The 72,089-nt window shown below is 30.5% G+C and overlaps 3 protein-coding genes and 3 pseudogenes across 3 annotated transcripts; 3 read left to right on the forward strand and 3 right to left on the reverse strand.

Moving 5' to 3' along the window:
- The first annotated feature begins 5,149 nt into the window (after positions 1–5,149).
- On the forward strand, positions 5,150–9,286 carry LOC111302440 (GTPase LSG1-2-like; annotated as a pseudogene).
- A 6,148-nt stretch (positions 9,287–15,434) lies between these two features.
- LOC111301240 (serine/threonine-protein phosphatase BSL3) lies at positions 15,435–28,333 on the forward strand. The gene is made up of 21 exons (XM_022896775.2): positions 15,435–16,584; positions 19,503–19,563; positions 19,647–19,725; positions 19,846–19,925; positions 20,009–20,103; positions 20,231–20,330; positions 20,739–20,808; positions 21,212–21,313; positions 21,416–21,497; positions 22,161–22,340; positions 23,588–23,861; positions 23,959–24,199; positions 24,303–24,473; positions 25,498–25,736; positions 25,936–26,020; positions 26,127–26,225; positions 26,308–26,507; positions 26,601–26,676; positions 27,155–27,290; positions 27,387–27,526; positions 27,647–28,333. The coding sequence occupies exons 1-21, from the start codon at positions 16,131–16,133 to the stop codon at positions 27,728–27,730; spliced, it is 3,048 nt and encodes a 1,015-aa protein (XP_022752510.2). The 5' UTR covers positions 15,435–16,130; the 3' UTR covers positions 27,731–28,333.
- A 138-nt stretch (positions 28,334–28,471) lies between these two features.
- Positions 28,472–33,648, reverse strand: LOC111301241 (uncharacterized). Its single transcript, XM_022896776.2, has 9 exons — positions 33,399–33,648; positions 31,954–32,044; positions 31,802–31,862; positions 30,696–30,773; positions 30,218–30,291; positions 29,787–29,900; positions 29,552–29,659; positions 28,879–28,917; positions 28,472–28,750 (listed from the first exon to the last, which is right to left on the reverse strand). The coding sequence occupies exons 1-9, from the start codon at positions 33,491–33,493 to the stop codon at positions 28,664–28,666; spliced, it is 747 nt and encodes a 248-aa protein (XP_022752511.2). The 5' UTR covers positions 33,494–33,648; the 3' UTR covers positions 28,472–28,663.
- A 2,234-nt stretch (positions 33,649–35,882) lies between these two features.
- On the reverse strand, positions 35,883–38,275 carry LOC111302061 (protein FAF-like, chloroplastic). Its single transcript, XM_022897997.2, has 2 exons — positions 37,967–38,275; positions 35,883–37,860 (listed from the first exon to the last, which is right to left on the reverse strand). Exons 1-2 carry the CDS (start codon positions 38,216–38,218, stop codon positions 36,199–36,201), a joined length of 1,914 nt encoding a protein of 637 aa, XP_022753732.2. The 5' UTR covers positions 38,219–38,275; the 3' UTR covers positions 35,883–36,198.
- A 21,835-nt stretch (positions 38,276–60,110) lies between these two features.
- On the forward strand, positions 60,111–61,865 carry LOC111302062 (E3 ubiquitin-protein ligase PUB23 pseudogene; annotated as a pseudogene).
- Positions 61,866–66,750: 4,885 nt separating this feature from the next.
- Positions 66,751–68,227, reverse strand: LOC111302063 (E3 ubiquitin-protein ligase PUB23 pseudogene; annotated as a pseudogene).
- Between the last annotated feature and the right edge of the window lie 3,862 nt (positions 68,228–72,089).

Below are 72,089 nucleotides of genomic sequence, written 5' to 3' on the forward strand. Positions count from 1 at the left end.
TTGAATGCACGTGAAAGTTTGTCACTTCAATTAAAAGCTTTCGTCGTGTATTACCCGATGATAAGCAAAAAAAGAAAGAAATTTGTTACGGCACAAATTATATAATTTAATGAATTAATTGATTAAAGTGTATTTTTTCGACGAAAAAATTTTATATTTAAATTTTATCAGTGATCATTTATTGAAATCATATCAAATATATAATTTATAATTATTTATATATCGAATGCACGATTTATAATCATTTGTATATCGAATATATGATTTATAATCATATGTTTTAAATTGATAGATATAACATATATTATTCTAATTTAAAGGATTGAACAATCTATTTGCTTTTGAATTTTTTTTTAAAAAGAAATGAATCGACTTATTATTTGTACAGAGAGGGAGAGTGAGGATTTATTTTTGTTAGTATTTATAAACTCATTTCATAATTAATATTGAAATCGTATTTAATTAAAATCATATGATTTGATTAGATTATTATTAAAATCAATAACGATATAATTACTCACTAACTAGTTTTTGACCAGTGGGAAGCACGGAATTTTTATTTTTTTATAAAATTGTTTTAATTAATTAAATTTAATATGATATTATTATGTTTCTTTTAATTAAATTTATATCAATTAACCATTAAATAATAAAATTAAAATATTTTATTACCAAGCATATTAATTTTTTAAATTAAAAATGCATCAAATCAAATAAAAAAATATATTTATTAGATAACACATGATATTTATTTATAATTGTACACATTAAAAAAAAAAAAAAACTTTCACATTGAATATTTTCTTTTTGTCAAAAGTTTTGATTTTTATATATTTATATAAGATAAAGATTAGTAAGGTATTCAAGATATTTAATATTTATTAAAATAAGTTGGCTAAAAACTAAAAACGGAAGTAATGAGAGTAATTTATGAAATGTATAAAAATTATCATTTAATAAAAATTTAATTTTTTTATCATTATTACATTAATTTTAAAATCTCTTTTTTCATTTATTCTGAGTGTATTGTATGCACATTATACTTAGATTATTTTAATTATCAAGCATAAATTACTCTCAATTTAAGATATTATTATTCTTTATTTGATTTTTAATTTATTTTATTTAATTAAATATTTAAAAATAAATGTTAATAAAAATCATTAAATTTGTTTTATAATAATGAAAATAAGATATTTTAAATTAAATTTATTTTATCATTAAATTTTAAATTTGAAATGTACAATTAATTTTAAATATATGTCAATTTTTTAGATTCTTCATATGTCGAAAATGTAAATTATTCACATCAAATTATTTTCTTTTTTGTTACAGACTTTGATTTTTATATATTTATATATAAGCTTTAGTGTTAATCAAATTTAATTCAAATTAAAATAATTTTATTAATCTATCAACATGAAATAAATACAATAATCTCCATTTAGACAACCCAAATCATTTCTGAACGTTTTTAAATAAATATATATATATATATACTTTTGCATTTAAAACAAAATCGGGATTAACAAAATGACAATAACTAGAAAACAATAATAAAAGCTTATTAAATCTTTTAAAAATATTATTTTCTTATTCGAAATTGAGCACTGTATTTTTGTTCTTGATAGGATAAATTAATCAGTTTCTCGAAAATATTTAAGCAATAAAGGCAATTTCTTTTTTAAAAATCAATCACTAGTTAAGTTCATCTTGTGCTAAAAAAATCATTTTATAAATATATATATATATATATATAATTTTAGACTATTTTATAAATTATATTTTATTTATAATATATGTAATTAAATATATTTAAAAATAAATTCAGTCTTGATGGAAATGATCAGTTTCTCATCAACTGAACACCTTTATTTCCTTCATTTACGATGGAAATTCTCTATAATACAATCAAATTAGCAATCTCCATTACAGGAACAAGTACTTTGCACAATACCAATCTCTATCTGTCATGTTGGGCTAAAAACTTTCAATTCAATCACATTAGTGGAAGCGAAATCAAACAATAAATTAAATACATAAGAGATAATAATTTAACGTGGTTCGATCCAACTAATCTACGTCTACAGATGAAAAACAAGATCCACTAGTTGTAGAGAATTACAAATATACATCAAATCATCAACCTCATTCAACAATCAATACACATAAGACACTCTCAATCTCCTCTAATCTTATGGAGTATTTTCAATCCAAACAAACACAAACCCAAACCCTTATGCACCCTTTCAACATAACTAAATATATACCCATATGCTCTCATACATCATATTTATATAGACCCTCTCAGTCTCCTCTAGTCCACTCACAAACAAACATGCACATCCATAAGACGTAAAGTCTCAATACTCCTAATAGGTGTCTATCTCACAAAATCTTATAACTCTCTTACATCTTTTTCTCATATATAACCCTGTAGAGATTTCACATATTTATAGCCATACAAACTTGTCCATTAAAAATCTTTTTTCTCCTAAAATTTTTTTCTTGTAAGTCAAACTTGCCTATTAAAAATCTCTTTCCTTTTAAAATTCTTTTCTTACAAGTCAAACTTACCTATTAAAAATCTTCTTTCTCTTAGAATTCTTCTTTTATAAGTCTTTTTATCCATCAAATAATAATTGATAAATCTCAAATAAATTTCAAACAAATCTTAAATAAATCTTTTATGAGATTTGAGTCAATATTTTCAACAATCCATGATCTGATAAGCTTACTTTAATCAACTGACCACCTTTATTTTTTCAGATTCTTCAATTACGCTGTATATTCTCTTTAATTTTTAAGAAATCAGTCAAACAAAACAACGATAACTTTTCAACTTAATTCTGTGGCAATATATCTAGATTCTAGACAAGTGTAGCAAATTCATACATAAGAGTTATTAATTTGCTTTTAGTTGAAGTGATAAAAAGATATTGGTTTTCTTCTTAAGGTACAGTTATAAATTGTAAATCGCATTATAGATATGATAATTTAAAATATGATAAAGTAATATTAATATAAATATAATACAAAAATAAAATACGAGAATGATACAATTTAAAATTTTAATAATAATTATATATACGTTTAATAAAATTTAAAAAATGTATTTCATATTTTCATGTCGATATAAATTATAATATTATAATTTTTATGTAAATTATGATATAAATATATAAATTTTAATATTTTATATAATATGAATATACGAATCGTAAAGTCTATAAAAACTCTCATCATTCATCTAAATTGTCCGTTAGTTTTAATAAGAATAATGAAAAATAGTGAATATTAAAAATTTATTAATCCAATAATTAAAATCGATGATAATTTCCCTCATTTATAGTTTAACTATTATATTAATAAAATTTTCCATGTCCTATCAGTGCAGCTAGACAGATCTAATTTCTGAACTGAACGTCAAAAAAATAGAAACAAATCAACCATAATGTTGATATGAAGTTTCCCCACTCAAAATTTAGTAGGGAGGTATATGTTCAAATCCAGACAGAGAAAAACGAGGAAGTAAATGGAGAAATGAAATCTCAACAAATCAACCACTAAGCTATAAGCAAGAAAACTCTAATTTGTATCAACTAAAGCTACCTCTCTGACATTTTCAACTTCATTTGACTCCCTTCTTATGATATCTAATTTCCTTACAAAGTATCACTCTTTCTGTTCCTTATTTCCTTGTATGTTTCATTCAGCTATATATGCAATTTATTAAATTGAAATTCCAAGTTTCCCCAATAGATCTTCCGTTCGATCTCTCTCACTTCCTCTTCAGATTGTTTAAGCACATCTTCATATGAAGCTAATTCATCCTCCCTTATCATATGCGTGTAGGAAAGACCAAAAGAAGCCAGCACTGAACCAAAACGCAAGATTATCTCATGAACTTGGTCCATCACTTCATTCAATATGATCCCTTCATGTAACCCTTTCCTGCCAATTTCAGACACCGTTGATGTCCTTATCTCCACTCCATGTTGCTTCAATTCTGTTGGATTTTCCATCATGTAAATGATCTTATGGACTGTAATGGGTACCATCCCACGATTGATTTCCATCATATTTTTCAGCTTAGACTTGAAGTCTTCGAAAATGGTCTCTGCTTTTTCATTGCCAGGCAACATTTGATAAAGCTCAGACATGATGAACTTAAACAAGACAGATTCAATGTGGAAAATCCAATTCCTCATCACTCTCTGAAATTGTACTGTCAGACTCTTTGGATCTTCATCACCATCACCTGAGTCTTTTGGTTCAACATTAAGATCAATTTCTTGCTTTTTGTATATTTTCTTCTTCAACTCCTCAAATTTCTTCTTCAGTTTTTTTACTTCAACCCAGTTCAGTTCCATTGAATCTTTTTCCTTCCATTCATCATCGTCTTCCGAATCTTCAATATCAAACGTTATTGCAGCCTCATCCAGATTAAATAGCATCTCATTCTGGATCAGCTTTCTTTGCCCTAAAGATTCTTCTATGTCCAATGCGATGTCATCTTCAAATCCATACATGTGAATAGCAACATCTCTCACTCTCCAAAGCCCTCTTTCTTTTCTCTTGACTCCTAATTCACTCTTCTCTTCTCCAACTTCTTGAGAAAAATTAGCAGGACTTGAAAGACGGAGAGGTGTTTTCCTTTTATGACTCTCTTTAATCCCACTGCAAGTTGGCACTATGTTCAAAACCCTCATCAACTGAATGACCCTTTCATTGGTTCCATCTACCCTTTTCTTGAACCCTTCAAGACCTTCAACTAAGCCCACCAATTCATCATTTTCTTTGGTTCCAATCGCTCTAAGAACCTCATCTTTTAACTGAGAAAGATCAGGGTTGTGAATATTACCGTCGTTCCATTGACAGAATGGTGTCAGCAACTCATAAAACTCCCTCTTCAAAACTTCTTGACTTGCATTCATTAGTTCCACTGACTCCTTCAAGTTTTGGAGCACTTTGGCACGTTTGGCAATGTGTTGTTGAACGAGTTGGTCAAGGTATTGCTCAGTCTGTGAGAGCTTCTCAATGATTTGGCTCAGTGTTTTATCAATTTCTTGGTCCACCGCAGCCATTGATGATCAAAGTAAAAAGAAACGAGATTAACAAGAATGCAATCTTAGTAGATGGTGAGGAGATGAGAAGAGAGATCAGTTTTGGGATTGCGGTTAGGTAATTCAGTTAGATATAGGGAAGTTATTTGATTGTAGCACTTGAAGGTGATGTTTAATTGGATGAAAGTCAAGATGGAATTTCTTGCATAAAAGATTCTTGCAGTTGTATGCGAAATAGACACACTAAAATATATACTATTACCAAACATAAATAAAAGAAAATAAACCCATATGTGGGATATGTAAAATGGATATATGCCGTCTTTTGAATAATTGGTTGGTTGTCTTTTTGGGTTTTATTCTTTTTTTTTTCTTGTGAATTCTAAAAAAACTACCCTGCTGTTTGTGATTAGGGACAGGAGCTCAAGCACCAGTGATATGACACCTGAAGACAGTTGAGAGCAACAGAAGAAAGAGGAGGAACTGCATGCTAGTAGTCTCCGAGTTCCACGCAGGCATGTCTTATTGTTTTCCCCAAACTTAAAGCAAGTTTTGTATATACGATTTGAATATGAAGTGTTTTAATTATAGGCCACGGAATACGGGAATGTCTGTTGAAGAGCTAGATGCCAATGAGAAACAATCTTTCTTAGTTTGGCGCAGGAGTTTGGCAAGGTTAGGCTATGAATGATATGAACATTATCCTCTTTTGAATCAGTTAAAAGAGGTCAATGACAAATTATGAGATCAAGACTGTAATAATAAATATGCAACTGCACAAGACATCTAGATCAACATCGTCAAGGATATATTCTGTGATACGTCCAAATTCTGCCTCCAACGAGGTCAGACAAAGTAAATATTTACTCTGCCAGCTATACCAAACTCAGAAACAACTTGACACGAATTTGTCGTCATCTCTAAATGATTTGATGTTTTATATGGAAAGTTAGTAGTTCAATTACAGTTATTGTTCAACATTGGCTTAAAGGTCCTTGCCCCTTTACCTTTTCTGTTGATGATAGCGCGTGAGCCATGTCTGAATAGAAGCATACTTAATGAGCCTGTTCACATGGAGAACATTTTTTTATAGGAATGACTCATCATGCGTTATACTTTGATATTTGCACTTATTGGCATCTAGAGACTTGGCTTAATTGTGTTCTCATTCCCTTTTATTTATTTCAGACTTAAGGAGAATGAGAAGCTTGGTCTTACTCCATTTGAGAAGAACTTGGATCCGGAGGCAGCTTTGGCGAGTTCTTGAATGCAGTGATTTCGTAAGATCTTTGTCTCTTGTAATGTAGAAATTTCTTATTTTTGAAGATGAAACGTAAATAACTTTCTACACTATACTTGTTGGTACATTTATGATGGACCCAAAGAAGTTGTATTAGATTGATTTTCTTAAAGCAGTGTTGTCTTGGAATGAGGCAGAATCAACACTCCAACCAGAGATGCCACATGCAAAAGAAAAAAAAGAAAAAGAAAAAGAAAAAGAAGCTTACTTAAGTGAAGCAAGCCTCTAATTTCTAAACATTGTTATAAATTCACATTAATGTTTGTTAACATAAAGGTCAAGCATTATCAATTATCATATATTCTCCCCCTATTTCTTATCTCCAACAAGAAGTCACACTTGGACAATATTACTCTTGTTTAATTATTCTAAATGACAACAAGGCACTTAAGTAAGCCAAGAGGGACCCTTTTAACGATGTGCGCATTAGCACAAGATATATGGGCAAGGAAGAAAGAAGAAGAGGGTGGGCAAGCATGAAGGGAAGGAAGGAGGGGGTTGGGATGCCTGTCTTTACTTACAACATTATTTTAGATTTCTTATTGAATAAGAAAAGATTTACGCTTGTTTGAAGCAAAAATATGAACTAAAAGCATGTGATTTTGAGGGTTTTTTCTCTCTTCATTTTTGTAATTCAGTCATGCCTTTTCTTTCTTTATTTTCCTTGTGCCTTTTACAAGCTATGATAACCGCCTTACTGATATTCTGATAACATTGTATTCTTTCAGCTTGTTATGGTTGTTGATGCAAGTGTCCCTCTGTTTTGCAACTGTCTTGATCTTGAGGTAATAACATTATATAATATTTCTCTTGTCCGGAATATGTTGCTCTTTAAATAGTGCTAAAGTAGCTGGAGATAGATGGAGCTTCTGCAAATTTGATTTAATGAATATCCTGAGACAAATGTAATTATTTGTTAAAAAGAGGAGGTGTGAGGCAATTTATTGATGGTGCATTAGCTGCTTCTTGATGCTAGAATGATAACTCTCTTCAAATTTGAAGATCTGGTTAATGCCAAGAATCTATTGTTTATCTTCATGTGCAAAATTAGGTCCAATATTGGAGAGCATCATGCATTATTTCCACTGTATATCATGATGATGATGATAGTTTATTTGTGTATTTTTGTACTATTTAATGGGATGGTTAGTACCTGCGTTGCTGACAAATTCGTTTCAAACCATTCTTTTTTTACATCTAGGCATATGCAAGAGAGATTGATGAGCATAAGAGAACATTGCTTATTGTAAACAAGGCAGTTCTTCTGCCAGTTTCTATCAGGTTAGTGTCAATTCTAAATGTTTGCTCTGCCGTGGATTGATTTCCAGTTTTCAACCTCTTACAATTTTTATTGCCTCTATTCAATTAGGGGAAAATGGGCAAAATTTTTTTGTTTTCATAAGATTCCCTTTGTGTTCTGGTCTGCTAAAGCTGCTTCTGCTGCATTAGAAGGAAAATTGCTCACTGACCCTTGGAAGACAAAAAATAGCATGCAAAAGAGTGATGATCCTGACACAAAAGTCTATGCGAGGGAGAAGCTCTTGGCCCGTTTACAGTCTAAAGCAGAAGAAATAGTCAAAATGAGAAAATCAGGCTGCAGTACCTCCAGGTCATCCAATATTCAATCTCCTAGTGGCAATGCTGAAGGAACTTCATAATGTAGTGGAGGGCTTTGTGGGGTATCCTAATGTTGGTAAAAGCTCAACTATAAATGCTTTGTTAGGCCAGAAACGTGCCTGTGTTACCTCCACTCCAGGGAAGACAAAGCATTTCCAGACATTAATAATTTCTGATGAGCTGACTCTATGTGATTGTCCTGGATTGGCGTTTCCATCTTTCTCAAGCTCAAGATATGAGATGATTGCGTCAGGGGTGTTGCCAATTGAAAAGATGACAGAGCAGAGGGAGGCTGTGCAAGTTGTTGCTAACAGAATCCAAAGGCACATTATTGATCGAGGATGTATGCAAAATTAACTTACCAAAACCCAAGCCATATGAAATACAGTCTCGGCCTCCTCAGGCCTCAGAATTTTTGAGAGCTTATTGTGCTTCACGTGGGTATGTTGCCTCTAGTGGAATACCAGTCGAAACTAGAGCAGCCCGCCAAATTTTGAAGGATTACATTGGTGGAAAGCTGGCCACTATGAAATACCACCTGGGATACCTGATGAAGGTAGCGTGGAATACTATGGGAAACGAAGCGTGTCTGAACTTCCCAATTCAGATGCATCTGATGTTGAAGATTCTTTGGAAAATGAACGTGAAACTACACCTGTGCCAGAGCATGTACTGGATGATCTTAGCTCCTTTGATCTGGCCAATGGACTTGCTTCCCAGAGGGCAACAGTTAAGAAGTCAAACGCATCCCATAAACACCACAAAAAGCCCCCAAGGAAGAAGGATCGGTCATGGAGAGTTAGTAATGATGATGATGATGATGGAATGCCAGTAATCCGAGTCTTCCAGAAGCCATTGAGTTCGGGTCCTCTTAAGTGTTTATGAAGAACCAACTGAAGAAGTACTAGGATAAACTGGTGCCTTCTCTTGCTTCATTGTATGCTTCTCCATGGAAGGAAATTTATCAGTTGGCTGCTGGTTTACATGCCACCTCATCTCTTCGAACATGACAAAAGGGAAGACAGATTAATATATACATATGGATTCGGTACATGTCACGTGGCACAAAATCAGCTTATTGGATTTGCAGCACTAATATTTATTGGCCTGGCATACGTGTATGGTTGAGATGCCGTTTTGTTGTTTTACAAAATACATCCCCTTTGAGGCCAAAGAGGAAGTTGATCCCTTGGTTGGTGTACCTCTGATTGTTGCTTTCTCTCTTTTGTTTTTTTCTTATTTATGTTGAATATGAGAATATGTTGATGGAGAACCACCTTTTGTCCTGTGTTTCGCTGCTGCTTCTCAAATCTCAAGTTGAATATTTGAACATTTTATTTTTTAAAAAGTCAACCAAAAAAATGGAGATGGTTTGTCGTTAGCCCTGTTTAAGGTAAAAACTATTTAGTTTAAATTTAAAATTTTGTTTGAAATGATTTAAATAAAAAAGAACTCATTAAATATATTGGAATATAAATTTTAGATCAAATTTTGAATAAAAAATTTAAAACTAAAACTATGTCTGGTCTAATCTAAATTTATATATATATATAAATTTATATATATATATATGAATTATATATAAATTAATTCACATATATAAATTAAAAAAATATATTTTTATTAAACTTTTATTTTTATTTTTATATAATTTTTATTTTAATTTTTTACATATATAATTTTTATTTTTAATTTATATATACGTGAATTAAATATAATCTCATTAAATTTAATTTAATCATTTTTTTTAATTTTTATTATATAAATTAAGTTTAATAGTGGGCTTAAATTTTATTTTTTTAATTTGGGTTAGACTTTAAAAAATTTTGAGACCCGAAATTTTAAGTTAAATCGAACTCAAAAAAAGAATATAAACTATTAATATCAAGTATAAGCTCAACTCAAACCTGACTCTACTTGATCCATTCACATCTCTATTTGTTGTATATCTAGGTTAAATATGTAAAAGAAATTTGTAAATTAAATGTAAAAAAAAATGGGAGTGTTAAATACACTCTACATTTTTTTAAAATACACCTTATTTTTTTTAAAAAAATTTATAAGTAAAATTACTTAAATACTTTTTTTTTATAAAATTTTGAATATCCTTCATTCATAATATTTTTTATGGCTTCTCAAAAACGCATTTTCGTAAAATTTTATGAAAATTTACAAAAATAAGAATTTTGTTAAAATTATTTATAAATGAGTGTAACAAAAACATATAAGCTATTAATATAAGTATGAGCCCGGCTCGAACCCAATCCAATTCGATCCATAAGCACATCTATTTATCGTATATCTATATTAAAAATGTAAAAGAAATTTGTAAATTAAATGTAAAAAATTAAGAGTTATAAAAACATTATACTTTTTTTTTTAAAATATATCTCATTTTTTAAAAAAGTTTTACAAGTGAAATTACCAAAATAGCTAGCTTTCTTACAAGTTTTTTAATATCCATCGTTCATAACACTTCTTATGATTTTTCGAAAGTATATTTTCGTGAAAATTGATGAAAAATTAAAGAAAAAATTTTTGTTAAAATTATTTATAAACTAGTATAATAAAAAGTAATTATAAAAAAATCATAAATTTTAAAATTAATAAAAAATTTATTTTTATTGTTTTAATTTTTAAAAATTTTTTTATGATATTCTAATTAAATATTTTATCTCTAAATGTTATGAAAGATGATGAAAGAATTATTAGGTCTAATTAATGTATAAAAAATATAATTATTTAGAATTATATAAATAATAATACTGAATACCACATAATTTTGTAAAAATGCTAACAAATCACCATTGTCATGTCCTCGATCTTACATGAACTTGATAATCAGTAAAAAAGGGGTTGGAAGAATTAAAACTAACTCAAAATTAAAATTTTTCTTAATCAACATTGCAAGCTTATGAATAAAGAAGTAACATAAGTAATACTATTAAATATTATATAATTTTGTCAAAATTTAATATGTTAATCGAAGAAAAATATTATCATAAGTAGATAGAAAGATTTCTCTAAAAAGTTCAGTTTAATTAAAATTATTATAAAATTTTAATAATCACTAAAAAAAGTAAAAAGTATGATATTATTCTTTTTATAAGATGAAAATAATAAAAGTAATTTTTTATTAATTCAAATTTATAATTTTTTAATAATAAATTTTTTCATTACATTTATTTACAAATAATTTAAACCAAATTTCTCCATTATAAATTTTCATAAAATTTTAATTCCAACATTTTTGAAAATATATTTTTGAGAAATGTTATTAAACTTCTCATAAATGCATTTTTGAGATACATTATGACTTTTCATAAATAAATTTTTAAAAGTTATAAAATTTGTGAAATAAGTATTTTAATAATTTTACTTATAAAAAATAAAAAAAAAAGTGTGATTAAATAGAAAAAAAATGAGTGCATTTAGAAATTCTTTTTTGTAAAAAACTAGCATAAAAAAATTGACAAATCCTAAAAGGCTTGAGAAATTTTGGTCCCAATCTCTTGAGTGACAAAGTACATTTAAGTTTGCACAACAGCAGGGTATGGAGTATGGACCATTAAATGCTGTCGACGTCTTAAGAAAGCATTAATTCCCAAGTACATAAATTTTTGAACTTGTGCATATTTATCCATAGGAAAATGACAATGTGGATAAACATTTGAATAAACATAATTTCTCATTTTTTTTAATTTACGCCTCATTTAAATGTGCAATGAAAAAGTTTAATCATAAAATGATAAAATGATATTTATGAGGGGTTGAGAGACCTATCCAAAAAGTCCTTGTTGTATTAAATTTTGTATTGCAAATTGAGAGAATAATTTATTCAATTTTCTTGAATTATATTTGTATATTTTTTGATAAAAAATAAATATTCTATTCCTCTTAAAATTAAATTTTTTATTAAATTTTATCTAATTAATTAAAATTTTTATAATTATTTTAGTAAAATTATAAATTTTAAAAATTTAAAATAAAATTTATAAATTTTGAGTTTTAGAATTTTTGAATATATATTTTAAAAATTTTAATTCAACATAATATTTAAAAAAATAAAATAAAATTTGAATTATTTTGATAAAAAAATGACAAGAAATTATTATTATTTTTTAATCGTGCTTATCAATTTTTATAAAAAATTGATTTTATCTTAATTTATTACTTTAACATAAAAAAACATCTCATCTATAATTTTTATATTATAATAAAATAATTATAATTTTTATATTATAATACAATAATTAATCAATTATAATAAAAAATTATGTAAAAATCTACTACTTAAATATATAAAATCTATATAATTTTGGTATAGATTCTAAATAATATTAAATTATTATTAATTACAATAACTATAATAAATTAAATTTTATATCCCATAATTCTATATAAGTTATATAAAAAATTAATTATTATTGATTAATTATAATACAATAATTACATTTATTTAAAAAACACATAAAATAAAATAATTGCTATTAAAGAATTAAAAGATAACTGTAAGACACAAATGTAGTCATAACTGTAATGCTTAGTATTTTATTCAGATTAGTAGTTGTAAAAGAACATAATAAAAGTAAGAATAATATAATACAATATCTGGCCAAAGCCAGCTCTCACCTCATATGTAGTTGTCAGGTCGAACGGATGCTTTCCCACGCGCTTTTTCTTAGAAATTGCTTTTACGAGCCATTAGACAACACTTGGATGGGCGTGCGCGGGGCTGCTTTCTTCGAAACAAACAAAAAGAAGAATTTCTAAATACAATATTTTTTTATTTTATATTTATTTATTACAACAAAGTCAAAATAAAATTCGTTAAGTAATTTTTATAAGAGTGTTTTTTTTTTTAATAAAAATGTGATTGCATTAAAATTTTTTTGATTGCATTTAAAATTTCTCAGTAAGCAATAATGTCATGAAGAAAATTTTATTATTATATTTTTGGAATTAAAGTTAAATTTAACATTATATTATAATTTAATATTAAATTATATTTTTGACAAAAAAATTGTTAATATGAGTAGTAAATTTATGTTAGTTTTGTTAATTTTTATGCAAAAATCAACAAAATTAAAAATAAAATGAAAAATTTAATGAACTTGAAGCCTGTTAAAAAAATTCAACATCTATCTATAATATAATGATAGATTTAATCTTACTCCATTTTTTTATTTTAATTTGTAAGCTTATATAATCAAAGTTGACAGTAATTTTTTTCATGAATTAACAATATCCAAATGATTAACAAAGAAATTTTTTTAAACATTGAATGGTAAAACCTTGGCATTATATTTAAGTTGAAATGCATGTTTAAATTACTATTAATATTTTTACTTTTTTATTTACAAATGTTACACGGTAAGTAGAAATACAAAGTTCAAGTATTTTTTAATTTTAGGTAATTTACATTTAGGAAAAAACATTTATTGCCAAAATTTTAATGCTTTTCTCTCGTAATCTCTATTTCAACGTTAGGATATGCATATTAAAGGGCAAATGCTGGAAATATTTGAACAAATACAAATTCTTAATTACACTAAAAGATAAATGGGGTTTGAATTATTTTTTTACGTTCTTGATTTACCTTTAAATCCCTTTTATCCAATTATATATTTAATTGAATAAGACATTACACTTTTAAGTTCTCTTGAACTAACTCAACTACATACTTGATTGAAAAAAATATTATACGACTAAATTCTCTTGAAGCATTAACCTTTAAATGTTAGTTTCAATAATATGTCAATTAATTTAAACTTTAATTTTGTTATTATTAAAATTAATTAAAGGCCATTATCATTTATTGCTTATAATAAATAAAACTTTGTTTTTAAAAAGTTATAGCCTTTGAGAATTTAATAGGATCCAACAAGTGAAGGTTTATAAACACTTTATAAAGATAGTTAAAATATTAGTTAAAAAATTTTTGTATTTAATGTATGAATTATTATTTTATACACTATAAGTGAAGTCTAAAACTTATCTACGTGGATCTCTTTATGCATTACATGCCTTTCTAAAGAAATAAGCTTTTTTTTTTTTTTTATCTCTCTCTTACTTTTATCTCGTTGGGTGCTTTAATGGAATTTTTCTTTTCACTAACAATAGATAGAATAATAACTCTTAAGTTATATTTGATGCATAAAATAATAGATAAAATATAATAATATGATGATAATTACATATTATGTTTAATTTGTATCTTAAAAAGATAAGATTATAAAAAAAATTAATTATTCTTTTAATATAAGATAATTCAATTTTTTCAAAATAAAAAAATATTTTTAATATATTTGATTAAACTTACATACCCTATTTACTTTTAAAAATTATATTAATAATTTAACTTATATAAATTTTTTAAAAAAATAATTTTAATTAATAAATAAATTATTTTATCATAATCTTTACACATACTAAATAAAAAATAAAATAATATTATTTAATTTAATCTTATTCATAATATCAGTTTATCTTATTCTATTATAATTTAATACATCAAACACACATATAATATATTATTTTATTAATAATGATATAAAATATCATATTAATCAATGTCATTAAATAGCAATTAGTGTTCTCCTTTATTTCCAAAATCTCACTTTCATGTGTTGCTCTTTTACCCTTCCGGGTGACAAATAAAAATCATTAATTACTTTTTTTAAACATCATTTTAATAAATATTATTATACACCTATTAATAAATTTCAATCTATTAAAACTAAAACATATTAAAATAATAGTTTTACTCAATTAATATTCAATTATAAATAAGATTTATTGAGATCTCCACTTTCATCTCTAATATAATTTATTGTATGCTGTCGTTCTTGCACAAGTTTCAGCCAAAATAATGTTAATCTTATCCACCTTCAAGCCTAAAGTAAACTTTTTATAACAAATTGCACAAAACTCTTAATTCTTATTTTTTTAGTATTTTTTTTTTCACATTTAATTTTATTTCATAGATTTTTTGTTTGATTTATATATAGAATCGCATTGGCTTAAAATTATTTATAATAATAAAAACTCCTAATTCTTTTATTTTCTAAGTGGAAATCGCACTTACACGTGGTGCTTTTTTACCCCTACGCGCGACAAATCGAAAGTGATATTGCGCGTGAAAGTTTGAATTCCTCATTATTAGGTGACTAGAGCGCAAAACGCAACAGGTAACCACCGTTAAATATTTTAACCCCATTCCGCTCACGCTTCCCCGTTCTCCGCCGTATTTCCTCTCTAAGACGGCGAACGCCACACTTCCGTACATCTTTTTACCGGCTGCTCCAGTCAAAAATAAAAAGCAATTAAATAAAAATCAATTTTACATTTTTACTAAAATATAGAAAGAGAAAGGATCACGTAACATAACAAACTTCTAGAAAGAGAAAGTGAGAGATAATCTTTCTTTTTTTCGTTTTTTTTTTTTTTCTGTTGTTTTTGTTTAAAGGCTTTGAGATTTTTTTTTTCTCTCAAATTCCTCGACGGCTTCGAATATAGAGAGGGATAAAGGGAAAAAAGTTCTTTGAAACGAAAAAAAAGAAAAACCGAAAAAGGATTTTTCTACAAATTTTCTCTCTCTTTCCTGGAAAAATAAATAAATTCCTAAAAAGCGTTGTCGAATTTTCTTAGGAGGTGGTTAATTCACGATCTGAGCTAGGGTTTCGAAAATGTTGATCGGAGATGCGAATTTGCTTTGATTTTGGCTGGCCGATCTTGATTTGCCCCAATTAAGGGTTTTATTTTATTTTATTTTGTTTTTGTGTCAGTTCTTCCTTGGCCTTCACCTTCCAAGACTAATCAATCCTTCCGGGGAAAACCCTTCAATCCTTCATCTTACCATGGAGCCGGCTGTGGTCCTGGCCGCGTGGTGACTTTTTTCGCGAGGGAAAGCCATTGGCGAAGAAGTGTGGCTTGTTTTTTCTTTGGCTTTCAGTTTCATGTCTTTTGCGTCCTACTTCATTGGCATTCTATTAAGGCGCAGTAAATAAGTAAGAAAGTCAAGCTGTAAAAGTCAGAGCTCAAGTTTGCACAGAAAATGAAGGAGCACTAGCGTTAAAGGAAAGGCAGGCTGCCTACTTTATTTACGATTTCTTGAACCTAGGGCTTAATTTGGGATAGTTAAAGAAATGGATGTTGATTCGTCGATGGTGCCAGAGAGCGATCACGATCAGAATCACAACGGAGCTTCGCTATCTCCGGCGCCGATGGAGAGGGAGCAACAGCAACAAAATCAGCAACTAGAGAACCAGGCTTCGCCACCGGGACCTGTTGGATCTCTTTCTCCTCCGGCGCAACAACAGGCTGCAGCAGCTGCACCTGCTGCTCAAGGACAGCCCCAAACGCAGATGGTGGGGCCGAGGTGGGCGCCCACTTATTCGGTGGTGAATGCGATAATAGAGAAGAAAGAAGACGGGCCTGGCCCTAGGTGTGGGCATACCCTAACGGCTGTGGCAGCTGTTGGGGAAGAAGGGACGCCCGGGTTTATTGGGCCTAGGTTGATTCTGTTTGGTGGTGCCACGGCACTGGAAGGGAATTCTGCTGCTTCTGGGACTCCATCATCGGCCGGAAGCGCTGGCATCAGTAAGTTCTTTCTATTTTCTTTCATTTTGATTTGATGTTTGTGTAAGAAAGCCTTAAAATTTATTGCGGTTTAAGTGATTTAAGATGAAAAGAAATTTGGTTATAGATGTTGATTTATGTGTGACAGTGTGGGAACATTAGGGGATTTAGGATGTGCATATTCTTTAAACCATCAATTGTAGCTTCGCAGGAGAAACCATAGCTTAATGCAAGGCCCAGGGTTTTAAATAGCAGTGGTGTAGTGGTATAGCGGCAGGCTATTTTGTGGCAACACCACCAACTGCCACCTTTATTGAGGAAAAATCGGGGGAGAATCTCAACCCCAACTGTAGCAGCATGTCATCGTTGCAAAATAGCTTAACGGAGAATAGCGGAAATAGCAGTCTACTCCGTTTTTTATCCAAAAAAGAAAAAAAATTGATTTCAAAATTAAGGCGAGAGAAGCCAAAAAAAACCCTAACTCAATTCACAAACTTAAATTCAAAATTTCAACCTCAATCATAATATTAAACAGCACAACACAAGTAATTGATTTGAATTTTGAAGGTAAGCAACTATGTAAAACTTAAAATTACCATTTTTGTTAATTCTGTTTCTCTTGAAAATACCTGGTCTTGAGTTGACTGTCTGGCGGTCATCCATTTTTTCTTGATTCTGCTGCTAGGGGGCAGGGCCTGGCGGGCTGCTTGGCTTGTTGGCTGCTGGGTGCCAAGGCCTGGGGGTAGAACTGTGGATCAACTGAAGGAGGCAGGGGAGGCTGCTTTTGCTTCCTGTTTGGTGTTGATATACTCGAATTTGACGGGGATTTATGGGTTTGGTTCTGAGGCAAGATCAGAGAGATGACCATGCATAGAAGAGAGGAGAATTAGATAAGTGAGAAGAGAGGAAGAGGAAGAGTGAAATACAGTGATGCTGTGGCTGAGGGGCTGAGAGCCAAAGGGATGAGGTAGAAAAAGGAAGAGTGAAAAGCGTGTGGACTGTTGAAGTGTCAGTGGGTGACTTTGTGGGGATTGGGGTGAGTGTCTGGTGGGGGGAATGGAATGGGCTTTTGGTGTTTTAGTCAGAATTTTGATTTAGGGGGAAGGGATTGGGAAATTTAATTGTTTGGGGGGAATTTTTCTTAATTTAGGTGGAATTTTTTTTAATTTAGGGGAAAACTTTTAGGAGGGGATTTTATAAATTTTAAGAGGATGGGAATTTTAGTAGGGAAAATCTAATTAGATGGAAGTATAAAATTTAAAAAATTTAGAAATTAATATGATTTAAATAGAGAGATTTATGAGTAGAAGTATAGTCCATGCATAAAAAATGTATATGGATGCTTGACATTTAACATGTTTCTTCTTTGTTAATATTAAATATCAAACTTGTCTTGTTGTTAAACCTAATATGAATACTTTATTATAATATGAAAATAATAGTGCAATTTTTTTCACAAGTAAATTAAAGACATGAGGTGTCATAAATGACTATAAAAATAATAAAATAAAAGTTTTTATGATTATAATTATAATTATAATTATTACATTTTATAGCAAGTTGTGCAAAATAAAAAAAAATTCACGATTGCGATTACCGCAATGATTGTGATGGTCTCTGTTATGTCTCCAATCGCAATAAAAGTGACGTGACTGAAAAGGCTACCGCAATTGCAATTTAAATCCCTAGCAAGGCCAAACTAATTTCATCATTGCTGTAAGTATATAACTGTCTTTTTTTTAATTGGATTGGTAAAGAAACAATTACTCTAAAGAGTATGGGAGTTGTTTCTGGAAAAAGAAAAACTCTAAAGAGGTAGGGAGTGCCAAAGCAGGTAGGTGGTGGGTTTTTTACAGAACAAGAGATGAAGTAATATAATTGTCTTTTAGGTTCGTTGTTGAATACCAAGTTAAATGAATTTTATTGTTGCTGCAGCTTGGAATTTTGGAGGTGACATATGAACTTTACATTCATTGGGTTTTGTGCAATTCAAAATGAATTTTATTTTATTTTTTTTGGTGCAAGCAAGATGAATTTTATTTTGTCTTACAGAATGATAGAAGACTAGGAGTGAAGTATAATCCCTGCATTCTTGAATCTTGTGTAATTGTTGCTTCAGTATTTATTATGGTGCTACTGGATTCTGTTGTTTATTCTGGAGTTTTGAACTCCCCCCCTTTCCAAAACCCTTTTCTGCTCCAATCTCTCTAGAGAAAAAGTTTTGCCAGTATAGATGGTAGTGCAACAATAACAACAACGACAACAATAACAATAAACTAAGCCTTATATCTCATAACAGAGATGGAAGTGCAGTTAACACAAATATCAAATATTCTCTTTAAAGATGTTTTATGGTGCTAAATTGGACTCCAATTTTTTTTAAACATCAAACCTAGTTTCAATGTCAAGTTGAAACTACCCATATGAGATATGTCTGTTTTCTGCTTACAGCTTTAATTTAAATATCCTGCTTTTGCCTCAAATTGCAAATAAAACATGCGTGGTTTCAAAAAACAATATGCCTACATTTTCCTGCCGTTATAATTCATGCTCCTATGATTCAAAAAAAAAAAAAAAGCTTCTTCATTCCTTTGAAATACTCACAATCTAGTGGCATTTGCTATGGTAGCAACTTGCAAGTTTCGGAGTCAACTACATCAGGTTTCTTTCTTTCTATATTTATTCTTTGTTTTTTGTTTATGGTGTAAAACATAATAATATTTGACCGGTTTCAAGTAATAATGCATAACTAGGACCTTGTTTGGCTTGATATTTATTCAGGGCCCTCTACAATCTGTTTTTAACATATGGCATGCCAAGGCTGGTTGTTATTGTCCCCTTTCCCCCTCTGAACAAGTCAATTCTTAAGAAATTTTCTCTATGTTGTTGGATGATGTTCATGCTTCAAACTTTTTTTTTTTGTTTCAATTAAATTGCAGGACTAGCAGGTGCCACTGCCGATGTGCACTGTTATGATGTGTTAACTAATAAATGGTCTAGGTAAGCCTAGGACTGAGGGTTCATTACTTCTGTGTGTTACCTTCCTAAATTATTCTTGGCTTATCGTGTAATTAATGTCATAGGATCACCCCCTTGGGGGAGTCACCTACACCGAGGGCAGCACATGTGGCAACTGCTGTTGGAACTATGGTTGTTATTCAGGTTTGTACACACTGCAGTATTTTATAATATATCTTTTCTCCGTTTTCCATGTTATTATTTAGTTGAACTTCTTTCCTCTGCAGTAAGTAATTCCTCACAGAAGCTTTTATTTTAACTCAGGGTGGAATTGGTCCAGCCGGTTTGTCTGCTGAGGATCTTCATGTTCTTGACCTCACACAGCAACGACCACGGTGGCATAGGTTTGGACCTGAAGGATGCATGTGTGCACCTTATTTATAGTGTTAAGATTGGTATAATAATATGACTTTTAATGGTATTTCAGGGTTGTTGTTCAAGGCCCTGGGCCAGGGCCACGCTATGGACATGTGATGGCTTTGGTGGGGCAAAGATATCTCATGGCAATTGGTGGAAATGATGGTAAGTAATCTGTTATTCTGTTTCTTTTTTTTTTCTTTTTCTGCATAAAAATTTCTTTTCTTTTTCATTTACTTATAGAGATTTTCTAATGAATTCTTTGTTGAAAATTTTGGTGCATCATTTCTAGGTAAGCGGCCTTTGGCTGATGTATGGGCCCTGGACACTGCTGCCAAGCCTTATGAATGGCGTAAATTGGAACCTGAAGGGGAAGGTCCACCTCCATGCATGTAATCTCTCTCTCTCTTTCACACACACACAGAACTGACTTGTGTTCTTGCGTCAATACCAATCTTAGATGATATACCCTGTTCTAATTTTATAGTTTTCGTTCTCTTAGAAGGAGCAGTATGCATGATATGATAGTGTATTTATTGCTATGCCTATCTTTCACTCTGCATGTGGTTGGAGATGATGACTGTTAATGTATCTATATGTATTTCTTCCTTCATAGCATATTTATTGTTATAGCTTTTACATAACATTGTATGCTAAAGCTCATAGTCTTGCTTATGCTCTCAGAAATGATGATGTCAAGCTTGCTTCTTACTTGGTTGTTGTTGTTTATTTTTATTTATTTGATGATTTATCTATGTGATTGTAGGCTAATTCCTTGTTGACAATTCCTTTTTAACTAGGTATGCTACTGCAAGTGCACGCTCGGATGGTCTTCTGCTGCTCTGTGGAGGGAGGGATGCAAACAGTGTGGTGAGTTAAGAAGTCAGCATTCTATGGTGTCTAGATTTAGTAAATGAATGGCATAATATATATATATATATATATATATATATATAGTTTTCTGAACAATATGCCATAAAATTTCATAACCTATAGTATTGTCTTGTTGGGGTGAAGTTTAAATAATCTGAATAAATGTTGGCACTAATCTGAATGTACATTTTATCTGTGTAGATAGGGAGCGAGGCACATTCTAATGAATTGTGAAGAATGTGAAAATAATAGCAATAAAGATATTTTAAAAGATTGAGCTGAGATGGATGTAAATGGTGTCATAATTTTGTTTTTATAAATTTTTTACATCCCTTTTTACCATTAGATTTGCATAACATGTTCTCTCTTCATGGTTTTTTCTCTGTGATTCTTTTTTCAGCCATCGGCAAGTGCATATGGACTTGCAAAACACAGAGATGGTCGTTGGGAATGGGCAATTGCTCCAGGTGTATCGCCATCTCCAAGATATCAACATGCAGCTGTGAGTTTTTCTTTTCTTCCCTTAACTTCATTTTTCAATAATTTTGTTCAATCTATGACTTCTTTTAGTTAGATGAATCACATGCACATGCTATGTTTCTAGGTCTTTGTCAATGCAAGGCTCCATGTTTCTGGTGGGGCACTTGGCGGTGGACGCATGGTAGAGGACTCGTCAAGTGTTGCAGGTACTTGGTCTTTGTTTTTCAGTGTCTTGACTTTTTATTACTTGATGTGCTGTGCTGGTGGGTTTACTTGTATACATCATATGTGGGTTTGTAAAATCTTAAGGTTTAAAAGTAGTTTTCCAGGTCTAATCTGTTATGAATTTGCCCAAAGTTGGTTGCTCTTTCTGCTGGAAAAAGGATGTAATGGTAGCGTAAGAAAGTAGGAAACAGCTTTTCTTAGTCTTACAGCACTTTCTTCAATCTCAGTATTCTCCAATCATGTGACTTGGAGCTTTCGTACTGATTCCTTTTGTTCTCTCTTTCTCTTGCTCTCTCTTCCACCTTATGGTAGAAGTTATATCTGAATTCATTGACATCTTCCATCTGTAACCAACAAACCAAAATTATCATTTCTGTTTGATATCTGAATAATCTTTTATCAGAAAGTTGCAAGACTTAATATTTGATTGAAGGTTTTGTTGCCTCAACTCAGGCAGTATAAATTTCTGGAATTTTGTTGAGTTTATGTCAAAAAGCAGGAAATGTTCAATATCTTAATTTATTGTTAACATATGAACATGTTAATTGATATTGTTATTACATTGAGCATTCAGCCATTTGTTGTCGAAAGAAACACCATTTCTGGAAATATACAAGTTCCTAACCTATTCCCCTTGTTGATAGTGTTGGATACTGCTGCGGGAGTCTGGTGTGATACAAAATCTGTTGTTACAAGTCCAAGGACAGGCAGATACAGTGCTGATGCTGCTGGTGGAGATGCTTCAGTTGAGTTGACAAGGCGTTGCAGACATGCGGCTGCAGCTGTTGGTGACTTGATATTTATTTATGGTGGTTTACGTGGTGGTAAGATGGCCTTTTATTCTACAATATCTGCACCCCATTTTTTCTAGCCCCAGCATGGAGTTATCAGTTATCTATTAGATGCATATTTCATGATATATTGTAATACGTAATTACAGTTCGCTTTTGAACTTTACATAATTATAGTTTCACTTTTGAACTTTCTTAGATATGATTAATCTAGAATGACAGGTCACCCACAGGCTTGTTAACATTTATATTTTGAGGAATAAAGATGTTTTTCCCCATAGATAGTTTTATCTTTAATTTTGTCAATTACTATTTGTATGTGTGATATTTAATTGATGCATTATGGGATTCATATCTAGTTCTTTTGGATGGCTCACTTCATTGGTTTTATTAAATGATCTTCCTAGTTCTTAGCCTTTTAGTTTTTGAGTTAGTGAAGTTTTCTGGCTGATGGCCCATGATTTAAGATTGTTAAGGTAGAAGCGATAAGTTCTTTTTGAGGAAGCCTAATGATAAGTCACTTAGTTCCACTTTACATATTTTTCATATTTGTGCAATGATTGATGATAGCATGTAGGAGTGGAAAGGCTTTGACCGGGAGTGGGAAGAGGAAGGTTGATTGTGATATGGCTATGATTGGATGGGATGGATTGATCATATATTCTTAGGATAAAAATATGGTCTTAAATGGGCTAGTATGAAATGCCAAAATTTAATCCTTTGCCTCATTATTCGAACATTTAAATAGGATATAGGGACATTACAGAATCTGTATAAACTTTGAAGCTCATGGTATGGACCAAAGATTGATCCAGGGGATAGTTCTGGAGGCCTTGATTCTTCCCCACTTCATGAGATCATAATTTGGATGTTTAAAATTAGTGAAGAATTAAGCCAACCACCTTCTTCTTTTTTCTCATTCTCATTTTTTTTGAAATTCCTAATCTATCTTTTGACCCTCCTATCCCTATCAACTTAACTTGCCTGAGGAGGACATTACACTCCCAATTCCTCTCGAACCTGCAACCTACAGGAGTTCGTCCATTATGGATGGCATCTGAGCAAATGCTTAGTTGGCATCTCATATTTAACATCTAGTTGTAAGAGAGGTTAGAGCTTGTGGGTTGAGAATTACAGAAGTTTGTTTCTGTAAGATATCCGTTTTCATGTATCATGGAGTTTAAACTTTAGCTAATTTTTGGTACTTAGTGCTAATCCATATGAGAATCAATATTTGATATTCTTACTAGTGCCTGTAATGTGTTGTATTTATGCTGTAGGGGTGTTACTTGATGACCTCCTTGTTGCTGAAGACCTGGCTGCTGCTGAGACAACGACAGCAGCTTCACATGCTGCAGCTGCAGCTGCTGCTTCTAATGTGCATGCAGGCCGGTTACCTGGAAGGTATGGATTTCTTGATGAAAGAACAAGGCAAACAATGCCTGAAGAAGTTCCTGATGGAGCAGTTGTGCTGGGAAATCCAGTTGCTCCCCCTGTTAATGGGGATATGTATACTGATATAAGCACTGAGAATGCCATGTTTCAAGGATCCCGGTAAGCTACCACCGTATTTTTGTTGTGTTATATGTTTATTGAATGGTTAAGCTTCCTCAATCAATCCTATGAGTTGCTACTATGTGGTTTATCTTAGGAGAATGAGCAAAGGTGTTGAGTACTTGGTTGAAGCATCAGCTGCTGAAGCAGAGGCTATTAGTGCCACACTGGCTGCTGCCAAGGCACGACAAGTTAATGGAGAAGTTGAACTTCCTGATAGGGATCGAGGGGCAGAGGCTACACCTAGTGGAAAACAGATGTCTACCTTGATTAAGATGCCTGATTCAGCTGAGTCAAATAATGTTGCTCCAGCTGGAGTTCGGCTTCACCACAGAGCTGTCAGTATCAGAAAATTTGATCTACATGACAATGGTCTCAAGTCAATATTGGCATTTTCTGTTATCTATAACTTTGTGTCTAATCTTTCCTTTATGCCAACAGGTTGTTGTAGCTGCTGAGACTGGTGGAGCTTTAGGTGGAATGGTCAGACAGCTTTCCATTGACCAATTTGAAAATGAAGGCAGGCGGGTTAGCTATGGGACTCCTGAGAGTGCAACTGCAGCAAGGAAACTATTAGATAGGCAGATGTCAATCAATAGTGTCCCAAAAAAGGTACTAATATCCCTAGCTTTTTACATCATAAAGCAACACCTGTGTTTTTGGAGTAATTGTTGAATGTCTCTCAAGCAAAAAAGGAAGAGTTGAATGAAAAAAGCAGGATCTTCATGGCTGACGCCCTAAGTCCCAAATACCAACACCTAAGAATGATTTCTTTCTATTTGAACAGTTTTTTTTTTTTTGAAGATATTGTCATGGAATTTATCTTTATTGCAATAAAATTGATTATAGTTCAAGTCTTTGAGGTTATCTGAATTAAGATTAATCTTTTCTATTTTTATAGATATGGTACTTGATACATTTAGGATGAGAGTATTTAATTTTGAACTCTCAAGTGAAGAAGATAGGTTTCTCCCTTCTTTTTATCCTAGTGGGCATACATTTATTATCCTCATATATGTTCTGTATTGTTTCTGAGATGGTTATTTCTCTTGATGCAACTTGGAAAGTGATAGAGTGGCAATGTATCTGGATTTACCAGCACTAGCTATCTCAAAGCAGTGAAAGAAATCTGCCTCAGCTTCTTAATCAATCACAGCTTAAATTCGTGAAAATGAAAAGCTTCAAAAGCTACTAATTGTTTTGGTTGTAATTATTTGAAGGCCAGATTTCATTACCATGCTCACAATGCATTATAAAATCCTTTCATTGCCTTGCAATCTTAAGCCATGCACCTTGGCATTAAAAAAAGTTAATTATTAATTTTCTGATGAATTGCTTCTGTTATTAGTTCTCTGTGGCTTGGAGAGAATTCATCCTTGAGATTTCTCTCGTTCTAATTGGATTACTGGACATAAAAATCCTTTTTTTTTCTTGAATATGCTACTTTAATAATGTAATTGTAATAATTCTTATGGATTGAACCTCAGATTTGTTTTTCGGTTGGTCACTAAGATCCTGATGAAGTTATATAGGGGTTCCTCTTAGGAATTTGATTAGTCTTGCTTTGGTGGTCTGGTTATCTTTAAAAAATGCTTTTGTTAATTTATAATGGAGTGTCTAAATTTCACTTTGCCAGGTCATTGCACATCTTTTGAAGCCTCGCGGTTGGAAACCCCCAGTTCGTAGACAGTTTTTCTTAGATTGCAATGAAATATCAGATCTTTGTGACAGTGCTGAACGAATATTTGCAGTTGAACCAACTGTTTTACAGCTGAAAGCTCCTATTAAGATTTTTGGTGATCTACATGGACAGTTTGGGGATCTTATGCGCCTTTTTGATGAATATGGTGCACCTTCGACAGCTGGGGACATTGCGTAAGTGTTTTGATTAAAAAAAACTTGTTTTCTGAAGGCTTTTTACTGGTGATGTATCAACATGGCTAAGGGTTTCAACTGACATCTTTAATATCTTAGACATTGTTGTCTTCTCATGTGTAATCTGCATGTGCTGTATTGCATCTCATTTCGAATCTCAACATTTATTTACTCAATACTGATTATAAAATACTATCAGATATATCGATTATCTCTTCTTAGGAGATTATGTGGACCGGGGCCAACACAGCTTGGAGACCATTACTCTTCTGCTTGCTTTGAAGGTAAATTTAGAAATTTGTTGCTTTGATAATCTTCTTGTGCTCACTTTTACTTCCTATTGAAGTTGTGATGAGCCTAGATTTTCATATAATTCTGTTAACATTACAGGTTGAGTATTCCAATAATGTACATTTAATTCGGGGGAATCATGAGGCTGCGGATATCAATGCACTTTTTGGCTTCCGGATTGAGTGTATTGAGCGCATGGTATTGTCTTATATGTGATAGAAAATATTTCTGCATTCTTTCTATAACAATTTAGTTACAAATCTGATGGCTTGTGTAACAGGGTGAGAGAGATGGAATATGGGCATGGCATCGCATAAACCGTTTATTCAATTGGCTTCCTCTGGCAGCTCTAATTGAAAAGAAAATCATTTGTATGCATGGTGGCATTGGTCGGTCTATAAATCATGTGGAACAGATTGAGAATCTACAGCGTCCGATTACAATGGAAGCAGGCTCGATTGTTCTAATGGATTTATTATGGTCTGATCATGTTACTGTTTTGTTTTGGTCATGAAATATAGCATTCATTGCTTTAATTTGTTGGTTACATTTTACTGCCATTTTCTACTATAGGTCTGATCCAACAGAAAATGATAGTGTGGAAGGGTTGCGACCAAATGCTAGAGGTCCAGGGTTGGTTACTTTTGGGGTGAGTGTGCTACGTCAAAATTTTTGTTAAACTGCAGCATTTAAGTCTATTGTAGCAGCATGTTACATTGATTTCAACATTTGAGGAAGTACTTAAAACTTTTGTTAAACTACAGTATTTAAAGTCTTTTATAGCTGCATGTTGGTTGATTTCAATATTTGAGAAAGTACTTAAATGGTCAATTGGCCTGCAAATTATGGCTGGTTGATCTCCTTATTGCAACATGAAACTATTTCTCTTTCTCTCTCTCTCTTTTTTTCATTTTTTTGGTTTTTTCCTCAGCTTTAGAATGAATGATGCTATCTTTTATTATACCGTTGGGAGTTAAAAGTTTGACTTGAATACTCATTTAAATTGCTTCTGTGTTCCTTTTCCCCCTTGATTGTGCAGGTCCATTTCTTAGTGAAACTGTCTTTTGTTGATTAATTGAATGCTGATTTTGCATGTTATGCTTATGTAAATGGTTTTCCTGTTGCAGCCTGATCGTGTTATGGAATTCTGCAATAACAATGATCTTCAGCTGATTGTTCGTGCTCATGAGTGTGTTATGGATGGCTTTGAGCGCTTTGCCCAGGGACATTTAATCACCCTTTTCTCAGCAACGAATTATTGTGGTGTGTCCCTGACCCGTGCATATTAAATATACATACTCTCTGTCGGGTCCACAGGCAATTTAGCTTTTAAACTTTGCTTCATGCTTTTTCTTTCAGGTACTGCTAATAATGCTGGTGCAATCTTAGTTTTGGGTAGGGATCTTGTTGTAGTTCCGAAACTCATTCATCCTTTACCCCCAGCAATGTCATCACCAGAAGCATCACCTGAACGTCATATAGATGATACATGGATGCAGGTGCTGCCTCTTTCTCTTTGTTAGCAATAACTAAACTTTTGTTATTTTTTTATGCTTTTACTCGGTATTACATGCATTGCTTGTAATACTCATGTTAATCTTTTGTATTTATGGGGTTAGGAACTGAATGCTAACAGACCTCCGACACCTACTAGAGGTCGTCCTCAAGTAACAAATGATAGAGGCTCTCTCGCTTGGATATAGTACATCCTTCCAATTGTTTCTATATATACTCATGTGGGCTTATGCAACCACCTGGGGATTCTGGTCTTCTGTATACATGATGCCATACACGGGCATTTCCGAACTTGTAATCTCTCACATTAAAAGTTTGAAGGCTTTATGACTTTGTGGTTTTTCGCCGGTTTTCAGCACACGGTAGGCCTTGAAATTTATTAAAGATGCAAGTTCAGGAACCAGATTGCAGGCGGCGTAGCTTTACTTTGGTTATGTGCCGAACGTTGCAATTTGGGTTTTTCCCTCTGTAAATTGAGCCACAGGCACGTAGAAAGCAGTTGGGTGGTTTATTCAAAATGGGTTGGTAGTGTTGAGTATTTGTCACATTTAGTTTTTATATGTATTTTTTTGTTCCTCGTTTTAGGTCTAATATTTTTTTCCACCTTGAGGTCGTTATATGTGATGATAAGAGATACAAATATTAAAAAATCTTTGTGGGCGTCACTTGTATCATAGAGGCTTTGATTGGTGTAATTCTCATTTCATCTTTGTCCAATGTAACTTGTGTGTGAAGGTAAGAAACTTTTGTTCCAACATGAACAGTTACAAGTTTTGGTCATATATTTGTTACTTTCTCGTTTCCGCTTATCCATACACATACTAAGAAGAGATGTGGATTTTCATTTAGGCTAACTTTGTTACGATTTTGTCCACAATTTTTATGACTTGTCAAAAGGATAAGGCCTGAGGATCGGTGGTTAGTGAAGGTGGAGAAAGGTGCAAGTATTTTTTTTTTTTTTTTTAATTTTCTCTTACAACATTAATAAAACCTTTTCAGAGACAAGGGTTGGGTAGGGTTCGTACAAACATTCATTCTGATACATTCCTAAGTCCATTCATTCAATCAGCGCAGGAAGAGTTTGTGTTGAGCTGGATGGCTGTCAAAACCTATCACATCTATTAACCCCGCTTTACAGGCCTCTGAACATACGATTTGTTGGGATCCTCAGTCTTGAGTTTGGGGGGACGAAGTTCTCCTTTCTTAGACTGCAAAATACGACGTGCATTTCAAAAACCATCAGTCCTTAGACAATCTTATTTGCTTTCATAAATGAAAATATAGTCGTTTGCTTATCCAAAACCAAAAGACAATTTGACCAAAATATGACTTTTACCTTTTTCCCTGACTTCATAAAATCCCTCCAACTTGAAACCTGACAGCATAGGTAAAGAGAGATCAAAAACAAAAATCCAGATATTGTACCAAACTTAAGAAGTCCACATAAATGGAATTATTCGCTAAATAATCATAAGAGTGAAGTTCACAGTAAACATCCAGCTTGTCATCTGATTAACACTTTATTAACACTCTATTTGGTTACAAGGAAAGAAAAAGTTTTAATCCAATGTTTTTAGCTATCTTGTGCTATTCTGTAGCTCAACCATTAAATTAAAACATTTTCCTTCCTTTCTACCAAAGGAGTCTAAGTGATTTCAACTATAACAAGACAGAGGGTTGAAATACTAGCTTTCTTGTTTTTGTTTCTTAAACACTTCATTGTCAAGTTGGTTGATACTTGCAACTATACTTAAAGAGTATTACTAGATATCAGACATCATGGCCTTAAAAAGCTATTTAACCATCCATGAACCAAAAGAGTAATTCTACATCAAAACTAGTAAGAATTCCTTTAAAGCTGGAATGGGGGAATAACTGAGTGTCATAATTAGAAACATCAAAAGCACAGTCGCAGTTAAATTCTACTTTTCTTCTGCCCCCTCCTGTTTTACTTCTGGATGAACTAATTAGAAGTGTCAGCTAAAGAGGTAAAAATAGAGAAAACATACTCGCTGTTCCCTTGTTCCTTCCCACTGCTCCTCATGTTCACGCTTCCTTTTCCACATCTCCTTTTGCTCTTCTTCATCCTTCTTTAGACGACCTTCCTCTTCAGATATCTAGATGACATAAAAAGGGTTGTTAGCATGGATGGTAGGATATTTACATATCGTTAGCTCACATCAGTAGGAAGCCTTAAACCAGAACAGATGAAGAAAACAAGGATATTGACAGATTCCAGCATACCCTCATTGCCATTTTTCTCCGCCGCCATTCCTGCTCTGTTAATAATTCTCGAACTTTCAACTTCAACTCCTGCTGGAATTCCTCTGATTGTTCATATTGCTGCTCAGATTTTCCCTGGAAATAAACAGACTAGCTTAGTCCCTATGACATAAAAATCTAGTCCCTATGACATAAAAATCTAGAGGAATTGGATGGGATAGGTCACCAATAAATATCTATTTACATAAAAGGCAAAATCAGACAGAAAAGACAACATGAACTTTCATCACAGAAATTATTTCTTCATAAAAAACGAAAAAACACTTATGGTCAATCAAGACTGCATATTGAAAGATTCCATTACTTCCTTAAAAATATGAAAAGCTAAAACTCTGATTACACCCAATTGATCAATATGAGAAGCATGTAATGAAAATATATTAAGGACATACCTCATCAACTAATGACTTTAACTTAGAAGCTGTGTCTTTCTTTAACTGTTTCTTCCTCTTTGCTCTAAGTTCTTCTGCAAATTGCATCAGATGAAATGTGAGAACTTATTTCAGTTACCAAGGTTTTGGTTTGGTTTTGTTTATGTTTATTCATGTAACACAGGAAAGAGAAAGAGAAAAGCTCAATTCAAAAGACCAAATAGAACGAATACATGCTATGATAGCATATTCCCAATTATAACCATTCTGATTTTGCAAAATTGACAAGTTTACTAGTTATTTATTCATAATAACTGCGTATAACATAAAAGAAAAAGTTAACAAAAGAAAAGTGAAAACTGAATGTACCATTAAGACTCTGTTTCAAGTACATGGCATTGGCAATAAGATTCCAAACAAATCTTTCTGATTTTTATGAAAGTTTTGAGTAAGAAGTAACAAAACTATGTGAACAGATAAGGCCTCCTCAGAAAGTTACCTTTTGCAGCAGTAACTTGGCTAAGGATATAATCCCTTTCTTGTTGATCAAGCAATTGTTGTTGGGCTTTTGCTAATGCTGCTCACAAGTCAAAAACTCAGCGTAGTTAAAACAATCTAATATAAAAATATGTAATATTTCTAAAGCAAATATAAATGCATCACAGAGACTGACTATTACAAATTATCCTCAATATTTCTTCATTCAAACCACAGATAAACAAAACATGAGGTATATAAGATGATGCTAGTATGCAGATGCAAAATGCAACATCCTAACATCTTATGTGAAAATAGTGGCAAAACTGATAGTTAATCTTACTGCAACTCTCAATTTGTAATTCTAGTGAGATTATTCCTTGATTTTTCTCCATTAAATACTAGCATATGGTGTTATTAGAGCCCAAATGGTGTCAAATTTTTAACAATTGTATGGGGCCAAATTGATGGAAATTAGGGCTATTGGAGCTAAAAAAAGAGAGGATAACTCTGAATCTGTTTAATCCTTTATCTGATTTATATTGTTCTTTTTTGTATTCAGAATCAACACATCATAATCATCTTTTTTTTTTCTTTTTGGCCTAAATCATAATCATCTTTCAACACTTTAAATTTCAGCTCAAAATTCAAAATGTTTTAAGCAAGCAACATAACAATCAGTGCCTAGCTCAAGTCCATAATGCTAGAAAATAACTCGGCCAAATTCAAAATTTATCAATTTTGATGCTGCTTCTTCTAGTAGGTTCTTATGGTCTTCAGGCAGGGAGCTAACATTCAAAAGAGTAAATGTAGTCAGAAAACCATATATATGTAATCAGCACAAGCAGATATAGGAACAAATACCACCATCAAGAATAAACAATGCTGAATATCAGGAAGTACGATTTTATGTTGTGTGTATATGTGTTGGGAAGGAGGGAGGGGTGTCAATAATTCCATTTTGCGGCGATATTTGTCACGAAGGACCACAAGGAATAGCAAATAATCAAAGTAATAAAACTTAATTAATTTGATAATGAATAATGTTCTGTTTAAAAATTAATCTGATAGAGCTTTCCAGATACGAGAAAAGAGAACCATATAAGATATAAAACATAATCTACTAACCTCCAAATGCCTCTTTTGCTTGTGGATGCTTGCATTTGTCAGGATGGACCATTAGTGATAACTAATAATGTTAAACATGAAATGAAGCAATAAATAACTGAGTTACAAAATCATCAATGGATGAGGAAAAGGTCAAGGAAAAAAGAGAATACTTTACGATACTGTTTTTTGACATCTTCTGGAGATGAATCAAATGGCAGCTTTAGAAACTCAAAAGGATTTAACTTGAAGCAGGAAAGAATCCTACAATTTTCAGAAAAAAGAGTTTAAATCAGCCAAAAGTTAATTAAGAGAGAATATAGAAGAAAGAAGCTCATCAACGATAAACCAAAGTGTGTTACTGCTTGATGGAAGTAAAACATAATAGTCAGAAGAAAACATAAAACAATGATTTGAAAGAGTAAAGTTCTCTCAAGGATTAAGATATTTGTTTCAAATATAATTGGCCCTTAAAGAATGTCATACATAAATAAAGGTCATGAAGTAAAATATTAGATCAGTAATCTATACATAAAACTGCCCCAATTCTGTAGTTGAACACAAAAATGAACATAAAGCAAGCACCATACATGCAAAATAGATATAATGGAAGTTATTGCTGTTTTAGAAAGCAGCCAAGTTATATGTTGCCTCTACGATCAAAATCAGTCACTTTAATTGTAGCAACAGCTAAATAAAAAAGCTTACTAATTGACAATGAGGGGGAGGGTTGGAGGGAGCAGCTATATTGCTGCAACTCTCTTTTCTTTCCTATAGTGCACATTTTGGCTATATATCTGACTCAACAAACAGGGTCTCGGTATGGGGTATGAACCTCCAAAAGGTGCAAAAAGCTTTCACAAAACTGAAACTGTGTGTCAGGCATGTATCCAGCATTCACACCTATACCCAATGAGAGAGAATAATGCACCCTTTGCATCTTTTGTTCTTCCCAACAAAGGTACATGGTAATTTCATGTTACATGGACAGTTTTCTCATTTTAAGTGTACTCCTTGCAGGGTAAGTTTGGGTCAAGAGCATCCAAATGCCCTTAAACTTTTCATGCTATTAGGCTTCGACTGATAGAAGACCGGTCATACTTTATTGTACTTCATATTGATGCACTCCCTAAGTAAATAGTGTATTTAGGGCCTTCACCAACTTTATCACTACTGACTTCACTATGATCTTGAAAACGGTCATCTGTATCAAGTTCTTAATAAAAACGTGTAATCTAGAATCAGTAAGGAGCATCAAATACAAAGAATACCCATCAAAATTAAATGGAAAATTTGAGCAACAAAATTGACACAAACATTTCTTTAATAAGCATATTGTTCTAACCATAAATATCAAATTTAAAAGCTACCAAATTCAGCCAATTAGAGCATGCTATTTCAGCTCAAATTTTACAGAAAGAAAGAAACTTTAGAAATTAAAAAAAAAATAAAAATTGAAACTTTTCCCAATTCATATTTGATGCTAATATGAAAGAATAAACCCTAATAGCTGAGATCCATCGAACCAAAATCACTAAAAACCTCATAAATCCCATGCATAACCACAAATTAAAAAAAAAACAATAATTCCCAACAAAAGAACAAAAAGAGAGAAAACCTGATGACTTCATTGTCTCTTTCAACTTCGCTGACTTCAGCAAAGAATTCTTTAAGAAGCAAATCCTCATCGCCGCTTGTATTGCTCTCTCCCATCGCTGATTTTTTTCCTTAATTTCCCACTCTCCTCTTTTTATAAATTTTAGCTATATCGCAGGCCTGCCTTTGCCTTGCGGGAGCCAGAGCCGAAGAGAAGCAGCAGGAATCGGGCTGCCGGGCTGGTGCTATCTACCGGTTTGGCTCATGGATCCAAGTCGGTTCAAAACTAGTCCACGTGTTATATTCAGTAAAAGTGTTCATGGGCTGGACCCATTAGTACCTCAAAAGCTTAGGATTGGCCGGGTTCATCCTTTTATTTAATATTAAAATATTAATGAAATTTAATATATATATATATATATTTAATAATATACATAAATAAATTTGTCACATAGATATCTACATGAACAACTCTCTTAAATGACACATAGGATAGTTTTTTAAAAGAGTAAGATAGTTTCTTTTAATTACAAATTTGATAATTTTGAATTTATTCAAATATCAAAATTATTTAAATTATAATTGAAAATAAAATTAATTTAGAGATATATTTTCTAAAATTAAAAATATAAAATATGAATTTTATTTTTTTAATAAATAATTTTAGTTGTTTATCAAATAATTTTATTTAAAAAAATTATTTAATTATCAAAATCTTTCAAACATGTTTAAAAATTACAAAGATTAAGTTTATCTAAATTTTTCAATAATTTTTTTTATTTTGATTTAAAAAATTTACATAAGACATTAAAATTTCAAATAACTTTATATAAGATTTTGAAAATTCAAAAAAATTTCATCTTAAATTTTTAAATAATAAGATCATCAAAATGATTATATTCATTTGAACTCTAATTATTAAATTTATATTTCAAATAAATGTAAAAAATTTAATATTATTTTTATCACTTATTATATCTATTTTAAATTTTAAAAATTAATTTAAAAATTATCTATTTAATCCTAATTGCTATTAAAGAATTCTTCTACAAATTTAAGATTATAAATGTAATGTGTTATAGATTAATTTTTTTATTTTTTCAGTAACTTTTTCCCTAGTTATATTCTATTACCATTGCAGTTTTTTTTTTTTTTTTATTTATAACATTTTTTTCAAGATTTATTTTATTATTATTATAGTTTCATTCATATGAAAAATAATATTTTTTCAATTTATTTTTTTCACATATTTTCTAACCTTTTTCATATTTTGCATAATAATTTAGTTAAGATTATTAAAATGAAAGTATGTTAATATTTCTTTTATTATTTAATTTGTCATTCAATAATATATATCTGTATTTTTTAAGAAAAGCATAATTTATTTTTATTTGATATAATCTTATAGGTGTATAAATATTATTTTAAACAAAAATATCCAAAGAAAAGACATATCTTTTTCTTACTATTTTTAGAAAGTTAATTTTTTAATGACAAGTCAATATATATAAATTTTATATATGCTATGAGTTTTAAAGATTTAAATATAATTTAAAAAAAAAATAATTTGTATATATATAATTTTGAAAAGAAATTACTTTGTATATATATATATATTCATATTAAATAAGTAAAATTATTTCGTGTATTGCACATATTATAATATAGTTTGTATTAACATTATAAATAACATTTGTATTAATACATTAACAACCAACATATTAACTTTCAACTATCGCATTTAATAAAAAAATTTAATATAAATAAAAATTTAAATTTAATGCATGTAAGTTTATAAATTTTATACACTCTAAATATATTAACTAATTTCATGTTCCAAAAGTATTCTAAAAAAAATCTATAAAATAAAATTTTACGGTGGTTAAATTTTTTTTTAATGCTGATGAGCAGTTAAAAATCGATTAGTCAATACAAGCTTTTTAGGTCTTCTTAAATAATTAGTATCATCCTAAATGAAATCAAATGAAATCATCTAAAAGAATGAGATTAAATACATAAAAATTAGTAAACAAGGCTCTGACCCACAATTAGGCCCATAATGAGTGGGCAAAACAGATTAAAACATGTGAAACATGGAAAGCTATTTGAAACAGATAAACAAAACCAGGGAGGGGTTCCTTTCGGTTTGATTTTCCAGATTCTGATGCCCCACTAAATGTGGAAATAATAAAATAGTACTAATATTCTAACAACCCATTTTGAAATTTGTACAAATTTTTTTAATTAAATTAAATTGTTGAAGTAGAAATATCCATCACAGTCATAACCCAATGGAAACATGCCATATCAATTTGTGGATGATGGTGTTCCCAAAATTAAAAGCAGTTAGGCCAGACATGACCCATGCTGGAATCCCATTGGCTAAGAATTTTGCAAAAAGCAATAAAAGCCATCATGTTGTAAAGACAGACTAGACAGTCCACCAAGTCAAAAGATGATGTCCTGAATTAAGGATTTTGTTTCAGCTACAAGTAGGCAGAGAATGAGAGAATCATACAAATTTACTGCTAATATTTATGTAAAAAATATATACTATAACATTGTTAAGTCTGCTTTTGTCTCTCATTTTTCATCTTCTAAAAATTCCAAAAGTATTCTCTCCCTTTTCTAGATCTTTTTATTAGAATTTGACTACACAATCACCCTCAAGGAGTGGAAGTGGAAAAACTAGACAGGAGAGAAAAAAAAAAAGAAAAGAAAAGACAGGGTAGTAGTAAGTAATAACAACAATTATAGGTAGAATTTTGGATCAAGACATGGATTTTGATGTGTTGGGTGTTGGAAGGGGGGTGTTTGATCAATCAGGAAGTGGCAATGCAATATGGCTCCCAGAAGAGGAGAGACCTCCTAGGTTCTTTGCAGCCTTCTAAAAAAGGAACAAAGTAATCTCCTTTGTTCCCTCTCAACACTAGCAGTTGTTGCTGATCGTTAGCCATTAGATTCTTGGAGAGAATAAGCTGCTTGTTGCTATTGTCCTTGAGTGGTACTGTTGACTGTTGAGCAAGTGGGTTAAGAACTGCGGCTGCCTTTGACATGGGCTGATTGGGCCTCCTCCAGTAATACTCATAAGCATTGAATGATGCAGCTGCTGCTGGTGCCGCCGTCGATGCTGCTGATGGAATCAGCTTGGCCAGCCGTGGTATCGGTGGCAGTGATTGTGCTAGTGGTGGCGGTGGGGTGGTTGGCTCAACCTTTTCTTCCCTTTCCTCTCCAAGTTTAACCATTTCATCAAAATTTTTAGACCATATTGAGTTCCTATTTGCTAACCATATGGGCTTGTTCATCATTACAGCTAATCGATGCACATTCATTGCTCCAATTGAATGTTTAGGAGCCTGCTCAATCTCATAATACCTATCTTCTACTCCCTCAATTTCATTCTCACTTTCCTTCTCTTCATTAATATCTATTTCACTTACTCTCTCTTCTTCTTCTTCTTCTTCTTCTTCAAAGCTTTCAAACTCTTCTTCCAACTCTTCTACTTCCTTTACTTCTTCTTCAACAGTCATTACTTCATTGACGTCGGACTTTGCTTTACCAGGAGTGGTGTTGGCAAAAGTGAGGACAAGGCGACCATTTTGGCGTTGAGCAAGAAAGTAGTTCTGTGAAGGCACGGAAACAGCTTCAAGAACCAATCTACCATTATCGCGATGAGTCTTCATGCGAACAGATGCTCCATCTTCGCGAGACAGGGAAGGAATTGGTGGAGGAAATGATCGGTGTGGCGATTTCTTGCCAACATCGTAGGTATATTTCACAATTCTTGGTTCCTCACCATAAAAAAAAGTCAGCTGTGGCAGTGCTCGTACTTGCTTTTGCTGTTGGAGTTCTTGATCTTCCTCTTTATCTTCCTCCATGTCACCAGTTTCCGATGGAGGGTATGAAGAGAACCCATCAGATCCAGTCTCTGAACCAAGGCTCTCAGTGCAAATTTCAAGGCTTTTCTCGCTTAAAGAACTAGCTGATCTTTTGACAAGAGGGTGAATATAAGGAGGGGGAAGTGGCTTTTCCTGATCAGCCTTTTGTGATATGATTGAGCTCCATATATCGAACTGGCCAGGCTTTTCAAGTTCCTTTTTGTTGTTTTGTTCTTGAATCGAGGTCCAGATATGGAATTGACCTCGGTCTTCGGTCTCCTTCCTTTCTTCATAATCCTCTTCTCCTTCTTCCGACGATGAGTCTATGGTGGAAACAGGGAATTCCTCGGATGATGCAATCTTTTTCAGGGGAGAGAATCCATGCTGATTGAGCCATTTCTTGGAGGACATATCGGCTGATAAAGTCCTTCTAAGTGAAGCAGCTTTGGCTGGTCTCTCAGTATCTGATCCAAGAATGGAAACTATCCCTTTCTTCTTGGTGATCATGGCCTCTTCAGTGATGTTCAAAGCTGAAGATAAGTGGAGGCTCTTGCTAAGTGGAGCAGACATCTCCAAGTACCAGGCAGATTGTACTATAAATTTTATCTGCATAGAGTGAAAAACAAACAATGAGAGAAAAGTCTTGTAATAGACAAAATAAAGAAGCTATAGCTATACAACATCATCCAACAGATTATACTATAAATTTCACCTTTAACAAGAGAAAAGCAACAGCATCCAACAGAGGTCTGCAAAGAGACCACTGGGGGAGGTGCTTTGCTTGATGTAAGGAGAGGAAAATTAAGATTAGTGAGTGACGATGAAGATGATGCTTTGAGAACGAAAATGGCTGTGGCTTTGATGGCAATGGAAGGGAATGTGGGGTTATTTGTAGGAAGGCAAAAAGACTTTGGAACAGTTTCCAATGGGACCCGCCTACGCCACCATGAAAAGACTCCTCCATTGGTTTCTCGCTTTCCCTTGACAGAAATGTTTGTAATTAAAGAAAAATGAAAAAAAACAAAAAGAGTAAAGAATATAGAGAGGGAGGCCTCATTTTGGTTCACATGCTCTCTCTCCAGTCTCTCCCTTCCATTTTTTTTTTCAAGGAATAAGATATATTAATTATATATTACTAAATCTTTGGAAATCATGTGAAATGAAGTGGAATAGTTACACACATTGATTTGAACAGTCTTAAACACACGATGATATTCTGTTTGCAGTAAATAAAAAAAAGGCAATCCTGTATTGGTATATATGCCTTCTTCTTAACGTGGCAGAACTTGGAAGGCAAAGAGTGGTAAATGGAGAAGAATACAATCGAACAAGAGCTGGACACCATTAATCCTGAAACTTACCAAGTACAGTTCTTGTGTTCCTGATGAACCCCAATCTTCAAAACCTAAGGCTAAAATTATGTCAGATGAGGTTGTGTTTTATTATAAACCAGAAACAGTCAGTGTGATTACCTGTCTGATTACTCATAAAACAAAATGCCATTAATCTTTATAAATTCCAGTTGCAGACTTCCCTTTTCTAATTTGATTCTTTGACTTAATACTTGATGCTGAAATGAAATTAAACAACCATTTTGTACATATCAAGAATGGCAAATAGAATTCACTATCCTGAAGATAACCATATCCATGTTTAAGAATTAAGGGTTCATAGTATTGTTATTTTATAACAAATTTTAAAGGTCCAATTATAAAATATAAAATTCCATTTTAGCACAATCAATGGCAGTCCCTTTCACCGGCTACCAAATGAATCCTAAGACTTTTTTACTTTTATAGCTCTCATTGTAATGAGTGGTGTTTAGCACAAAATGATTTTAGAACCATTTTTTTTTTTTTTTGAACTTTTGTGTTCATTTTTTTTCTGCCCAGCTAGGAAATCCATGTTATCCAACCAATCATACTCAAAAATTTTTAAAAAAATCCCATTTTTAAGCTCAATTTATATACTTTTGATTTATAGAATAATAAATAATAATAATAACACAAATTGAAAAAATAATTATTATTTCACATATTTTCAGTAAAAAATTTAAAATTTTCAAACATAATTAATTTATAATTTTAAAATATATCCAATGAAATATATGACAACCTTAAATTTTTAAACATCATCATATATATATATTAAATAATTTTCCTTGAAAAAACAAAATTCCTTTGCCAAGTCAAGACAAGAGTAGTTGGGAGAAAAGCTTGGCTATCAAAATTAAGAAATTTGACCAAGTGGATAAGGCAAAAAGAAATAGAGATTGGGAATGAAAATGGCTTAAAGAGGAAGCAAAGGAATCACCTTCACAGCCCAACAACATTAGTGGGCGGCCGGAAACGCATCCATCACACAAACCCTGAGTGTGAGAGACAGATTCCATCCCTCCTCTTATTATTATTAAAATTAATCATTTGACATAATATTTTTAAAGCTTATTTCACAAAAAAACCAAATAAACAAATAGTGAAAGAATAATGTATGTGGAAACAACTTAAGGGTCACATCTGAATTTTGGACCCCTTTTCATTTTTCATTTACTTATCTTCTCTTTTTAAAAAAAAAAAAAAAGTGATGTGGTTCATTCTGTGTTAAATTTTTAATATTTTTAATTTTTTATATTTTTAAATTATAATATTTGTAAACATGATGATTTTAATAATAAATATCAATTAAAACACATAAAATTTATATTTATTCCATTTATGGAGCAATTATGATATAAAAATAATAAATTTATAAATACTAATTTTTATAAATAATCGAACAATCGAATTAAACAATTACTCACAAATTATATATAGCTAATAAATAATAAATTCATCCATACTTAATTTTTATGAGTAATCAAACATAAAAATAATAATTTTATCCGAATCCAATGAGTGACCAGCTTTTTAATTCCAATGGGTAAAGATATGAGGCTCCTCTTTTTTTTTTTTTTTTTCTCATGTTGTTATTTACTATTTTGTGCTTGTATTTTCATACCAACATATAGTTTTCCTTCACCTAATTAAATAGTTTAATATTTTTAAAAAATTATTTATAATTAATGGCAAAAAGGTTAGATATTCAGTGATAGCTATAAAAAACCAACTTCAAAGCTTTGCCACAAACCGAGGAAGGAGCAACGGACCGAACCCTATGATGATGCCCCTTGTCTGCCTAGAAAGCAATATGGACATATGCCCACTAAAACCTATAAAAATCAAAGCTTAATTATATTATTATCCATACAATTGGGCAGCTGCTAGCTTTGCTGTGTAAAATTTTAGAGTTGGGTTGCGTCTTTAAGCTGCTTCACCACTTTTGACTCGTAATTCCCATTGTCTAATTGTTGAAACTTACGGTAAAATTGATAATTTGTATATTTATATAATATAAAATATAAAATTTTATATATTTATATTATATTTTGTATAAAAATTATGTATTATAATTTATATCGATATAAAAATATAAAATATTTATTTTATTAAATTTATATATAATAATTATTATAATTTTAAATTATATTAACTTTATATTTTATTTTTATATTATATTTATGTCCTATCAATCTATTATATTTTAAATTATTAAATTTACCTACGGATCATGGTAGTATGATACTCATTCCAATTAGATCAATGTATTGTGCTTAATAATGTTATCTTAATTAACTATAATTATAATTATCTTTCTCCTTTTGAGATTGTCAAAAGTTTAAAATTGAAATTGCTAGGATTGATTTACTTAATATTTATATTAGTTTTAAGAATCAGTGACATTAGATGTTGACTGGGTATCACACAATAAGTCAGATTTGATTTACAGTTGTTATTTCTTTTCATTAGATTCGAAATGTACATTTTTCTCTTTGAAATTCCTTTATACCATATATATATATATATACATATTTCACAATAGATTTAATCAAATGAATCAATAAAGATAAGATGAAAACAGTGACACTTTACTTAAAATTTAGATCAATATATAATATAAAGATTGTATAAAAATGAATTCTAAACTTAATTCAGTAATATCCAACAGATTTAACATTCAAAATTTAATATTTAATATTTTTTAATTTAAAGGCTACCACTTCTTATATACAAAAAAAAAAAAAAGACTATATGAAATAATATTTCATATCAACATATATTAATTTCATTTTAAATCATATTACATAATCATATTAATGAAAAAATTAATAGTTTTATTATATATCATATTTGATAATTAAATGATTAATACTTATTTCAATAGATTTTACATATAATATATGATAAATGATTAATTTTTTTTAATAATATAATTACTTCACATAATTTAAATAGAAATAACATATGTTAATTTAAAAAAAATATTTTCATACAAAATTTCTATACAATAACATATCGAGGGAATGATTAAAAGGTTCAGCTGCTCACAATATTTATGTCTTGTCATTGTTAAATATTTCTAGATCTTTCCTAGGTTTCCCCTTTTTTTATTTTTTATTTTATTTTTCCTTATAGCGTTGATCAACCAAAAGATATATGCTCTCCCAATTTTGTGACTTCTGTCAAAGGAACCTTAATATTAATAATATCAATTTTTTTTTAACTTAACCAATTAAGTTGTATGCAAGTCAATACGATTCTCATTTCCCCAATTGCCAAAGGAAGACAATAAGCAAATATGGATAATTTTTTTTTTTTTTATGGCTATCCTAAAAAATTAACCTGAAAAGTCAAATTATCATCTCATTGGGTACACAGAAAATATTTTACATAAAGATATAATAGAATTAAAAAAATGTTAAGAATGCACTAAAAAAATAAAATTTTCTACACCTAAATTAGTTCCAACTGGATGAATAAATTCGGAGTTGACTCAGCAAAAAATAAAGTTGATGACGGGAGGAATCGGAATTCAGCTTTGTAAAAAAAGTTTTGGTAGTATGTACTAATGTTCCAGTTATTTATTAAATTTTTAATTAATATTCTTTCAAAAAGCTGATTAATTAAGAGTATTATTCTACCATTTTTCTTGTCCAAACGCAACTTTTTTTTTGTTTGTTTAAAAGCAAAATATGTTCCTTTCCACTGACTTATAAACAGCCAATAAGCTTGAAAACCTTGTCAAAGCTATAAGGGATCTAATTAATCAATGATATATATAATTATTCCTTAATCATGGTTTATGGCTTATGACTCCTCCATACACTATTAAATTAACCTTTGTGTAATTGTAAAAAAAAAAAGAGAAAGATATTGGATAATTAGGACAATAATTAATGGACCAAAGTTGGAAAATCAAAAGCTAATAACATTATTGACCATGTTAATATATATATATATATATATATATATTTTCATGTAGCCTATGAAAAGTATTGTTTGATAGTGTTTGACCTAGATTTAGAATAGTGTATTTAGCCAAAGGGATGGCTGAGGGTCTCGATGGCAGGTATAGAATCATATCCAATTGCCCTATATGGGTTTCTCGTATTAGTGGTGATGTATCAACATCAAAACGAAAGCAGTGCCCACATTTGAAGTAACATACATACGTAAGATGCAATGGGATTGGAGAATTGTGGGTTAGGATTAATTGTATTTGGCAAATGGGATACCTTTAATTACATTTTTTTATGCATGTGTCATGATCCGTACATTGGACTAAAATTGATTTTGGATGTTGAAAGAGTCTATTTCAAATAAGTTAATTAATTCTAACGTAAAGCTTCACAGGTAGATCTAAAAAAGTGAGGTTACCCTACAATTACAAACAAATGAGAAGAATATTAATATATATGTATATTCACTATCGTTGTTTTCTTGGCCAATTGTCCCATGATTGATCGATCATTATGTGAGTTGTTAATTCATCAGCACCACTACAAGCAATTCATAATTTATTTCAATATTAGAAATTAAGTACTTAAAAGAGAAATTAAGTAATTCTCTTATTTTTTCTTCTTTTTAATGTATTGATCATTTGCTAAAATTCACTCATGTATATGTATTCTCTAAAAAATTAGTTTAAATCTCCGTATATCCTCGAAATGTTTTCTTCTTTGCATTTAGCAATGTTTTCTTTTATAAACCCAATATTTATTGGGATTGAAACAAGAAATATAATAATGCAAAAATAATATATTGCAATAAACATATGGCAATAAATAATAATCAATAATTAATAATGTAAAAAAAAAATAAAACAAACTAAGATTTAAGTGAAAAATAATCCAATGTAGAGGAAAAAAATCATGAATCATTAGAAAATTTTTCACTATCAAATAATGGATATATAAAGTTTTCCTCTAGCTAATACTAAAGTTAATCAATAACTAGAGAGACAATTGAAGAAATCTCACTAAATAGGTATCTTAACAAATATATCATAGATTTATTCTTAGAAAGTTTTAAACTCAATATTTACTATTTAAAATGTAAAACTCTAAATCATAAATCTATGACAAAATTTTAGCTCAATTGACCACAGATTAACTTTCATTCAACTAATTCTCCCTTTTCCCTTTTCTCTCTATTTTTTCTGGCTTTTCTTTTTCCTTTGATTTTGGCGCCACCACACTTTCTCGCTTTAAAACACAACCTTTTTTTTATTATTAAGTAGGGCTCTCTTAGGTTATAGGCAAAAAAAAATTTTAGGCCTTTTAATTGGTGGATGTAACGGGGTTGGACCCCATACTCCTAACAATCTCTCCCTCCAGTCCCATGAGGAAGAGATGCATCGCCATAATAGTTTCATTTGAAATTTACCTTGGCAAAGGAATCCATTTCGGCCAAATTATTGAAAAATTTAAACTTTTTTTTGAGAAGTGTCTTAGTCAACATATTTGCTGCATTCTCATTAGTATGAGCTTTCTTCAATAGCATCTGCTGTTTCTTAATCATCAAATGTAATTAATGATATCTAACATCAATATGCTTTGTTTTAGCATGGTACATGGTATTTTTACTCAAATCTAAAGCACTCTAGTTATGACAAAATACCACACACTTTTTTTGATTCAATCCCAATTCAAAAAGAAAATATTTATCTAAAGCATTTCTTTACTTGCTTTGATTGATGCAATATACTTAACCACTATAATTGACAAGGCAACACATTTTTATAATTTAGACTATCAAGACATAGCTCTTTTTACAAAAGTGAATAAACACTCTGTAGTAAATTTTTTTACCATCAAGATCACCTACCATATTATCATCGATAAACCCTTCTAAAACTAGTTGTGAAACTCCATAACTCAAGCATATTTTTGAGGTGCTCTTCAAACATCTGCAAATCCATTTCACTACTTCCCAGTGAACATTTTTCAGATTAAAATAATTTATTCACTATACCAACTGCATGAGCAAGTCAGGCTGTGTGTAAACCATAAGATACATCAAAGAACTGACTACAGAAAAAGAAGAAATACTAGATATAGCTAGTTACTTTTTCTTAGTTATTGAATAGGATTTCTTACTCAAATGAAAATGGTTAGTAAGTGGATTGCTAACTAATTTAGCATGTTACATGTTAAATCTACTAAGCACCTATTCAACATATTTTTTCTGTGATAACCATAGCTTTTCAGCTTTCTATCCTGATTAATATTCATACCAAGAATTTACTTTTTTGGACCTAAATCATTTATGTCAAAGGACTTAGACAATTATACTTTTAACCTTTGAGCCATACCAGTATCTTGTTCTACAATTAACATATAATAATAGAATAATGAAATTGCCATCAGAGAATTTTTTGACATATACACAAGAATTTGCTGCTGTTCTTTTATAGTTGTGGGTCACAATAAAAGAATTAAATTTTTTGTACCACTATTATGAAGCTTGTTTCAAGCCATACAAATTTTTTTTTAGTTTGCAAACTAAGTGCTCTTTTTCTTTCACTTCAAAATTCTCAGATTAATCTATATAAATGTCAATTTTTAAGTCATCATGCAAGCATGTAGTCTTAACATTGAGTTGTTCAAGCTTAAGATTCAAACTAGAAGCTAATTTTAGTACACTCGAATAGAACTCATCTTCATAACTAGAGAGAAGATCTCATTAAAATCGATATCATATTTCTAAGAAAAACTTTTCACCATTAATTAAGCTTTGTACCTCACTAGCTTATCACCATCTTTTTTTAACTTGAATACCTATTTATTCTTCAATGACCTATTTCTTTTCGAAAGTTTAATAAGATCATATATATTATTTTTTCATAATGACTCAATTTTTTCTTTCATTGCTTTTTACTAATGCTATCTAATCAGAGTAGTCTACACATTTTTGAAAGCTCTTTAACTCTTCCTCACTGGTAATTAAAATAAAATTTAAACCTAGATACGTGATAGATAACCTATACTCTCGAGTAGATCTCTTAACTAAGACTTTACACTCTTGATTTTGAAAGTAGCTTCCCTTACTTAATATTATTTGGTGGAGAAGACTGATCATCTTGCTTAATACTTTCAGGTAAAGAGGATTGCTCTTTCTGTTCAAAACTGATTGCATCTAGCTCATCGTTAATTATGGTTAGCTTATTCATATCTCTAAGTTATGTTTCTTACGTATTTTTACCATATATGGCTCTTTCTTGTGAAATTCCTGTCGATGTTAAAATATCACACTCAATAGTAACTTGAGTAATTTTTTTATTTTTCTCAAGGTTTGCTATAATTTTTTTTCATGAAAGACCACATCTCTATTTCTGACTATTTTTCTCTTCACTGGATCTTATACTTTGTAGCCGAATTTTTTTATTATCATATCTTATAAACACATACTGTATGACTTTACTATCAAAGTTTGACCTTTACTCTTTCAACATATACATGAATGCTTTACACCTGAAAGCTTTCAAGTGAGAGTAAGAAGTATCTTTTCCTATCCACACTATTTTTGAAATGTCAAAGTCTAAAGAAACTAATAGTGATCTGTTAAACAAATAATAAGTTGTGTTGACTGCTTCACTCCGGAATGATTTTAGTAATTTTGTCATCCTTAACATATATTTGACTTTTTTTATAATTGTGCGGTTTATCCTTTTAGCTACACTATTATGTTGTAGTGTTTCAGGTTTTGTCATCTTATGTCTGATACCATACTTTGAACAATATTCTTTAAAATCTTTAGATGTGTATTTTTCATTATTATAAGTCCGAATATACTTTAAGGGTAGCCACATCATCTTTTTCGCCATGGCATAAATTTTTTAAAAATATTATAGTACTTGATTTTTGTTTGTTAACATATATACCCAACTCTTATGTGAAGCATCATCAATAAAAATAACAAAATAATTGCTACCACTTAATGACTCAACTTTAATGGAACCACATATATTAGAATGAATCAATTTTAATATATTTTTTTTCTCTGAGAACTCTTACGAAAAGAAACTCTACAATGCTTGTCAAACAAACAATGATCATATGAATCAAAAAAATACCTTTGGTCAAGTTAATGAAAGATTGCCTTGCCAAAACCTATAACCCCTTCTCGCTCATGTATACCAGCTTCTTATGCCATAAGTTTGCTAAAACATCATCTTCAATAATATTTATCTGGTTGTCATTTAATTGTATCAATATCTTATGCATTGTGTAGCATAATTTTCTTTTTACAACTATCATAGATCCTTTGAAAAGCTTTCACTGCTCATTTTTTTGTTGACATTCACATCCTTCATTATAAAGGACATTAATAGCAAGCAAGTTCATTCTCATATTTGAAATATTTTTAACATCCCTCCAAGTCAACATGCATGCCATACCAGTTTGTACAATAATATCACCACTCCTAATAATTTGTGACACACTATTGTTTTTCATCTTAGTATAACTAAAGTCTCATATTTTGCAAGTTGTAAACAACTAATTCTTAGGAACACAATGATATGCTACTTTTGTTTTAACTATCTACTCAATGTCAGGATCATCAATATGATTACAATCATCATGTCTATAAATCAAAGCAACTAAATCACTATTTGAATTCACTACTACAATATTACCATTATATGAACTTTTACCTTTCTCATTTTTTTACTCTTGTTTTAAGATTTTGTAGTATCGTTTTATATGACCTGCTTTATCATAATGGAAGCACTTCACATTATCTTTGGATTTAGATCTATATTTAAACTTACTGTGACCTTTTTAGTTCTAACCTTTATCGATATTTTTACCTTTACTCTTTGTGACTAGAGCTTGGTTCTCAAGGTTTAAATCTTTTCGCTTTACTTCTTCATTAAACATACTGTCTTTTATCATCTCTAATATCATTTTGTAATCAAGAGGTGAATTAAGAATAGTCACAACTAGAGTATTCCAACTGTTTGACAATGAACCCAAAAAAAATAACGCTTTCATTTCATCATCCATTTTAAGCTCTATAATAGTCATTCGATTAAATATATCTTGAAAATCATTCAAATGCTTTGTAATAGATCGTTCATCCCTGTACTGTAAAGTTGTAAGTTTTTTTAAAAGTATAACTTTATTCATGTCTATTTTCCTCTTATACAATACTGTCAATTTTTTCAAGTAGTGTAGGCATCTATCTCATGTGTTATATGATGAAACATGTTGATATCAACCCATTTTTTTATTATAGCCAGCGTCTTTCTACCAACTTTTTTTGGTTTAGTCAAATCATCTAATATCTGCTCAACAAATCTTTACAGTATAAATGATCCTTTATCATAGGCTTTTAAATTGAATAATTTAATGCTATCAATTTTATCATGAAACTCGTATCACCTTTCATGATCTCAAATAAAATTTACTTTTATCTTGGGTTACTTCTGTGTTAATGTCTCAAAATAACCTTCGCTTTAATATCACTTATTGGGCTTGAAGCAACAAACACAACAATGTAGAAACAATATATCGTAATAAACCCATAGAATAGATAACAATGAACAATCAACAATGTAAAAAAAAGGTAAAACATACCAAGATTTACATGGAAACCCTTTAGTGTAGAAAAAAAATCATGGATTACTAGAAAAATCTTTACTATCAAATAATGGATATACAAAATTTTTCTCTAGCTAAAATTAAAGCTAATTAATAACTAGAGAGATACTTGAAGAAATTTTACCAAATAGGTGACTCAATAAATATACCTTAGATTTGTTCTTAGAGAGCTTTAAACCTGATATTCACAGTTCAGAATGTAAAACTCTGAATCATAAATCTGTTAATAAAATTTCAGTTTAATCAAACTATAAATCGACTTTTGTTCAATCAAATTTTTTTTCTTTTTTTATTTTTACTTTTCTTTTTCCTTTAATTTCGGTGCCACCACACTTTCTTGCTTTAAAACACAATCTCCCTCTTCTTTTTTATTAAGCAAGGCTCTCTTAGGTCAAAGAAAATAAAGCTTCAGGCCTTTCAATTAGTGGATATAATGGAGCTGGACTCCACACTCCTAACAATATCAATCCACCATCTTTGACGAGGATTAAAATGACATTAATACTTGAACTGTAGTAACGTTTTGACCCCAATTAAGATTTAGCATGAAAAGAATGAATTTACATAGTATCAGACACTAAACAGGATCTAATTAAATTATTATGATAAATACAATATAAGTAAGAATCAAAATTGAGCAAGATATAATTAATTAACTAGCAGTAATTTTGTCATCTGTTCAAACACCTTTAGGCGGTAAGTAACATTCTCCAACGAACAAATGATGTGAAATAAAAAAAAAAAAAAGATGATCACAAAAATTTAATAACAAAACTCCATAAATCTACTTTCCCCCCTCTACGAAGTAGGCTTGGTAGTACAGCAAAATTTCTATACAAAACACTAGAATTAAATCATCATTTGGTTATTTCTTTCTTAAAGAGAAAAAGGAATTAAAAAAAAAACCTATAAACAGGGGGCCAAGTCGTAACAAATTAAATGATCAAATGAATGGCAGCCACATAGTGAAGAGAGTAGGAGACCTCTCCAATGACGCCATTGCCATGTTTTTCTCAATAAATAAATGGTCATAAAAAGGGAGACCAGTCGCTATGAAAATAAGGGCACAAGGTTCTGTCCACAAAACTTTAATCCTTTTTATTGTTTTTCCTTTAAAAATGGAAAATGGATCGATATCCACTGGTAAAAATAGCCTCTTAATTGCCTTAATAATTTTATTATAAAAATATATAGATTGATTTAAAAGTTGGTAAACTTAGTTTTCATAATTTTCATTTTTATTACCTATTATCAAATTCTAAGAATGTGACATCTTTCAGTCGGAATCTTTGCATCCCATTGACCTTAGTTATTTTAAAAAATATATGCAAATTTTTTTTTTAATAATAGAAATAATTAAATGATTCTAATTGTAGTATTATTGTGCTCTTTTTTTTTCTTCTTACAAATAAAGTAATTTTTTATAAAAAAATTCCAATTTGTTATAAAAAATAACTACAAATATTGAAAATTGAATTCAAATTTAGTATATGTTATCTATTAAAAGTGATTATATGAATCATAAATTAAGTTTTAAATTCAAATTTTTATAAAAACTAAAAGATACTTAAACTTTTTCTCTTAGGAGATAAGCTTATATAAAATAGCAAAGGGACTTTTTTTTTTTTTTTCAATTTCAACTTCTAAAAAAGGGCTAAAGTTTAACGTTCTTATTCGTTTTATGAACTTAGAATGATTTTTCACTATAATTCCTCATGCTTTTGCTTTACAATTAAAATATTCTTGGAAGTAAGTGTCATTGTCAAATGAACATGTTGGATAACATTAATTCCCAGCTAGGCTACTTATTATTATTATTATTATTATTATTATGACCACGTTAAATATTTTTAATAGTTATTTCGGAGAAAATTTTTCCTTTTTTTTTTTTTCCTGAAATATTCTTAGAAAAGTTTTACTTTTGCATTTATTAAAAAAAAAGTTCTGGGTTTAATCGCCATAATAAAACTATTCATTAAAACAAAAATATATTTCAAATCCAACATATTTGTGGGTTAACAATTTGCTTAAAAGTCATTTATGCTTATTAATTAGGAGGGTTTAGGTCTAAAATCGAATTATACTATTTTTTTAATTAGGTTTAAACTCCCTCAAATGAACTAAAAGAAAAACCTTATTTGTTTTCTAAATGTAAAGTAAATTGCTTGTCTCCAAGAATACGAGTTCAAATTTTAAAACGAGAGAGATGAAAGTTGTGGAATAAAAAATGGTTATTTTCATTGTATAATCCAATTTAATAATAATGCATGTTTCTCCCCTTCCTTTTTTTTTTTTTTTTTTTTCAGTTTTATACCCTAAATTGACTAGGCGTGAAAAATTATAGAGAAAAAAAAAAGGATTTCTAGCCTTTTATTTTAAGAGTAATATCATGCATCAATATGATTCAATTTCCTGGTGTCCATCTTCAATCAAAGATACATACATATATATATATATATATATATATAAGTGTTAGCAAACAGAAAAAGAGAAAAAAGTCTTTCAAATGATTAATGAGCTCAGCTAAGCTAGCTTTGATTATATATATATATATATATATATATATATGTTACTTGAATCTAGCTGTACATGCTTCCAATAATTTTACATGTTCCTTGTGCTTAATGGTTAAGTTTTCGTTTTAGATGGACCCCAAAATATAAATCAAATCCATGGTATTCATCAATCAATTAGGATTATGTGTTCACAAGGCGGTTTCTTGACCAATGGGCCATGGATGAAAATCTTCGTACCTACCCAACTACAGAAAAGGCTACACAGCTTTGGTCATAAAGCCGTGATAAAAAGGTGGAAGAAAAGAAAGAAAAAAGCCTCAATGCAAAGTGTAGAAATAATAGATCACAAACTTAATCAGTGTCCCCAACTTAAAAGTTGTTGGTCAAAATTCAAAAAAGGTAGGACTAGTAGTCACTTTATAACGAGTAGATGTCCAAACAAATGCTGCTACGTTTGCTTTACAAAACATGGATCAATGGCCACCACCATTGATGTTAAAATGGGAAAATTATCACCTTGAAAAAAATTCGTTATAAACATAGCTAGGTTAAACATAAACAGATAGTCCTCTTTCCTTTTTCTCTCTCTCTCTCTCTTTTTTTTCTTATGAGAGTTCGGTTTCCTATTACTTACTACTATTTATGTTGATTTTGAACCCACGAAAATTATATATAATACATTTTTCAAAAAATAAAAGAAATTGCATGGAAAAGAACTCTATGGTTTCAAGTCTAGTTTGATCGATAAGCAAAAGAAAGAGATCCCCCTAAAATATTGTACAAAAACTTCACGTTTATCCCAAACTGGGAGAACAATTATGACATTTCAATACCATTATTGGAATGATGCCAGCATGAGCAGCACCACTTGTTTATGATAAAACCTAAAATTAGAAAAAAAAAAACCATTATTTCATGAAAAAATCAAGAGGGAAAGAGACGGTGTAATGAAAAAGGCAATGGAAGCAAAAAAAAAGGAGATATTCCTCTCCAACAAATTAATGTTATTGCTTTTGAAAATGTATGAAAGCTTTTGACAATAAAGACCTTTTAGATAAAAATGCAAAATTAAGGGACGACAGAACCCCTCCATAAAAATATTCCCATCGGAAAGAGAAGATCTTCTTCCCCATTATAGCAGTGATTGGATGGTGCAATCTGGTGGCAAAGAAACAAAGAAAAGCAAAAGGAAAAGAAAATGCCAGAATATGTTTAGAACTATTCTGGCTTTTGTTTTTGTGCCTTTGCCTTTGCATGCATGGCTTTCCACTCCTTGCAATGATATTGGGAAGCCCAATTCTGCGAATTAGAAACAGCCACGTTTCTTAATGTTTCTTAATGTTTAGAGGGACACGTAAATCTAAGGTTTGTCTTAGTTTTGGTTAGCTTGAACCAGGGGTTTTCGTTCTTTGTCGTGGTCCAACCGCCCAAGCCCTTTTAGCCCACTTTTTCTTTTTCTTTTTGTTACTGAGCCATCTTTAGCCCACCCCTACTTTAATGGTGAGACCAGCGGTGTCAGTGGGTTTGCATTTTTTAATCGTGGGAATGAACCACCAGTATTGACCACTAGGGTAATTGGTGGCCATCCAAGCAGAATCTTTGTAGATTCCTAATCCTAGCTATTCTATGCATCTATTTTTTTTTTTCTAATGTTTAATTTGTTTTCGGTTTTACATGTGTCAATTTTTGGTTCTTCAAATTACATTTTTCGATCTTTTCAATTTCGTCTCGAGCTTAATCCATAGAATCTTGCTTGTTTGAGAATTTCTTTCTTGCTAATTACCATGTTTTATATTGCTAAATGTGCTTCCTATGGTAAGATGCCCTTATCATAATTGGCTAGTAAATGATATACCTTCATTAATAGATGTTATGTTTGATTCAAGGGGAATACTTTTCATGAAAATTCTAATCCAATTTCATAATAAATTATTCGTATCCTTTTTAGATAAACGATCTAATTTTCATTCAATAGTGGAAAAATACATAACCTAAATAGAAAGTATCATTTTTTTATCTCATTTTTTATTTTAAAATTAAAAAAATATATTTTTGATAAAAAAATTTAGAACGAGAAATTATCCCGTTCCAAGATTAAAATATGCTGCAAGCTGTTTTTAAGGACTTATAAATCATCTACCATTGAAAAATTATTAGTTGTAAGAATCAAATTTAAATTTGTCTCAATGAAATACTTTATTTTTACCAATTAAGTCAATTTCTTTGAGCTGTTATGTTGATATATTCGTTTTAAAAAATTACAGTAGGAAGAGCTACACTAACAAGAGTTAGGAATATTTTTTTCCCACCTTTTTATGGAGTGCATCTTACCTCTTAATGCATTTGAAACTGATTAGATCTTTAAATTATAGCCTATAATCTATTTGTTAGGGAATATCTCTTTCAAGATCCTCCATTACTTGTATAGAAAATCAAACTAATAAATAATCTGTCTCTTCCTACTACTCTCGAATGCTGTTTTGGTACATTGAAAATGGACTCCCACCATTTACCAAACGAATTACTTTAATAAGGGTCCATGAACTCCATTAAATTAGACTTGTAATTAATCTGCTTCAAATCGTATTAAATCGATGGTTTAATTAATAAATTGATGAATTGATTGGTTTTTATTGAATCCATTAAGTTTTCAATTTTTTTATAAAATGATTTTTAAAATTATGGGTAATTTAGTTTTTATAATTAAAATTATGGATTATAGTGTTATTTAACTAAAATTTATATATTAAAGTAAAATAGAAAATAAAAAAATTAAATTTAAATAATTAAATGATGTTATCCTCCTTTACACTTTATGCACACTAAAAAATGACTTAATAAAATATAACATCTTTCTCATTTCTATTTTTAGGTGACATATTAACATCAAATTGGAAGGTAAAGATTTAGTTGGTTAAATTAAATTTTTTTTCATCATTTTGGAGCTTGATTGGTTTTATATCAAATATCATCATTTTGAAGGCATTTTTTTTTTATTTTTAAATTTATAGTTTACATTAGCTTTCTCTCTTTTTTTATAATGTTATTAATTTTGTGTTTATAATTTTTTTATTTTATTTACTTTTGTTTGGTTTTTTAAATTAATATAGTTAAATTATTTTATTAGTATTTTCAGAGTTTGAGTAACAAGTTTAAATTTTAAATTTATTTTTGTAATTTAAATTTATTATATGATTTTTTTTAAATATATATACTTTTTCACCTTGTTATATTATATGTTTTAAAATTTTAAATACAAAATTGTCTATAATAAAATTTTATTATTTATCATATAATGAATTAAATTTTAAAATATTTTTATTAATTTAATAATTAATCCAATTAATTTAGCGATTGAATCAATAATTTAATGATTTGGCCTTTTAAATAATTTATTATCTGATCTGATTTTAATAATTATGATAAAAAAAAAAGTGTGTAGACCAACCAATGACGAACTTTACACCAACAAGGTTGCTTTCATGACTTTGTCTATAAATTTGAAGGCGTAACATGGACGAGAGAAAGCCTTACATTTGACAAGAATCTTTTTCCGTAGCCTTTAATCACGTCACGTTCACATTCTATTCAACACTGTTCACTAGTCACCCCCGTAAGTGTTCTTCTTTTCTTTTCTTTTCTTTTATATGGGTCGGTAAACTGTCTTTTCAAAATTGCGAACGTAAAAATTAATGTCATCCTTTAAAAAAATGAAATAAATTTCCTAATTAAAAATCAATTTAAATTAGCCGACCCAAAAAAATTTAGTCCAATATTTTATATTAAATGCTTTTTGTCCAGCACCCATTGTTAGAAATATATTATTTTAATATTAATAATTATGCTGCTTGTGATTTAACACAATCAGACAGAGCAAAATGGATATTTTCTTCGGAGACAAGTTATTTGTTCAAGTCATGTCCAAAAGCTCTTGCATTTCACTAGCTTTTTCAAGGACAAATAGCGTCAAATAGGGTGGCTTAAGTTGGGATTTTCCTTGAGACAGATATAATCTTTTATTTAAAGAGTTTCATTAGATGTCAATGGTTATTTTCTAATTATGCTACTTTTGCTTCTTCCATTTTTATTATTTTTTTCTCTTTATATTTTTGAAATAGGGAAATGGAATGGTAATATCAAAACTTAAGATGGGATATCATGTTTATAAGCTTATGAGTAACGGAATGACTACTTATTCGGGAAATATCATTACAAAAATTTAGTGTTTTAGGGACGGGCTATGGGGACGATTAAAATCAAACATTGCTAGTTCATTTAAATTTTGTAGTGTATGTACTCTTAAATATTAAACTAAATGTTGTGTTGGGATGCTATAATAAAATTCTATTCGTTGTTAAAAAAATTTCTCATGTTTTAGAATGCGATATTGTTGTTTCGATGTACGCGGGTAACAGGACAATGTTATAAAGCATAGAAATGAAAGAAAACTAATATGCATATAGCTAAACTTTATCCGGACATTTCTTTGTCAAATCTTGAAAAATCTTTCCAATGATCCCTAAGGCATGGCCCGGATGAGAACGTTATCCAAAAAGAAAAAGGGCATGTGATCGATGATCAAAATCAAGATTTTTTTTTTTTTTTTTGTTTTTAACCCTAAATATTGTAGCTCGTGTATATATATGTTTATCATGGAATCCTACACTTGGAAAATTGAAGCATTGCAAGGGACAGTGAACCACAAGACATGGCAATCGCCAATAGTTTTGGGGGATGATGGAAGATGGTGGGGGCAAGCAGCTGAGCAAGGAGGCAACGTGGTTAGATCTTGTCTGCCCGCCGATCATCCGTACACGTCAGGATTCGTTACAAGACACCATTACTGCTTTTATTGTGTTGGGGTTATGGCTTGCATTATAAGAATGCTCGGTGGAATTTATGTCCTCATGTTCCCTGGAGATTCTTTTATTTCATTTTTTTAAAAATAAAAAGGATACAAAAAAAAAATTTGATTGCTCTTTGGATTAATTTGCATGACTTTTAAATTAGTAAACGTTATATTTGAGTTGGTATTTAAAAATTATAAATATAAAAAGAATTATATGCGTAATATTTTTTTCATATTAATATAAGAGAATCAAAAAAGGATGAAGAACTAAAATAAAAAAAAAATGTGAAAGTGATAGGTTTGATTAGGGTTTGAAAACATTGATACAATGGATTATTATTTTATGTCAGGTTGATGTAAGATATAAGCAACATCTACAGTTAACTTCAACCCAAGCGGCTAAGCCCTCAAATTTAACAGTCCAATCATCTTCAAGCCATGTAACTAAATTTAAAACTAGGCCTTGAAGAGGCTTGTTGAGTTCAGCCTGATCTGTAAAAAGAAAAAAACCTTTATTCACTCCATGTCATGACCCATCCATCTAGCTAACATGTAGATGGATTGGATCTAGTAGAGTCAAGGCCTACATACTGGCCCAAGCCATATCTGGGAGCCCATTGTACTATAATTTGGATTCTACCCTTTTAATAGGGTGGGATTGAGTTCTACATCATCATCATCATCAACTGAATTTAAATTTAAATTTTAATAAAATTTATTTAATATAAATTTTTTATTAAAATTTTTTCAATATGTCGTAATTATAGTAATTTTTATTAGTATGTTTAATCTTATTGTAGTCAATAATTTTTATTAGTATGTTTAATCTTATTATAGTCAATCTCATTGTTTGTCTAAATAGAATCGTAATACATTGATGGTCTTTTTTTGCAATTTTTTTTTAATTCGGACACATGCATTAAATCAAATACTGGAAATTTATTTTAGTCAAATTTTTTAATAAATGAAAAATGTTAAAGTCAAGCACAAAAGTTTTTGAAACATGCACAAGGGAAATTCAAAGTGTTTACTATTTTATATTGAAACACTGTCATGACCGATGCATGAAGGCATGAATGATATATATTATAATACTCCATCTCAACTTCCAATTAATTGGATAGAAATAACTTTAAAGTCTATCGCTGATAAGGACTTGACTTATTGTTAGGGAAATATTGTTTCATTGAAGAATGAAATGGCTGCAATTCGTGACATTTGCTGTGGTGGTTGACTAAAAATACCCAAAATTGGTTTTAGTTTTATTTTTAAAGCTTTCGTACATGTTCTATTAATTTCCTATTCAAGCAAGTAGTTGGGTGGTTGCAAGAGAAACAAAGATGAAACTCATTTCATTCTTAGTATTTCAAACTTTTCCAGACATTCATATGTAATCACATAAGACTCAAGAGAGTGTCTCACGTTTTCTATACTACATTTTTTTTAAATATATATTTGAGGTTATCAAAAATTAAATCTCGGTCATTATTAAAATAAAAAATTTAATATTTTATCGATAAATTATATGAAAGTAATATAACTTAAAATTATAATAATAATTATATATAAATTTAATAAAATAAAAAAATTATATTTCATATTTTTATATTAATATGAATTATTATAAAAAACTTTCATATAAAATATGATATTAATATATAAATTTTAATTTTTTACATGAGTATATAAATCATCATATCTATTTATAATCCCAAACCTCTTATAAAAATTGACTAAATTCTCTTATATTTCTTGGAATTAGATGAACTGTTCATACTGAAAAAGCCTAACAAGCTGATGAAAGCTTCAAACCCACCAACAAAAAACAATTGGTATAGTTTGAACAGTTTACAAAATTGTTTTAATGTAAACGTAATACTGGTCAACCTAATTTTGTTTACTTCATTTTGAAAATGTTGCATGATGAACAAGGATTCCCCTTTATCTTTATAATTCAATTATCTTTATTTTCTGGCGCTGCCACAGCCTGATAAACTATTGTCTGACTCTTCCGTCCTAGGATAGCCAGGCTCACGCAGATAGATCCAACGCGCACTCATATGCCTCTGCCCTCGCGCAATAAGCAAAACTGGCCTTGGTTTTCTTTATCGAGTTAATTATAGTTTAAGTATATGAATTTTAAGAAAATATATAAATTAGTACTTAAAAAAATAAAATATATAATTTACATTTTGAATTTTTAAATAATGTATAATTTTAATTCAAATTTTAATATTATTAATTTAATTCATCTATATAATATTTAATCAATATAATTTTATTATGCGTATGTTATTTGTTAAATGAAAACATTAAATATTTTGTAAACCCTTTATACCGATATCATATGATAGAAAATACTGATCAATTTTGTATAATTTTTACGATTCATGTAAAAAAATATCTTTTTAATTTATATTAAAAAGGATATTGATAGTATATATGGTAAATACATAACTTGATAATAATAATCAAACGTCACATATATAAATTGATATGATTAAAATTTGGGTTAATATGATACATAATTTGAAAGTTAATGGTATTAATTGTCAAGATGCAAATTGTATATTTTATTTATTTTAGATATCAATTTATACATTTTTTTTTTCAAAAATCAGATATCAAAAGTATAATTAACTCTTTCTTATTTGAAGTTGTTCAAATTTTTGTTATTAAAATTTAGAATTCGAATACTTTATCAATAAATTACATGATTGTCCATCCCTTAATTTTTGTCTTAATTTTTTTTCCTCTAAAGATCTTGTTATATATATATATATATATATATATATGAAATTTATCTTAGTCTTATTATGCCAACAATATATCTATCTAGTCACCATCAATCTCGCCGTTTGCTCTGAACTTGGGCAATGTTGCTTTCGGTTATTCATGCACTTGGATAATTTCTGATCAATGTCGAATTCCCCATTATGTTAGTGAAATTTATGGAGCTCGATTCTTTCTTTGTGGGATCTACATTTTAATGAGATGTACATTTTTCATATATACCAAGAAAAAGATAAAAGAGATTTCTGAGTGATAAAACACATAATTTTATATAAAAGATAAAGAACTATTGATGTTAAACTCTTATTTTTATAGATATAAATGTTTATATATATATAATGAAAAATTATCTTATACACTATTATATGTGTACTAACTTTTTAATTTTATTTGTCGAATTTAAAAACGTCTGGTCTGATGTGTGTGGAACTATTAATTGCCATTGGTTTAATGTACAAATTGCTTTGATAATTAAATCAACACTATCTAAAATTTAAAATGTAATAATCAAATAATTTTTACAAATTTTATTTCATTACATAGTTCAACCTTCAATATCCACCTGCTTCTTAAAATGAAAATTTAAGAATTTAAGGAAAATTTTAAAATGAAAGCTTGCCCAGACAGTTCATTAATATTATAAGGAAGTCAAAGGCATAGATGTTGCGTTTTGAAAAAAAAAAAGATTTAAAATTAAAAAAAATTATTAATAGCCAATAAAATCTCATCCTTAAAAATTAATTTCAAATCTTGAATTAGAATATATATATATTTTTAAAAAATAAAATAGGTAGCTAGCGATTCATGCTGTGTAGCTGGTTCTCCATTTCATAAATTCTTCCATGTCCAAATGCTTACGAAGCAGCGAAGCACAACGTTCTATGTAAGATTAATTTTGGTAACATTAGGAAAGAAATTATGAATAAATTAAAATTAATCATACCTTCATCTCAAGTTGCAACCTTAGAGCATACAAAAAAAAAATAAAATTAACAAACAAAAAGATTAAAAAGGAAAGAGAAAATGCCAATGAAAAGAATGGTCAGAAAAATAAAAATGCAACACATATATGGTTTTATCAATTAGAAGATCCACGTGGAAATTTATTAGACATTAATTGGAAATCTGGAAATCTAACGAAGATTAATTAAATAGAGAAATTTAGATTTGTTTCCTTTAAAAGAAAAAGGAATTTCTTCACATGGATTTGTGCAGTTGGCACATATTTTAAAGTTCTAATTAAAATGTTAACGGTAATAACCTTTAGTCAAGAAAATAACGATGGATAACCCTTGTTTTGACCAAAAACTCCAAAAGAAAATCCTTTTCAATTGTTTTGATTTATTAATGAGGAACTGTCGGCAACAGCCATGCAACATTGACAATCTTCGCAGAAAAAGATAAAAAAAACAAAAAAAGAGAAGTCAAAAGTCCCTACAAGGGTTAGCTAATAGCGAGCTGCCTTCCCGACACCGACGCCTGCAGTCTTAAAGCCTAGCCACATTTCATTTTATTTAATGCCTTAAACCAAAAGTCTTTCTTTTTTTTTATTCGATGCTAGAGGCAGGAAGTAGCAATTTTTTTTTTTTTTTTGAGATTTTACTTCTTCCAAAACTTTGAAAATGACCCTAATTAATTCCCTTTCTTTTTTTTTTCTCCCTCTAAATTTGCGTGTGTTGACTTTTTTTTTTATTTTTTTATTTTGAACAATATGCATTGCTTAGCTCTTTCTCCTCTACACGCACAAAAGCGTCTCTAACCTCTCCCCCACCAGCTAATTTGGCCCGTGTTAGACTTTAGACAGGGTTTGAGGTAACATTTCATTCAATTCGTTCCATTTTTTAGCTTTTTTTTTTCATCCTTTATTTGGCAGTTGGCATCATATATCTTCCATATTTCCATGCATGAACTAGTTTTTGTTTGTTTTTGTCTATAGTACTTCAGTTTTCTTTTTAATTTTAAGGATCCTGCAGTCTTTGTTTGCCTGGGTTAATTTGTTAGATTTGGCGTTAGTACCTACAAAAAAATGGATGAAGTTGAGATTCCTCCCCATTTTCTTTGTCCAATTTCCCTTCAACTCATGAGAGATCCTGTTATCATCTCAACCGGAATAACATACGATCGAGATAGTATAGAGAGATGGTTATTTTCATGCAAGAAAAAGGCGTGCCCGGTTACGAGGCAAGTGTTGCATGACTCAGATCTAACCCCAAATCACACTCTTCGTCGCTTGATCCAAGCATGGTGCACCCTTAATGCTTCCCATGGAATAGAAAGAATCCCAACACCAAAGTCTCCAATCGACAAAACCCAGATCGCCAAGCTCCTTAAAGACGCGAAAAAGTTCCCCGAGATGCAACTCAAATGCCTTAAAAGGCTCAGATCTATCACGCTTGAAGGTGAAAGAAACAGAAGCTGCCTGCAAGCCGCTGGTGCAGTTGAGTTCCTGGTATCAATTATCAAGAGTTATGATTCTACGTTACTTGAAGTGGAGAGCAACGAAGGGTATGAATTTATGAAAGCTAGCAACGACGCATTGAGTATTCTTTGTCATATCAAAGTTTCTGAAAGCTATCTAAAGAGTATTATTACCAACGATCACGAATTTGTACAGTCTGTAGTTCATGTCCTGAAAAATGGTAACCACCAATCTCGAGCATACGCCACGATGCTATTGAAGGATATTTTTGAAGTGGTAGATCCAGCCAAATTGATCAGCGTGACACCTGAATTCTTTGCTGAAATCGTACGTACTTTGCGTGATCAGATCTCGCAGCAAGCCTCCAAGGCAGCATTGAAACTCCTCGTGGAGCTTTGTCCTTGGGGAAGAAACAGGATCAAGGCCGTTGAAGGTGGTGCAGTGTTTGTCTTGATCGAGCTTCTTCTCCAAACATCCGACAAGAGAGGTAGCGAACTAGCTTTGATTGTGTTGGATCTGCTCTGTGGTTGTGCCGAAGGGAGAGCAGAGTTTTTGAAACACGGAGCAGGGCTAGCGATTGTCTCGAAGAAAATATTCAGGGTTTCCCATCTGGCAAGTGACAGGGCAGTGAGGATTCTATCCTGGATTTGCAGGTTTTCAGCAACTTCCAGGGTTCTTCAGGAAATGTTGCAAGTTGGTATGGTGGCCAAGTTGTGTTTGGTGCTTCAGCTTGATGGCAGTTGCAACACCAGGGAGAAAGCAAGGGAGATCCTCAAATTGCATTCTAGGGTTTGGAGGAATTCTTCTTGTATTCCTTCTCATTTGTTGTCTTGTTATCCATGTACTTGAGATTGGTGATCATTTTTTTTTGTGTAGATAGATTGAAACAGGCATGGGGCCGGAAAATTAAAGCACATATCTCAATGCAACTAAATGTGAATTATACAAATTTAATAGGCATGAAATATATATTATCTACAAAGAGACACTTTCGATGAGAATTTTGTTATTGTTCTTTGGAAATTATGGTTCTATATTGTACTACTTATTGCATATTCCTTATCAAAATTGTTATGTTTGTTCTTTTTGGGAAGAAAATTTGCGTGCTAATAAATTTGGGAATTGCTCGAGTGTTTTTTTTTTTTTTTTTTAACTTGTGGTTATTCTGATTTACTATAGTTATTAAAACAAAAAATCAAATATTTTATCAATATAAATCATAAAAGTATTGACAATTGTTTCGGAGTTGATATACCATGAACCATAAACATAGATAATCGGTGTCAAAACACAATTTACGTGTTGTTATTGCCTTTGGATTATAATTGTTTTATTGTTCATCTACTATGAATTTTATAATTTTTTTCTTAAATTAATGGCATTTTAATTTTTGTAGATGAACTTATAAATACTTTTATGGGATTTTATCGAAAATTGAATATATATATATATATATATATAGAAAGAGAGAAAAAAAAGTAAAGATCTATTTAAATGAGTACACATGTCTTACACTTTGATCCACGTTATATGTATACAAATTATCAGGTAAAGGGATGAAGGTAAAACCGACCCTAATCTAAGCATTTTCAATTACTTTATCAGCATTTTATTTACTTTGTTTTCTTATCTAAATACTAGTTTGAGTGTGAAAACTCGTGTCAAAATCTTAATTTTGATATCCTTTGATTCTTCTTTCTTCCTTAATAGGTTGGACAGTCTTTCCTCTCAAACCACATGTAGATTCTACCTCACCAACCTAAAAATGCCTTAACAAACACAATTGTTGTATAATTAATCTCTAAATGTTTTTCAAAGCTTTCATATTTTGTGAAAGAGACCGTCTGGTACATTTGAAGGTCAATTTAGTTTATGTCAACCTTGATAAAGAAAGAAAGAAAAAAAAAAGGAAACGAGGAAACAAAAGGAAGTCTTTTTTGATACAAAAGAAGTTGCAACATAAGAACAAAAGAATGAATTGCAAGTGCTGAGACTTGAATTTTAAATTTGTTAAGTGTCATCACTTAAAGGTGATTGTATGAATCATCTCAACTAAATTCTAGGTTTAAAAGGATGTCCTTTGATGCAAACAAGACTCAATAATCTGGCACTCCAGAGAGATAGATATAACACTCATCGTTTTACAATAACAAGAAAAGCTGATGATTTGATTTCTTCCCCTATTTGACCCGGTAGAGTTCAAGAATGAAAAGAAATTCAAAACCAAAGACAAATTTATATCAAGGATTATCATTAAACTATTCTATAATAATCAGCAGTTTCCAGAATTTATTATGGAATGACTGTGTAGTAGTGGTTGATATGTTTTGCACTGTTCCAACTAACGATTTAAGATTATATGAACAAATCTAATGTTCTCCAGTCTCCAGAAACCTGGGATGGCTGGCTGAACAATTCTGGTTTGCTCTGGTTGAATCTTTAAACCAAGTTTATATAATTGATAGAACTTTCTTCACCGAGCATTAAACCAAAATTTCATCGTTGACTAATGAAATTTGACTACTAATTTTATAGGGCAAATTCTAGATAATCAAAGAGAAATCATCTTTAGGAGGTTTCATCTTCAAATCTTAACATTTAAAAAACTTTCTCCTAATTTAGTGCCTTCTTTGAAAAAAAAAGATCACCCTTTGAGTATAGTCAAAAAATAATTAATTGCAGGCCTAACAGTACCACAAAAGTAAACTTTAATGTTGACTTTGCAGTAAAAGTTAAAGTTTGAGGCTCCCTATTAGGACAAAGTACTCCGAACCAATAAAATTCAGAAGGACTTCATATAATTAATTATTGAACTAACCAAATTAAATGTCAGTATTTAGGATATATAGTAACCTAAAATAAGGGATGAATTTAATCTCAATGTAAAATGTAGACATTCACTCATGATTGCATTAAGGAATTAAGCCTCCTGCAAGCATAAAGATGGAGCTTCAACGAGGAGAGTGATTAGTAAAAGAATAGGACTGAAATAAAATGAAATAACATAATGAAATTTTGAACAATTTTAATTAGTATGCTGCAAGGCTCCATGGAAACAGATTAAAATTGGTTAAATAAATATGACAATTCCAAAAGGAGTGGATTAACTGCATTTTCTTTCTTCATGTTTTAAATTGATCAGGTTTGCCTTTCAAAACTGAATTAGACGGATTAAATCGGATTTCAACAATAAATTATATAGGTTGAGTTTTTCGGATTTGGATTAATTTTGATAACAAGAGTTTATGAAGTTTGGACATTTATATATTTCATTTTAATCAAATTTATAGTATAATATTGTTGACTTTTTTTTTTTTGAGAAATTATATTGTTGACTTTCAAATTAAATTGAATTGTATGGAGTCCAATCACTGCATCTCTTCAATTACCTTTTGTTGTTTTAAGTCAAACCATTAGCCATCTTAGAATTGAATAAGCACATTAATTCTAAGGCCATTATAAATATTTAATCATCTTATTTTTTCTTGTCTTGATAAAGTATGATTTAGCCATCATTTTTTTAAAATGGTACTCAAGATATTGAATTGAACTCTTATATTCCAATCAAAACATGAAACTTTTACATCTAATTATGTTGTTAACTATTTATTGACCCTTAATTGGGGTGATTGTTATGTTGTTAAATTGTAAATAATTGATTGGATTAACCTAGTAGCATAAATTGACATAATAGTATTAATTACATGAAAAATAAAAGTTTAATGGGTGAGCCAGCACAATTGCATGCTTGAAAAGACTTAAGCTAGAGAGTGGCCATGCCAAGAGCTCCAGGGTCAAGACAAACCCACGGAATAAGGGGAAAAGTGATCAAAGATAATGGTCAATGGACTCCAATCGGAAATTTGCAATTTGAAACCCAACATTTTGGACAGATCGGTAAATCTTTATCTGTATATGACTCGACCAAACTATTCAAAATATATAAATGTGAACCGTGAAGCATAAAATAAATTTGATTGACGGTCAAATTAAGAACAGCCAAGCATCTTCAAACACGACATTGACAAAATTAAACAAGTTAATTCCATGTTTCAATTGAACGTTTTGGAGAAAATTAAAGGTTAGGATGTAAGGTTTATTTATTCTGGTAAAAAAAACTCGGCAAAAATTTCTATAATTACGTATGATTTTTCAAATATATGGATATTCAAATTCTGCTCTTTTATGTAAGAAATTATGAATCAATTATTAAGTTCGGAAACAAAACATAAATAAAACCATCTTTAATAGTGCCTCAAAAAAAGGAGTACTATACTTGGCCGCCTAAAGTGATTTTCATTTACAAATTACTTTGACATATAATATATTTGCTGGGGTGGATCCTTATACAAAGCAGAGGGGACCTTGGCTCCCCCAAAATTTTAAAAAAACTATTGTAACATGAGGTAGAGGTGAATGGTTATACAATCAAAAGGGCTCTTTGACCTTCCCAAAATTTTAAGAGCAATCAAATTTGTTAAGGGAATCAAATACTCTATAAGCTTGTTTTTGATGTGAATGTATTATATTCAATTGACTTAATTAAATCAATTAATATTGCTCTGAAATTCGAATGGTATATTTGTAGAAGACCAATAAAAAATATTGTAAAGATGTTTAGAAATGTATATTACTTACAATCATAATTATGTCTATTTAACAAAACCAAATTAATTTTTTAGTTTCTTCATAAGACCTAAATCTATAATTGAGTATCAAACATATTTGTTTGTAATCAATTGTAACTTCGCTCTTTATAATCTTCACTTTTAATTTTATTTTAGATTTCGTCTTTTGTTATAATGCAATTTTTTCAACACAAAAGTTAGATTTGAATCTTTTTAGGAGGTTAAAAAATTATTAACTTCTAATCTCAAAGTTTTAATTTTATTCTTTTAATGGAATATTTTATTTTTCTTATTTTGATAAAGAATATATTATTTAGCAGTTGGTTTATTTGTGTTTCTTAAATCATTCATAATTTTAAGTAAAATGATTTATTTGATGTCTTATGCTTTTTAAAATTTGTTTATGAGTTGATAAAATTTATAATTTTGTAAGTTATTTTTAGTATATTTCTTGTATTTATATTTATATTGATAATATATATAGTAGCTTACATATGAAGAAAAAAAATTAAAATTCATATTAATTGATCTCCTTAAAATCAAATATCAAGATCCGTTATTTTATATTTGTTCAATGCAATTTACTGAAAAAAGGCTTCAAACTGATAAATTATTAAATTTCATATACTGAAAGTAAGGAGAGGAATGAAGAGCATGCCCTGCTTTGTTTTACAGCTATTTTCACTTGCATGTATTGAAATTCATATAAAGCACGTTTACTTGTTTTCCTTTTAGTTACTTAATAAAGTAACTGTGATTTGTTTTTTTTCTCTTTCAGCTGTCAAGCCAATAACCATTGATTGCGGGAACTTCCCTAACATTGATATTTTGAGATGTCGTGTCAACCAACTTTCGTTCCCCGCCTGCTTTCCGTGGGGCTTTTTGAGCGTCAATCCAATGCGTTTTTGGATGTTTTAGAAGAAAAACGCTACATTTTATCACTAATAGTAGTTTTATTGAAACAAATGCTCCTCTGCCTCTATATCAGAAGTACAAAAAAGAAAGTAAAAAACACAAACAAGATGAACAAGAAACTTGCCATGAAATAGACAAGTACCTTTGAATAAACAGCTAAAGATCACAACTAGTTATGATACTAGCTATTATGTAGTATTTTTTTTTTTATAAAGAAAGTCATAACGTGGAGATAAAATAAAAGAATTGTAAGTGTTAGAATTTAAATTTTAGATCTATTAATTATTATATCTTAAAAGTAATTGTATTAATTAATTGGGATAAACTGGGATTTCAATTTTGTATTTTCATTAACTATGAAAATTATCATAACTGATCGATAGTTTTGCTCTGAATCCTTAATGATCATGTCTAGAATCTATCATGGTCTTTAACAAAAACTGTAATAATTTCTATTTTATAGTTTTGTCCCCAAGCTTACCTTTGGTACCTGGTTAACAGATAGACAGCAATACAAGGAGAATCATTCCACAAACTGGAGTGCAATCGAAGGACCCCTCTAGCTTTCTGTTTCAGATATGCTTCACAATCTGCTTGAATTACCATGCAAAGCTTTGTTACAGCCCCAACCCTTAACATCTCTAAAAGGACTTGTTTGGTTGCAGAATATTTTGAGATTAATGAAAGTATATGAACAGCACGATCATCTGTTGCCGGCGAAACTCTTAGGATCCTTTTAGCCACCATAGCTATGCCCCGGCATGGCATAGAAACTGAGCTCTTCCATCCGCGCAAGAACATAGATGTGCCAGAAGATTGAAGATCAGTTCCGTGATGTTCTTTTCAGGTTTCTCGAGTTCAAATTCAATAAGCTCGAAAATTGCATTGGCTTCGACGATTTTGGATTTGTTTCTTCCCCATAGGCATACTTCTTTTAAGATTTGCAAGGCAGATTTGGTTGCTTGTTGAGAGATTTTCAATTTCAGTACCCTTAGCATTTCTTTGAGGAATTCGGGTTTCAATTTCTCCAACAGCCTTGTATTTGCGACTTCAATCACCCTTTTCGAGACTAGCATTGCGTGAGTCTTGACAGTAACAGGATTCTCAATCTCACGCCCTAGAATCCATGTTAAACAGTCAATGAAATCACAGTTTTCTTGCACAAGATCCTTGATTTCACATGTTGGTTTCCGAATAAGATAAAGGATTCTCAGAGCTTCTTCAAGACCAATAGTTCTACCTTCCTTGTAACATCTGATCAACAACAAAATCAAAGCCTTCGGGACTCCTGCTTCTTCCATGCATTTCCTGTTCCCTTCATTGTCATTTGCTAGGACTTCCATTTTCTTCAAAGCATTTATATACAAATTAGGAACCTCAAATTCACGAATGAGTTTAAGAACACGACTCTTACTGAGAGGAGATTTTGGTGTAGGAATCCTATCCATACCATTACTCGCATTTGCTGCATACCATGCCTGAATCAGCCGCTGCAGCCTGTGATTTGGGGTTAAATCAGAATCTGATGGCAGAAGCTGCTTCGTTACAGGGCAGGTCGTGTGCTTGGCAGTTTTCAACCATTGCTCTATGCTTTCCCTATCATAAGCGATGCCTGTAACCGCTGTAACAGGGTCTTTCATGATTTGCAGCGATATGGGACAGACGAAATATTGAGGTATTTCTATCTCATCCATTGCTACAGCTCAAACACTAAGATGGTGGAGTTGAAAATGAAGGGTTTGCTTAAGAAATAGAGAGATATAGCCAAAATTATAAGAGAAAATGGCTAACAAAGGAAAATTTCAAGTATATTTAAATGTGTGTTTATAGTTGATGTGTTGTCCACTACTTTTACCAGTCATAGTTTCCCGTATAAGGCTTCCAATGGTCAACACACGAGAAACAATACAAATCACATTGGTGTAATAACGTTTAGATCCGGAGATCTATCGTTAGCTATTGATTTGAGGAGTCTCCACAAATATTTTTTATCTAGGTGCGATTGATCATCTAAAAAATCTATCATTTTAAGGAACACTTAAGCTTAAGGGTCTCTAAAAGAATAGGTTCAGGTCTACTAACCAGAACAGGGTTCGAGAGTACGGTTACGTGTGAGGAAGGTTATAGCACCCTCACAACGTCCATCGAAAGATGGTACCAGCTTAATTTTGTGTTATCCAATAAGCCTTAAAAATTTACCAAGTAATTAATTATTAAAAATTATTCTCAATTGACTCTAATACTTTTAGTAAAAAATTGAAAAAATTTTCTCACCTCAAAAGTATGCAAGGAAACTACTGTTTCACTTGCAGAGGTTCTATCGTTGGATTATTTAACATTAAAGAAAATTTAAAAAGGAAAAGAAATAAAATAGAAAAAAAAAAGAATAATGACTCAGCTTTAGATATAAATCTTTTTCTCTTCAAAAACCCATTATTTTTGTACAAGAAAAATTGATACTTTCAACTTTTTCTTAAAATTTTTTTTTAAAGAAAAATTAGTACTTTTAACTTTTTCTCAAAATATTTTTCTGAAACTTTAATTTTGAGAAAAATTGATACTTTTAACTTTTCTTCAAAAATATTTTTTTAGAATTTTATTTTAAGAAAATCATTTTAAAAATAAGATAAAATAAAAATAAAAATAAAATAAGGAATACCAAATTATTCTAATCTAATAATAATAATAATAATAATAATATATAAGAAAAAAAAACCTTTGAAATGGCTTAGCCAAGTAATAATAATAATAATAATAAAAAATAAGAAAAAATAAACTTTTGAAATGGCTCAGCCAAGCTTAATGCAGCTCGGCTCGGCTCGAATTTAGGCAGAGAAATGGGTTGCTGGATCAGGTGCGATACGGGTCGGGTCGGATCTTGGTAAAACGTGCGGATCCTATGAGTTTACTAACGCAAAAACAACGTTATTTTGGAGAGGATATATAAGGCTGAAACTCGATTTTTCTTTAGATTTTCCTTCTCCTTTCGTCTCTTTTCCCTTTTTTTCTCCTTCTTCTCTCTAAACAATCCCAGATTTTGGTTAAATGTTTTATCGAAATCTGAAAAAAGATGTTGAAAACTTCAAAGTTAACCAAAAAAACTCGTCGAAAAATTCAAAGTTCGCAGGATTCTGAAAAATTTTTAAAAATTTTCCAGAAAAAAAATTCCAAAAAATTTGAAAAAAAATTTAAAAAAATTCTAAACATAATGTTGCTTATGTTTCCTCTCTCTGTTGTGTTTTTTGTGTCCTGTGGGTTCTGTTTCAACACCTATTTATATGGATTGATCAGAAGAGTTTCTGATCAATCTTAATTTTCTTTGAAATTTGGATTCAATCTTTGAATCCAATCCCACCTCTGTCAGCCCCCAAATTCATGACAGAATACACTCCAAATTTTTTGATCCTAATCCTAGCCGAAAATCAATCAAGATAAAATAAAAAAAACATATTAATAATTAATAGATAAATAATAAAAAATATATATTAATAAATAATAAAATAAAATAAAATATAAAATGGGCTTACCCATTTCGACCAGGCCCAATTGATCCGGGCCTAGACCAAATTGGGTGTCTACAGCTGTCCCTTTTTGTACATTTTCTGTGAAACAGGAATTGTGCAAAGACGTAGACACCTATTCAAGGCTCCACTGGACTCTCTTTTTATATTTTCTTGTTTTTTTTTTTGGGTTGAAATTTTGATTAAGTTTATCTAAGCAGAGGCTCAACGACTTTGGAAAAATAAATAAAGTTCTTCTAATCAGAGGCTCACAACTTTGGAAAATAACTAAAGCTTCTCTAATCAAAGGCTCAACGACTTTGAAAAATAAATAAAGCTTTTCTAATCAGAGGTTCAACGACTTTGAAAAAATAAACAAAGCTCCTATAATCAGAGGCTCCACGACTTTGGAAAAATAAATAAAGCTCTTTTAAACAGAAGTTCAACGACTTTGAAAAAATAAACAAAGCTTCTCTAATCAGAGGCTCACAACTTTGGAAAATAACTAAAGCTCTTCTAATTAGAGGCTTCACGACTTTAGAAAATAACTAAAGCTCCTTTAATCAGAGGCTCAACGACTTTGAAAAAATAAACAAAGCTCCTCTAATCAGAGGTTCATGACTTTTGAAAAATAAAGAAAGCTCCTCTAAATAGAGGCTCAACAACTTTTGAAAAATAAACAAAGCTTCTCTAAATAGAGGCTCAACGACTTTGAAAAAATAAATTGCTCCTTGACAATCATGTCTAAATGAGTCAAAGATCATGTTTGAAGAAATATAAAAAAATTATGCCCAAAGGTCTTACAAATCGATCCTAATGCCAAGAGATATCCTTTTCCAATGATTAGAGACTTACCTCACAAGTTTTTTTCTCAAACGAGAATTGAAAAATCAAAAAGTCTTTAGATCTATCTTTTTTATGTGGGATCTTGGAATACCCTTGCTTCTTAAATTTATGCACTATACTTTCTTGATGCAGTATATACTATGCGAAATTCAATGCATGCTATGTAAATGCTGGCTAATTAATTCTTATTCTATTATGGTACTCAAGTTTCTCAAGCTCTTTTCTTATGCCCTGAACCCTTTGTTCTTTAAAGACCAAGTCAATGTAACTCTTAATCATTTCTTTCATTTAATTCTCGTATCTTTTTTGTAGGCAATCTCTTTCCAAATTCAATGTCCTTATTAGGAACTGAACATCTTAAATTTGCCTTTATCACTCTTGACTTCTTTAATATAATGTTGAAATCTTTCATGCCATTATTCATTTATCAATCATTATTTCAAACTCAAAAAGGAAGAATGCATTTACACATTTCTTCTATTGTGAGGTATTAAGAAGAAAAGAATAAAAATGATTGGGAGATAGTCAACAGAAGAGGCACACAAAGAGTAAAATAGAATGTCTTTTATTAGCAAAAATGTTGGCAAACTTTAGCCAAGAAAGAATTACAAAAATAGGCATAGGGAGACAATACCCAAAAATGAACAATCGGACAATCATGATAACACATCTCAAGGTTTTTCTGAAAACCCAATCATTTGATACACTTAACAACTTAGAGCTCCTCCGAATTTACTAGCCTCCATCCCAATGAATTTTTAAATTTGATACTGTATTCTTCTTATCATAGTCACCTTTTTCAGGTTTTCAACTTAGATAAACTCCCTATGACTCAAATTACCATTTTAGGATTTTCGCTTTTAGTTTTCCTTTTTCATTCCCTTTTTCTTTTTTTTCTTTTAATTTTTTAATTTTTTAATTTTTTTTCCTTTTTTTAAGCATAATACTTTTTCACAGCATCATAATTTATAGGATGGGATAAATAATTTCTATCCATCTCAACTAGTATCAACGCTCCACCCGAGAAAATCCGTTTCACCACATATGGTCCTTCCCAATTCGGAGTCCATTTCCCTCTATCATCATATTGATTTGGAAGAATTCTTTTTAAAAACAACTCACCTTCTCGAAAGCAACGAGGTCGAACCTTTTTATCATGGGCCTTCATCATTTTTCTTTGATATAGCTAACCATGACATAACGCTGTCAATCTCTTTTTCTCAATGAGATTCAACTGCTCATAGCGCTCTTGAATCCATTCAGCCTCTTCTAGTTTAACTTCCTTCAAAACCCTCAAAGATGGGATTTCTATCTCCACTGGTAGTATAGCTTTCATCCCATAAATCAAAGAAAATGAAGTTACCCCAGTAGAGGTACGCACTGACATT

This window comes from Durio zibethinus, chromosome 15 (assembly GCF_047325235.1).
Source record: "Durio zibethinus cultivar Kanyao isolate XHJ-2024 chromosome 15, ASM4732523v1, whole genome shotgun sequence".
Taxonomy (NCBI): domain Eukaryota; kingdom Viridiplantae; phylum Streptophyta; class Magnoliopsida; order Malvales; family Malvaceae; genus Durio; species Durio zibethinus.

Coding starts and splice junctions, on each gene's coding strand:
- LOC111302061 (XM_022897997.2), bottom strand. CDS start 38,218: ATGGAGGAGTCTTTTCATGGTGGCGTAGGCGGGTCCCATTGGAAACTG. Junction 37,861..37,966: donor TTGCTTTTCTCTTGTTAAAG/GTGAAATTTATA, acceptor CACTCTATGCAG/ATAAAATTTATAGTACAATC.
- LOC111301240 (XM_022896775.2), top strand. CDS start 16,131: ATGGATGTTGATTCGTCGATGGTGCCAGAGAGCGATCACGATCAGAAT. Junction 19,726..19,845: donor GAACTATGGTTGTTATTCAG/GTTTGTACACAC, acceptor ATTTTAACTCAG/GGTGGAATTGGTCCAGCCGG. Junction 26,677..27,154: donor CAGGGTTGGTTACTTTTGGG/GTGAGTGTGCTA, acceptor TTCCTGTTGCAG/CCTGATCGTGTTATGGAATT.
- LOC111301241 (XM_022896776.2), bottom strand. CDS start 33,493: ATGGGAGAGAGCAATACAAGCGGCGATGAGGATTTGCTTCTTAAAGAA. Junction 30,774..31,801: donor AGCAAAAGAGGCATTTGGAG/GTTAGTAGATTA, acceptor ACTTGTGAGCAG/CATTAGCAAAAGCCCAACAA. Junction 29,660..29,786: donor GGAGAAAAATGGCAATGAGG/GTATGCTGGAAT, acceptor TATGTCATCTAG/ATATCTGAAGAGGAAGGTCG.